At 55.5% G+C, this 68,334-nt stretch overlaps 5 protein-coding genes across 6 annotated transcripts in view; 1 reads left to right on the top strand and 4 right to left on the bottom strand.

Moving 5' to 3' along the window:
• The window catches only part of TMEM150A (transmembrane protein 150A), an 18,696-nt gene extending 13,237 nt beyond the window's left edge, over positions 1-5,459 (bottom strand). The window contains exons 1-2 of one of the 2 annotated variants that reach the window (XM_034761624.1): positions 5,329-5,459; positions 3,623-3,834 (exon numbers count right to left, since the gene is read on the bottom strand). In XM_034761624.1, the coding sequence (XP_034617515.1) occupies positions 3,623-3,687 (65 nt within the window). In that variant the 5' untranslated portion in view covers positions 3,688-3,834; positions 5,329-5,459. The remainder of the gene's footprint in view (positions 1-3,622; positions 3,835-5,328) is intronic. The other variant, XM_034761623.1, reaches the window with a different exon arrangement.
• A 4,869-nt stretch (positions 5,460-10,328) lies between these two features.
• On the bottom strand, positions 10,329-14,702 carry C2H2orf68 (chromosome 2 C2orf68 homolog). The gene is made up of 4 exons (XM_034761622.1): positions 14,537-14,702; positions 13,603-13,718; positions 12,661-12,806; positions 10,329-11,520 (listed from the first exon to the last, which is right to left on the bottom strand). Exons 1-4 carry the CDS (start codon positions 14,650-14,652, stop codon positions 11,398-11,400), a joined length of 501 nt encoding a protein of 166 aa, XP_034617513.1. The 5' UTR covers positions 14,653-14,702; the 3' UTR covers positions 10,329-11,397.
• A 2,036-nt stretch (positions 14,703-16,738) lies between these two features.
• Positions 16,739-46,074, top strand: USP39 (ubiquitin specific peptidase 39). Its single transcript, XM_034761621.1, has 13 exons — positions 16,739-17,009; positions 17,729-17,798; positions 18,774-18,868; positions 23,321-23,457; positions 24,735-24,887; positions 25,747-25,972; positions 26,932-27,009; positions 28,048-28,115; positions 33,994-34,182; positions 34,468-34,610; positions 36,009-36,144; positions 36,744-36,830; positions 45,510-46,074. The coding sequence occupies exons 1-13, from the start codon at positions 16,754-16,756 to the stop codon at positions 45,555-45,557; spliced, it is 1,686 nt and encodes a 561-aa protein (XP_034617512.1). The 5' UTR covers positions 16,739-16,753; the 3' UTR covers positions 45,558-46,074.
• A 2,838-nt stretch (positions 46,075-48,912) lies between these two features.
• On the bottom strand, positions 48,913-60,673 carry LOC117871758 (pulmonary surfactant-associated protein B-like). Its single transcript, XM_034759522.1, has 10 exons — positions 60,410-60,673; positions 59,767-59,838; positions 59,556-59,681; positions 58,561-58,689; positions 54,299-54,388; positions 52,218-52,401; positions 51,410-51,570; positions 50,902-50,982; positions 50,592-50,699; positions 48,913-50,311 (listed from the first exon to the last, which is right to left on the bottom strand). Exons 1-10 carry the CDS (start codon positions 60,671-60,673, stop codon positions 50,276-50,278), a joined length of 1,251 nt encoding a protein of 416 aa, XP_034615413.1. The 3' UTR covers positions 48,913-50,275.
• Positions 60,674-64,762: 4,089 nt separating this feature from the next.
• The window catches only part of LOC117872822 (prosaposin-like), a 5,252-nt gene continuing 1,680 nt past the window's right edge, over positions 64,763-68,334 (bottom strand). The window contains exons 4-6 of the mRNA XM_034761620.1: positions 67,584-67,761; positions 65,699-65,764; positions 64,763-64,886 (exon numbers count right to left, since the gene is read on the bottom strand). Of these exons, the coding sequence (XP_034617511.1) occupies positions 64,876-64,886; positions 65,699-65,764; positions 67,584-67,761 (255 nt within the window). The 3' untranslated portion in view covers positions 64,763-64,875. The remainder of the gene's footprint in view (positions 64,887-65,698; positions 65,765-67,583; positions 67,762-68,334) is intronic.

Genomic DNA, 68,334 nt, shown 5'->3' with positions numbered 1-68,334 from the left:
TCTGGTCATTCAGTGACAGACCTGCGGGTGGCTATATTACAACAGAAAAAATTCAAAAACAGACTCCAAAGAGAGACTGCAGAGCTAGAATTGATATGCAAACTAGACACAATCAACTCCGGTTTGAATAAGGACTGGGAATGGCTGAGCCATTACAAACGTTGACTCTAGCATCTGAAGAAGTGGGCTGTAGTCCACGAAAGCTTATGCTCTAATAAATTTGTTAGTCTCTAAGGTGCCACAAGTACTCCTGTTCTTCTATCTCCCCTTGTAAGTACTCTCACACTTCTTATCACACTGTCTGTACTCGGCTAGCTTGATTATCACTTCAAAAGTTTTTTTTTTTTTCTCTTAATTAATTGGCCTCTCAGAGTTGGTAAGACAACTCCCACCTGTTTATGCTCTCTGTATGTGTGTATATATATCTCCTCATTATATGTTCCATTCTATATGCATCCGAAGAAGTGGGCTGTAGTCCACGAAAGCTTATGCTCTAATAAATTTGTTAGTCTCTAAGGTGCCACAAGTACTCCTGTTCTTCTTTTTAAGTATGTGTGTGTGGGGGGGGGGGGGTTGGAAAGTTACCAGCAATTCTGAGAGGTCCCCAACTTTCCCCATAGCTCCCCTTCCCCCAGCAGCACGATGGCTCGGATCAGCCTGGTATCTGGGCCGCTGGTGGAGCGACGCACTCAGCCCGGGGAGCTGAGCCAAGCAGCAGCCAGGGCAACATGAAGGAATGTGCCCTTCATCCTGCCACGCTCGGCTGTTTAGCTTCAACAGCCGCCTTTGGTGCCAGCGCAGGGACAAGCCAGTCTCCCTGGGCTCCAGCCAGTCACCACAGGGCCTGCGCCAAGAACATCCACGCTCACAGCCCAGATCCCCTCGCCCCAACCCCAGGGCAGAACCGCCTTGGGGGAGAGATCGGCTCCCCGGTGCAGAAGGGTGGAACAGCCCATTTGTTGCCCTGGGTGAGGGGGCACTGCCCCAGCTGCCCATCACGCTAGAGCAAAGAGCACCACGGTGGTGGCAGGGAGGGGCTGCTCCTGGGGTCTGGGGGCACCGGCTCAGAGCCGTGATCCAGGCTGGCAGTGGGCATGCAGGCCAGGGGCTATTCCCTGGGGAGCAGGGCTGGGGGGGGCCAGATTTGGGGCAGTTTGAAGGCACAGCAGCGTCACCGCCATGACTCCTTGCGGAGGCCAGACTCCTGCACTGGCAAGGCTGGGGCACTACGGTTTGATAGCCTGGCCAAAGAGAGCACAAGAAAGGCCTGGGAGCTGGCAGGGGAGGGGCAGCTGAGCTCCCGGCCTGCGACCCCCTCCCCACTCTATCACTACGCCTACCCCTCTATGAGCAGGGCGCGTGCGGGGCCGCAGGGGTGAAGGGCTGAGCCTTGTGTCCCCGCTGCTGGGGGCAGCCAGGCCCGGCTCATTCCCGGTGCATGCGGAGGCCTGCGCTCCTTGCCCAGGACCCTGTATGGTCAGAGGTCACCTGACAGGCAAAGTCAGGGGCAAACTGCTCTGAGGAGCCTCCAGCCGCCTTTGACCCCTCCCCCACCTGGTGCAGAGCTGCCCCCAGCACAGCCCCCTCCCCAATACCTCCTTATACTGGGGGAGCAGATGGGGTTGACCTCGATGGCCTGGCCTGACACCCCATCTGCCAGCCCCCCTGGCCGAGGGCCCTGCCTCCGCCCCGCTCTCACCAGGCCCTGCTTCCCATCAGGGTCCTGAGTCCTCACCTCCACTTACAGTCAGTGAGAGCGGCTGGTGCTGAGCCCTGGCAGGGCCCCCCTGACCCCTGCGCCCTTCTGAGCTCCTGCCACTCCAGACTGGGCCAAACTGGCACAGCCTCCCCACTCCCTGCAACTCCCGAGTGGCTCCAGGAGAGCGTGTGTGTGTGTGTGGGGCTTTTGACAACCCCAGGAGCAGCTGGGGATGAGATACAAGGGGCTCTGAGCTACCCTCTGTGTAACTGCACAAGCCCCCGGTCACCATCTATAATGAGTTCCCACCTCCCTGCCTTTAACGAAGTGTCACTTCACTGCCAAGGTCCCAGGCCAGGGCTGGAGCCATCAGCAAAAACTGCTGGCTGCTCTAAGCACCCAGGGTGCGCAAGAGCCTCCCAGGGGCAGTGATGGGGTCCCGGAAGGCTGCCCGGCTGGCCAGCCTGCCCCAGCAGGCTCTGTGGAGACCTCATGGGGCAGCGGGCCCTGCAGGTGAGGCAGCAGCCGGATCCAGGGGATTATGCCTAGGTTAGCACTCTGCATCTGAATTCCCATCTGTTTGATGGGCAGCTTTGCAAGGCCACTCCCCTCAATCCTGGCACCGGCAGCCCCCAGGGACTCCCCTGCTGCAGAGGGGGCACTCAGCCCAACACGGTTTGGGGTGACCCTGGCTCTGCTCATGTGGATGAGGACAAGGGTCCCCCCAGTGGCTGGAGCCTGGTACTGCAGGGTAAGTTAGGGACACACTGGGGCTCTCTCAGAGATGAGGACAAGGGCAGCTATTGTCAAGGCAGCCGTGCTGAGGACCGTGGGAGACACGCCAGCCGCACCTTGGGGAGGATTAGGAGAGGGACCCCACCCAGCTCCACTAGCATCTAGGTCTGCCTGAAGACACACTGGCTGGTAGCTCCCCCTCACTGAGGGGGGGGGGGTAAGTGCCAGAGGGCTGTACCCGTGGGAGCACTGAACTGCGCCCCTTAGGAGCGGCCGTCAATGGACCCTTTGCTGTCCTGGGTTGGAACACAGCCCTCGAACCACTCAACCTGCAGGCAGGAAGTCCCATTCTGGGCTCGTAAGGCCCGTCCTGAAGCCAAACTCAGCAGACACCATGGGTCAGACACAAGAATGCTGAGCCTGTAGTGACCCCCATTTACCTGGTGCAAAGGGGATCCAGTTAACCCTCCCCCACAGGCTCCCGTGTCAGACACAGGCCAAGGGGCTACAGCAAGGGGAACGCACTGAAGTGTAAGCGGCAGGATGTTGGCCAGACCCACAGGTAGCTATGGCTCCCAGCTCATGGAGCCTGGCGACTGAGGATTCATCACACAGCTTATGCCAGTTTGATGCCCTGATCACAGAGGGGCAGGGCTCAGAGAGGACCCAGAGGTGCCCCCAGCATTGGAATAGTGGTATCTGCACCTCCCAAAGTAACTGCTCCCAATCCCACCCCACCTTTCCATTTTCCCCACCCCATCACAAAGCAAACCTCAGTGCTCACTCCGTGACCCTCCTCTCCCCCCCCAGCACCCCAGACAGCGGCCACCCTGGAGCCTGAGCTGGGCTGGGGACACAAAGAGCCGCCAGCCACTGTTACACCAGGAGGGGGCAGAACTGGAGTGAATCCAAGACTCAAGTAAAACATGGTGGCAACAATCAGTTCATAGCATAGGAGGCTACTAAAGGGAGGGGTTGTTAGCCCACAGAGAGGCGGGAACCTGCCCTACACTGGATTCAAAGTCACCTGGTTTGGGGCTTAGACTGTCAGAGGAAGCAGCCCATGGACTAGCCACCCAATCTCATGGCTATTGGAGCACCCTGTTCATTAGCCAGATCCCAGCCCCTGTTGGTTAGCCAGCACCCTCCCCACATCACTACACAAACCAGAGCAAAGTGGCTGCTTACACGATCCATATCCCAGTGATGGAGAAGGTGGACAGGCTAATGGGGAGGATGATCCAGGCTGTCATTAGTGAGTCCAGATACGGAACATGTGTGTGTGTGTGGGGGGGGACTCGGAGATGAGGAGAGGAGGGAAGGGAAGGGAGAAGGGGGGGGACGGGTGGGCACCAGCTACAACCCAAGGCCTCCACTCGGAACCATCAGAAGGCACCTGCCTGGAAAAGAGAGAGAGAGAGAGAAGTGCCAATGTCAACCAAAAGCAGCCAGACCTACTGTTACACCGTGGGGGGGGGCCGTGGGGGGAAGTGGTGTCGGGTCACCACTACCTTGGAGCCCCTCAGGTTGGGACTGTTTTCCTCTTTAACAGCCACATCCCTTGGACAGCAGGTGTCCATCATCCCACCCACCGACCCAGGAGTCCCCAGGCCCACCCCCTGGCTCTAGCCAATGTATAGACAACCTCCGCTCTCCCACCAAATTCCTGGTAGCACTACAAAGCCCTCTCCCACTCACCCCTGACCTTGCAGCCAGGGCACAATGCGTGTCAATGCTGGGACATATGGCAAGTGTCACAGGATGGCAGCAGGCAGTTCTTCCTGACCATGCTTCCATCGGGACAGGGAGACCCTCTTGGGCATAGGGCACCTGCAGATTCTTCCAGCCCACCCTTCTCCTGTGCCCCTGGGCAGCCAGCTCCTGGGTGCTCCCCCACTTTGTACTACAGCTGCATTAACACATACTGATACAAACACCCCCCCCCCACTGCCACAGCCCCACTGCCACTAAGCCACACCCCCACCTCAAAGCTACAGGCACCCCCACCACCCTTCTCTTTCCAGCTCCTTGTGCACTTCCAACCAAGGAAGCAGGACATTCACTTCTCCTTCATGCTGCTGGATTCGAAACCAAGGGCCCAGCTTGGCAGCCATCCCTGGCCCTGTCGCTTAGCACCCTCTCCATGCACTGATCCAGGGGCTCAAGGACACAGACTTTCTGGCACTCGCTCCTTCCTTGCGTGGGACTTGGGCTAGCTAGGCAGCCCTGGAGAACAAAGCTCTCCCCATAGCAGGGGGTGAAGAGACAAGGCCTCTCTCTCCCCATCCCCCTGGCCTGGAGGGACCCCGCCTAGCAGTGAGATTAGAATTCAGCTTCCGGGGCCCAGCCAGTGCCGATCGGCTGCCACGAGGGGACGGCGATTTACCTGACGAGACAGGCCCTGGCAGCTCCTGGGGCCACACACCTAAAGGCTTCGCGACCCAGCCAAGTATCAGGGTTACGGGCTGGGCTCGGGACAGGGACAGCAACATTCTATTCATCCCGCACCTCCGGGCCGCCGCCAGCGCTGGATCCCCGCGGGTTTCCCGGGTCATTCCGGCAAAGCCGGCCCCGGCCCCCCCGCTGCCGGGATCCCGGGGGTGGTGCAGCAGGGACCCTGCAGCGCTGCCAGCTCTGGGGCCGCGGGGGGGCGGGGTGGGTCCCGGCTTCTCCACCCAGGGCCTTGCAGCGCCCGCGCCCACCCAGTGCCCCCGGAGCGAGGTCGGACAGATGGGAGCCCGCACCGCCCTCGCGAGCTCACAAACCCGGGGGCCAGTGGGGGGGGGGGACCCAGATGTGTGGAGGGACCCGGGTCTCTGGGGGAGCAGATCCGGGTCTGTGGGGGGAGGGGGCCGGGCACGTTCCCACCGATGGGGGCGGGGTGGGTCTCTTACCCGCTCCCCGCCACAGCCTCCCGTCCCGGCCCCAGCGCGCCAGGGTTGCCGGCTCCACACGGACCTTTAACAGGCCAGGCCGGCCCCGCCCCCGCGCAGCTGACCGCGGCGCGCAAGGCCCGACGGGAGCTGTCGTTTCCGAGCCACCCCAGTGCAGGACTACAACTCCCGCCATGCAGCGCGAAGCGACCGCAGCCGGGACAATAGAGCGGAGGGGGCTGGGGCGGAGCTCTATCGGACGGGGCGGGGCTTCTACGACGGCTTCTCAGGGATCCCTCAGAAGGGGCGGGGTTTGACGTTTGAATGATGGGGGGGTCAGGCTGGACTGACCCATCTCTGAGATGGGGAGGGGGAGTCAATGTTTCCCCTCCCTCGGGAATTCCTGTGTTGCAGGTTCGAGTCCTGTCCTCGGCACAGGTCGGGGGGGGGGCACAATACGGGGGGTCCTGCCACAGGTCCAAGTCCTGAATTAGGGGTCCCAGCTCAGGGTCTAAATCCTGGCTCTAGGCTGAGTCCAGGCATTGGGGGGTCTGAGGTCAGGAGCCTGGGCTGCAGCCAGGGGGGTGTTCGTATCCCATGTGGATTCAGGAAAAGGAGGAGCAGATATTACCACGGAGCAGGTGGGAGCTGCACAGGGCTGGTGCCCCTGGCCCTGCCATGCACTCTGGGGTGCCTTGCTCGCATTGTGCACCATCCTTAAGACCCTGCTGACTGCTGGCTCCCCTCCGCCCCGATGGATCCAACCACCCCCAGACAAACAGCCTGGCAGTGGATCAGCCCAGAACACAGTTGCCGACTTTCCCGCAGTAACTAAGCACCTTGACTTTCACAATAAGCCCAAAATCAAGCTAGTCCCATCCAGACAAGGCCAAAACAAGCCAATCCCATCCCTAAGAAGCCCAACACTCCATGTGACTAGATCCCCCCGGCACACCTCTGACTCTCTCCCGCCCTGGACCTTGCTTGCCCCCCTCTTTGCTGGGAGCTAATAAAACAAAAGAAGGAACTACAACAAGCTACAAGCTCCAAACTAGCCAACAAGCAACTCACAAGCCAATTAAGCCAAAAACAAGCCCAATTTCTGCGTTTTTTCCCGCAGGTTTGGCATGTCTAGCCCAGAAGCTTTCCGCCTCCAGGAGAGGCTGGAAATGATCCACCCAACCTCAGTGCTGCCCCGTGCCACCAGCTCCGTGTGGGTGAGATCTTCTGGCCATGCTGGCAGTGACGCCTCTCCCTGCCAAGTGCTGGGGTCAGGGGTCTTCCCCCATCCCGCCAGCCATGTAAATCAGATGATGAGGGAGTGGATCAGGCCCCATCCCCCACCACACAATCCTTCTTCAGCCACAATCTTATGGGTGTCAGGGGGGCACCGGTTGCTTTCGGGCCTTCCCTAGGGTCTGGAGAAGCCTGCAGCCTGCGACTCACCCTCTCTGCCCTCCAGGACCCTGCCAGCGCTGACCCCAGGTTTCCAAGCAGAGGTGGGTTAAGCTTTTGTGGGGCCCTGGACCAAAGCAAGTGGGATCCCCTCCCCCACATTCTCCTGCTGGGGAAATGAGGTTGGGATGTGGGGGCTTCCCCTGCTCCCCGGCAGCAGCGCTGGGTGGGCAGGCGGAGTGAGTCGGGGCACGGGATTGCCCATTTTTTGTCCCCCCCCAATTGGCCAGGGTCCCTGGGCACGGGCCCCATTGGCCCAGTGACTAATCTGCCACTGCCTCCAAGCCAGCAGCCACGACTGCATTGTCGGTTCCCCACATCACCCTGAGAGCCCCAACATCCCAGACAGCGGGAAGGGGGCTAATCTCGGCTCTGGAGTTACACCAGAGCCGAGCCTGGGAGATTATAAACAAGTCCCCTGGATATTCCCAAAATCACTCCTACCCTGGTGGCCGCAGGCCCTGGGATGGGAGACCATGGATCTGACAACCCAGGGCCCGTTCCCTACTGGCTGTAGGTTTCTGGGCCGCGCTGCTGCCAGGGTAGCGGGGTGAACGAGAACCACGAGGAGCAGGGCAGCTGGGCGGGAACGCTGCTGACAGCGGACTTGGTGAGTATGGGGGGAGCGAAATGGGAATTCATCAGGTCCCAGCTCAAAGTAGCTCCAGGAGTCAGCGTGTTGGTGGGCTGGAGCAAAGGGGCTGGGACTCAGGGCTCCTGGGCTCTAGCCCCATCGCTGCCACTGACTATGTGACCTTCAACACACCACTTCCCTACTCCGTGCCTCAGTTTCCCCAGCTGTAGCCTGGAGGAGAGGACACGGCCCTGTGCAGCTAGGTCACTCCTGCATGCAGTGGCTGGGGATCCCTGGCTGGCAGGTGCTGCAGATTCCCAGCGGTGGGTGTCATGCTCTGCCCTACACTCAGATCCCCTCACCCTTGGGTTCGAATCTGTCCCATGCTGCCCGTTGGGTGGCTGCTGTGTAAAGGGAGCCTGAGGGGACTCGGTGCAGGTCGTAGCGGGGCAGGTGTCACCCCTCCTTGCTAGTCCCAGCAGGAAGGCCATGGGCTGAATCCCCTCCGCTCCCTAGAGGGCATCCCCCCAAGCAGGACTGAGATGGGCTGCCTAGAGGTGGGGTCACTCGCCCTGGACCCGAGCTGTGGCTAGAGGCCTTGTGGCTCCAGGGCTGTGAAATAGGAGAGTGCTTCTCATGGGTAAGAGAGCCCAGGACAGCTGGGTCCTTCTCACAGCTTGCCACGCACCCGCGGGCACAGGGGATATCAGGCAAATAACCCATCTCCACACCCATCTGAGAGAACTCCTGGCTGCTCCGGGTCGACCGGCGCCAGTATGAGCCCGGATCCCCTGGGTCCCAGTTGGGTATGCACCGTGCGCTCGGCAGCAGTCTAGAGCCCTGGATTCACAGCAGCGTTTGGGGGCAGCGACGGGCGCAGGCTTGTTACAAACCTCGGCTGACAAGCTCGTTTGGTGGACACGGTTGGATGCCACGTTCCATGGCCTGGCCATGGCCCTGGGACATCCTGGCCCCCTCAGAGCCGCTGCTGACGCCAAGGGGAGCTGCACAGAGATGGGGGAGAACGTGGCCTGCAGGTAGCAACTCTCATGGTTATTCCTAGGCCTTCTTGTTGCATCCAGCATGGCCTGATAGGAGCCTCTGCTTCCCTGGAGGCCAGCCCTGCCCCGTTTCTCTCCCCTGCTCCCTTGGCACAGTGCATCTTTTCCGTTCTTCCCGTCAGCCGTTGCCACCCGGGAGTGCCCCCCCGTCCAGCTGCTCGAAGGATCCGCAATGGGACACCGAACAGACACTGCAAGTGCCATCAACGGGCTTGGGAGTCAACACTGGGCTCAGTGCAGCATTTGCAGCTCTCCGAGCCCTTGCTTCAGGCTCTCTGCAGACTCAGGTAGGCAATGCTATCTCACAGGGCACATTTTCAGGGGTTTCTTCACTACCCCGCTGGCTGGACATTCCCTTTGCGGTTCAAACGAAGACCGAGACGTCGCAGGATTTGAACGTGCCATGCAGGCCGCAGAAATACATCCAGCGGGTGGGGTCCGGCTCAGACACTGCGGCTGTAAACTCTGAATGGTAAACAGACACACGAAGACCACCTTTCTGTGTGAAACCGGTGTGCCTCCCAGAGCTCCTACCACCCCGCAGACCCCCATCACTGCAAGAACGTGACAGAAGGACAAGTATTTGACCATGCAACCGTTGGGTGCAAATGGCTGCATGGTCCAATCCCATTGTAGGAAAAGTGACTATTCTCTTCCCTTTAATTTCAGGAAACCCATGTGGCTAGTGGTTAGACCATGGGTTTGCTGGGTGACTCTTGGGCTTTCCCCTCCCGTGCCTCAGTTTCCTCTTTGGTAAAATGGGGATAGCCATGGTGCCCATTGCAAGTGCTTTGAGCTCAGTGGCACGGTCGTTCTGTGCGTAGCTAGACATGAGCAGGGTCTGAAAGTGACCCAGGCACAGAAAGGTTTGTGGGATTGTCTGAATATCTGGATTGTGGCAGTGCCTGGGACGCCACACAATGAAAAGGCAGCCCCCCGCCCGCGATTTGTGCCAGTTTAGTGAAACCAGCGTCGCCCCCGTGAGGACACACTGATCACACATCAGCTTGAACCAGTTCCCAATCCACTGAAGTTAAACTGCTAGAACCTGGTTCAAACAGAGACATGCACATGGGAGGGTTTTGCTCCATTTAAAGGGAACAACTCTTCATGCAGGCCCATCTACCAACCTGCCTTAGGGGCAAGAATCTTCTCCTTCAGGCTCATGCGAGTTCTGGGCTCGGCGAAAACTGATCACTGCCCCCCACACACGACATGCCAGAGAAGCGGATGAGTCGCCCTGCCCCAGAACAGGCCCTAGTGGGAATTATACCCTCCCTCAGGCGGCCCCACCTCTCTGCCCCCAGGGGAGGTGGCCGATGGGTGTGGGAGTGAGTGCAGGGGGCGAGGCTGTCCTCCAAGGGGTGGGGCCTGGTGGAGAGGCACCTAACACCAGGGGGGACTGGGCAGCACAAGAACTGCCTCCTGCTCAGTGCTCAGGACAGAGAAGCTGGACTCCTGGGTTCCGTTCCCAGCTCTGCTGCTGACTGGCTGCCTGAGCTGGCCTGAGTCATTTCCGCTCATTGCGCCTCAGTTTCCCCACCAACTCAGGGGGCGGAACAGCAGCCGAAGTGCCTCTCCAGATCCTGGGGGGAAGGAAGAGCTGCTGGCGTGTGCAGCGTTCGCCGGGGCCGTGGCAGCAGTCAGATGAAATCACACGCCAGGGGTCAGCATTGCGTAGCGATGAGGGCACCAGGCTGGCGCTCAGGGGAGCGGGGCCCATTCCTAGCTCTGCTGGGTGACCTGGGCCAGGCTGATAAGACTCGTCCATTTCAGGGGAGGGGCGAGGATGAGTTGAGGACCGCACCCTCCCCAGTTCTAAAGCCTGGGAGACAAAGGGGGTCGGGGGCTAGAACATCCCCAGTGTGCGGCCCCAGCGATCCCCATCCAGGCAGGGGTCGCACAGGAATGCTCGTTACTACACACCCCGGTTCTGTTTTGTCAGGACGTTTATTGGTGCCGCGAGCACAGGGCCCTGCGGTCCTGGTGCCGAGAGCTCCCTGGGGCAGGCCTGGCTGGCCATGGCACTGGAGCACGGGGCTCATTCATTTCTCCAGCGCCCCGGGGCCAACAGGCACTAGAGCTGAGATGCCTGACGCAGCCCGGCGCAGAGGGGGCGGTTCCACCATGCGTGTAGGGCAAATCCAATGGGGTTCGGCTGGTTCCCCCACCCAGGACACAGGGCGTCCCCTAAAGGGCTCAGTGGCACATTCCTGCCTGGGTGGGGGTAAGGGCCCATGGGAACCTCTCAGGGACCAGCCCAATCCCGGTGCCCTCTGGCCACCGCCCCAGCTGCCAGGTCCCGTGCTGCGTGCTGGCCAACAGCCTGGCACCTTCAACCAGCCATAGAGCTCACTTAAACAAGACAGTCTGCCTGGGTGTGAGCCCCCCGTGGGAACTGAGCCAGAACAGGGAGCAGCTCAGCTACCCATAGAACGGAGGATAGGGGACCCCAGGAGGTGGGAGTTGGGGGAATGGGGATGGGGGACCCTGGGGGCATGGAAGTCAGGGGGCAGGTTGACGGGGGAGTCAGGGGGAATGGGGGCAGGGAGACCCTAGGGGGATGGGAGGCTGGGGGTGGGCGGACCCTGAGGGGATGGGGGGCAGGGGGATCCGGGGGGGGGGGAGGCTGGAGGACCATGGGGGCAGAGTGGCTTCATGGGGCCTGTCAGCACCGGTGCACCCTCCAGGCATTACCAGGCTGGGCAAGACTCCTCCCTGCCAGGCTGTGCCCAGGGCTTCATCTGCCCCAGTTCCCAGGACCCCCAGGCCGCCCCGCTCAGGATCCCTACCTAGCAGCCAGCTCCTTCTTGGGGCACCAGCGCTGGGCCCTGGCTGCTGGGGGTGGCTGGGAGTGGCAGGGAACAAACCCGTTCAGCAAGTCTGTGGGAGCTTGGGGCAGCCGGGTTCTTGCTCCCCGGGGCCACAGCCTCCAAGCCCCCCAGCCAGGGTGCCGCAGCTCCCCCTCTGCGCCTAGCTCCTCACTCAGCACGGCCAGCCTCAGCGCTTCGCCCGCCGCTTCCGCAGCTCCTCCTGCACCCTCTGCCTCAAGGCCTCACGCAGGGGCGGCTCCAGCGGGCTCCGGGCACAGACCTTCTCCGTCACCTCCTCAGGGCTGTCATCCTGCAGTGAGAGGGGCAGGGCCCGCATCAGCTCTGGAAACTCCTGCCACCCAGCTCCCGCATGCGCCCAGCCCTCCCTCCTGGCGGAGCGAGCAGCTGAGCGCCAGCTCCCTGTACAGCCCCAGGCAGCATGTGCTAGGGCCCCAGCATGCCCCAGCCGGACAATCCCCTGTCACTCTGCGGCAGCTGCAGCCTCTGCCATGGGGTCTGCAGGCCTTGGCTCCTGTCTGTAGAAGGGGAGGGCCGCTGGGCGGGCAGCTGGCATGTGGAGGTGCCCTCTGCCCCCGGAGAGACGGGGGAGCAAGTGGAGAGGGCGAGAGACACCAACGGGATGGAGGGACCACACAGAACGCTAGGAGTGACAGCACCCCCTGTTGAGCCCCCTACCCTGCTCTCCGCATCACAGGGCCCCGTCAAGCAACTGCCCCACGCCCCAAACCACGGCGCCCCCTGACGAACCCCCCCCCCCACTCCCCACACCACATGCCCCCTGCTCCACTCCCCACAGCACAGAGCTCCCTGCCAAGTCCCCCACCCCGCTCCCCACAGCACAGAGGCCCCTACCAAGTCCCCCGCCCCACTCCCCAAACCCCGGCGCCCCCTGCTCCACTCCCTGTAGCACTGCGCCTCCTGCTAAGCCCCCCACCCTGCTACCCACAACACGCCCCCCCCTGCCAAGCCCCACACCTCCTCCCCACAGCACGGCACCTTCCGCTCCAGTCCCCACAACACGGCGCCTCCTGCCAAACCCCACACCTGCCTCCCCACAGTACAGCCCACTCCACTCTACCCCCCTGCTGAGCCCCCCACCCCTCTCCCCACAGCACAGCACCCTCCGCTCCAGTCCCCACAACACAGCGCCCCCTGTTGAGCCCTCGCCCTGCTCCCCAGAGCACAGTGCCCCCTGCTCCACCCCCTGCAGCACGGCGCCCCCTGCTGAACCCCATAACCCTCTTCCCTGAGCTGAGCCCCTGCCCTGCTCCCTGCAGCCCAGGCCCCTAACACCTCGCTCAGTCATTGGGGTCAGCACTGACCCGGGGGGAGAGCGCTCCCTACTAGCTCCCACCCTCTCCTGCCAGGAGATCCCCTCCCTGCCGCCCTGTTCTCCTGCCACCCCCTGCCTGGTTTGCCAGGCACATACCTGGTGTACAATGACCGAGGTGACCTCGCCGCTGTCGGCCTCATACTCTAGGCAGAAGAGCTCTGTGCCACGGGGGTCTGGCTCGGTGCTGGAGCTGCTCTCGCTAGACCCCTCATACTCCAGGCTGCAGGCTGGGTCAGCTCGACCTGGGGAGTATAAGGGAGCCGATGAGGGGAGTGTGGCCAGGTGGTGCCTGCACCCACCCAGAGAACACAGGGCATGGACGTAGCAGTCTGGAAATGGAGTCCTTGAACCTGGCACCAGGAATCCGTCAGATTTAAGGGGCATTGACCCAATGCCCCTCAATCCCGACCAGCAGCCCCCTGCTAGCTCAGCCCTGGGATCCCCACCCCACAGCCCTGCTGCTGCCCCTCAATCCCGACCCGCAGCCCCCTGCTAGCTCAGGCCTGGGCTCTCCACCAGCTCTGCCAGTGCCCCTGAATCCCGACCCGCAGCCCCTCAGAATCCTGCTAAGCAGAAGTGGCCAGTCGTGATCATCTTTGGACTGGGATGGGCACCAGTTAGGAGGCTCAGAGCCAGGTCCTGCGGGCGACCGTCACTGAGATTTGGACCCAGGGTTCCGGGCGAAGGGACCGCGTGGTTAAACCCCTGCTCTGTGGCACTGCCAGTGACCAAGGAAAGGGCTGGGCATGCCAGGCCTGTCCCCATCTGATCCCTCAGCCTGGCCACGGCCCAAACCTGGCTGGTCGGTCAGCCGCCCCTTAGAACTGGCGCCCGTCGCACCAAAGGTGCAGACACGGTGCTGGGGGGATCCTGGACTCGCCCCCACCAAACTCAATGACTTGGATCAGCACAGGAGCTAACAATGCCTGGGCAGCCCCCCCAATGAGGGCTGAGGGGGAGGCGCCCCCTCTCTGCTGTACACATGCCCCATCCGCTCCCCAGTGGGAGCGCAGAAAGCAGGGCGCCAGCTGTGCTCACTTCTCCGGCAGGGGTGGTACACCTGCTGGTCGGGTTTCCTGGGCCGGGGCGGGGTCGGCGTGTGCCTCTTCTTCACCTTCTCCTTGGCCTGCTTCATCTCCCGGTCGTAGTCGTCCCTGATGGGGAGGAGAGTGAGGCCTGGGGCTGCAGCTGGGTATGGGGCTGGCGGGGCTGGGAGCCGGGACAGGCCTGCCTAGAAATGCCATTGATTTACCACACCTAGGAGGGTGCACGTGGGGCATGTTTGCATAGGCCTTGTGGCAGGGCGAGGGGCTGGTGCTGTGGGGGGGGTGTTACCTGCCCCATCTTACCCTGTTCTCCAGTGCCACCCCCTTACAGGTTATCTGCGGAGGAGGATGGGGGATAGGCACCTACCATTTTCGCCCAGCTGGAGAAAGGTGTCCTGCTTGCTGTACGCATTAGTAGCTGGGGTCCTGTTCCCACCCAGCCCCCGAGGCTCCACGGCTGAACAGAGAACTGGCAGGGCTGGTACACAGATGCCATGCCCTTGACCCGAAATGTGCCAGGGTGGGGGCAGGCGTGACCTGGGAGGGGATTGAATACCAGCCCCCCCAGCCGGGGTCTCCCAGCCCTGCACCCAGTCCAGCTCCCCCAACCCTTGCTGTCTGGGTGGGGGGGTCTGCAGGGCTGGGAGCTCTCATGTGGGCGGGGGTTCCCTGGGGGCAAGGACCAGGAGTCCCAGCCCCGGGGCGGGGTCGGGTATTTGGGGGGGGGGGGTGTCCGCGCCCAGGATCCGGCACTTGGAGATCCAAGGGAGCGGGGTCCGGGCCAAGTTCCGGTGCCGGGAGATCCGGGGTCCGGTCCTGGGGGGGCAGGGTTCGGTCCCGAGATCCGGGGTTCGGTCCCGGGGAGTTCGGGGGGCGGGGTCCGGTCCTGGGGGGCAGGGTCCGGTCCCGGAGGTCCGGGCCGGTACCTGGCGATCTGGTTCCGCCGGATGTGCCGCACGAAGCCGTGGCTCATGTCGAGCCGCCCCCCCGGCCGGCAGCCACCCCAGGCCGGGCCCCGCTCCGCCTCCGGCCCCGCGTCCATCGGCCCCCGCCTCGCCCAGCGCCCGAGAGCGGCGGCGCCGGGGCCCTGAGACCCGCCCCCGGCCCCGCCCGGCCGAGCGCGGGGAGCCGCGAGAGACTGACTCAGACCGCGGCTCCCCCGCACCTTGTCAGGTCCCCCGTCCCCGGGCCCAGCCCCTCCAGACCGAGATCAGCCTCCGGCCCCAGCCCCCGGTCCGGAGCCTCCCACCCCGGGACCAGCCCCCCGCGTCTCCCTAGGGCCGCCCCCTACCCGGGGCAGGCACCTGCACCCCCCTGGAGCAGAGACCATTCACCCTCATCCCCATCCCTGTGTCCCCCCCATGCCCCCTACAACCCAACACCACCCTGTACCTGTGCATTCACCCTCCGCCCCGTGCCTCGCACCCCCACACAGAGCTCTGTGCAGTGCCCCCCACTTCTGAGTCCCCTTTGCACTGCCCCCGTCACTGGCACACCAGCGCCAAATGAGGTGGAAGCGTTTGACACCCTAGGGTGAGAAGCCACAGGGCAGAGCCATGCGCCAGGCGGTCCGCGTTGGATATTGTATCTGTGCAGAGGGAGGTTATGTCACGGCAGGGCTGCCTTTAGCCCGGGGGCTCATAGGTTCAGTTACACCCCCAGAAATCAAAAGCGACAACCCTCAGTGGTGCTCTGACCCTGCTGCCTCAGATTTGGCCTGGCTGCCCCTCCATCAGTGGCACTGTCACCCCGTGCGCCAGATTGCAAAGCGGGGGGCCGGGCCCAGCCCTGCAGCACAGAGCGGCTGCGTCAGGGTATGTGTGGGGAGGACATAGCGCACCCGTCGAATTGGGAGGCTATGGCCACCCCTGCATAAAGGCAACTTCGTCTCAGAGCTTGTCTACACTCAACTGTAGCACTTCAGTGTAGATGCTACCCACCCCACAGCAGGGGTTCTCCCATTAGTCACCTCCCCACGGGACAGCAGTTAGATCCCCAGAAGAATTCTTCCGTCCACTTAGTGCTGTCTACACTGGGGGTTAGGTTGGCTTAACTACGCCATTTGGGGTGGGGGGGAATGTGTGGATTTTTCACACCCTTGAGCGAAGTAGTTAAACCAATTTAATTTTCTAGTGTAGGCCAGGCCTAAGTCAAAGCCTCTGGGTGTGAATGTAATGCCAATGCTAAACAATAATAGATTTGAGAGACAAGGTGGGGGAGGTAATATGTTTTATTGGACCAGCTTCTGCTGGTGGGAGAGACAAGCTTTTGAGCTCATCTTCAGGTCTGGGAAACCAACTCAGAGCACCACAAGGTGTCAACTGCTTATGCTAAAGAATCGGTTCCATCTTGTATTTAGCTGTGACACTGGAAGTGTCTTTCCCAGCCCTGCAGAAGAGCTTGGTGTAGCTTGAAAGCTTGTCTCTGTCACAGAAGTTGGTCCAATAAAAGATATTGCCTCCCCCACCTCATCTCTCTAATCTCCTGTGGCCGACATGGCTGCAATGCCTATTGCTGTGTTGGCAATTTCAGGCCTTCATAAATCATGAGCTTGGCTTAACAATCATGAGATTTTAAAATCAGTAACTGCTGCAGTTGGTCTCCGTGGCCTTGCGGCTTGTCAGGCTTCGGGATTCACGTTTTCCGGCTTTTCTCCCTACACACAAGGTCTAGAAACCAACGTGCTTCCCACGAGAGCCCAGAGCCTCACCCCGTCACTGGACTCCAGGAGCTGGGGCTTTAGGAGACATGCTAGGGTTGCAGGGATCAGATGCTGGGGGCAGGGCAAGGGGCAGCAGCACAGACACGAAACACCAGTGCTCTGGGTAGCAGAGCGAGGCCACAAAGCCCCAAGTTGCCATTGCCAATGATAGCTGCATAAAGGAAAGACTGTCTCTTTAAATAGGAACTCCGAGAAGAGCGGCGGTCGGCCCATCCCACAAACACTGGCTGGACAGCAACCAATGCGCGTGCGCGAAGGGGCGGGTGGCCTCGCACCGTAAGAGTGCGCAGGCGCCAAACTGATCCTCTCGCCTCCCTTTGGACGGCTGTGCGCATGCGTTTGCTACTGCACATGCGTGTGGGGAGGGCAAAGGCGCCGTTGGCCTGTGTATGCGCGTGCAGCTGCGTCGGTCGCCCCGCGCATGCGCAGTAGTGGCTGGACGCGGCCCGGGATGTCCGGCCGGGTGAAGCGGGAGCGGGAGTCCCGGCCGTCCCCGCGGAGCTCGGCCTCGGGCCGGGTGAAGCGGGAGCCGGCGGGGTCGCGCGGCTCCTCTCGAGGGAAGCGCGAGGCGGAGCCCGAGCGGGTCCGGGTGAAGCGCGAGCCCGAGGACGGGCCGCCCCGGGCCAAGCGGGAGCGCGAGGCCGAGGAGGAGCCGGAGTCGGAGCCGGAGCCGACAGGTGGCGGCGGGGCCCGGGGGGATCGCTGGGGCTGTGGGGGTCCCGGAGCCGTGGCTGGGGTGGGTCAGTGCTGGGCACCCCGCGGCCCATGCTCCGGCCTCTCTTGCTTCCGAGCCCCGACTCCCCGGGGCCCACCGCGGGCTGGGCCAGAGCGATCTGCTGGAGCCGCCCCCCGCCGGGCGCGGGGCCGCGAACAGCCGAAGTCGCTTTGGTGACGGTTGTCCGAGCTGGGTTCTGCTCTAGCTCTTGCCAGACCCGCTGACCAGAGTCAAATTCCTTCCCCGCTTTGGTGCTTCTGTGTCCCTGTGGCTGAGATGGGGCTGGTGATACTCACCTCGCTTTGCCCTCCCCAGGTGCGAGGTTCTGAGCATTGCTGGTAGAAGGTTTGATTTTAGGAGGAAATACTTTAACCCACGTGAGGAACAAGGGAAGTGGTCGTTTCTCAAGCTAGTTCTCACCCCAGTTCAGGTTCTCTAGTCAGTGTAGCTAGTGCTGTCATGTAGGCAACCCTAATAGAGTACAAAGTGCTGGTGTCATGCTCCTAGCAGCCTGCACGGGTTATTTTCTCCTGAGGAAATGCTATGTGGTTCTGGGGTTTCTGTCTCTGAAGCATTGCTTTTCAGTGGCAGGTATCACTTCAGGAAAACTGTTAATTCCTTAGCCCCTGGGAGTGATGCTTGAGTTGTTTCTAATCCATTTGTGTGGGTCTTATGTTCCAGTGAGATATGGCCGATTTGATCCCGAGGACCGGCGCAGCAGACACTGCCCATACCTGGACACTATTAACAGGTTAGCATAGAGACAAAGCAAACACTTGTAACACAGGCCGTGGCAGAGTAGTGGCCTAGTACAGTGGTTCTCATCCTTTCTCAGACTCCTGTAACCCCTTTCAGCAGTCTGATTGGTCCTGCATACTCCTGCTTTCACCTCATTTAAAAACTACTTGCTTACAAAATCAGACAAAAATACAGAAGTGTCACAGCACACTAGTACTGAAAAAATTGCTGACTTTCTCATGGTTAAATCCTTTGTAATTTAAATATTGTACTTACTTTTCAGAGTGTAGTATATAGAGCAGTACAAACAAGTCATTGTCTGTTTGAAATTTTAGTTTGTACTGACTTTGCTAGTGCTTTTTATGTAGCCTGTTGTAAAACTAGAAAAATATCTAGATGAGTTGATGTATCCCCTGGAAGACGGCTGCGTACCCATTGGCCTAGCTCTTTGTGGGCACTAGATACACTCACAGACATTTATATATTAGGACCTAATACATAAATGTTTGTGAGTGTATCTAGTGCCCACAAAGAACCACAACTGTTTTCTGGAATAGCAGTCTCTGCTCAGGACTGGAATAGTAGCTGTTGCTACAGGGCAGGGGTGAGCTGCATCCGCAAAGGTTGAGCAATGCCAGCAGGAGGAGCAGGACTGGAATGGCAAGGGATGATACATGTCAGGATTGAGATGCAGCTCTGATTTTTAAAATGATGTGAGATCTTAGTTCTCGTGAGAGCCCAGAACCAGGAGGAAGGGGCTCTCTCATATTTGAGGTACTGTCACGTGCAGTGTGGTACCAAGCAGCCTTCCAGTACTGTAGTGTGGGTCACACATGATCATTTTTCTGTTGACCTTGGTTGTCTTGAGCTCTGTCAGATTCATGAGAACGTAAGACAGGAGGGGACCCTACTGGACCCAGTGGTAGGCAATATTTGTCTGACTGTTTCAGGGTAGCTCTGCTAACTTGCTATTACCCTGCCGTTTCAGGAGTGTTCTGGATTTTGACTTTGAGAAGCTGTGCTCCATCTCACTCTCGCATATAAACGTCTATGCTTGCCTGGTGTGTGGGAAGTACTTCCAGGGTGAGTTCACTGCTGTGCTGTATACCTACCTCTGCAGCAAACAGAAGCACTGAATGGGGGTGTTACCCTGGCTATTTGAACACTTTGGGGGCTACTTAAAGAGAAGGATATTCCATTTGTCTTAAGTGACAATTGTCTTTCACCTTTTCCTGCGGGCCCTAAATTTCTAAAGGTATTTTACCTTCAAATTGCTGTCAGAACGTGGCAGACCCTTTTCTTAACCATTGCTGTGGCTTGTGCAGGGGACATAGCAAATGTGGGTGGCTGGAGGTCAGTTCTGCATGGATATATTGCTCGTCTAAACATGTGTTTAGGTGCTGTTCTATGGTTCCTTCTTTGCAAAGTCCCCTTGAAATCAACATGGCCAATGGCTTATTTCATTTTAGTGAAGGCATGTGCAGTTTAAAAGAAAATAGCATGGTAAGTAACTGAATGTGGGGAACTAATTGTCAGCGTTGGGCAACAAGGCTCCCATTTTAACATTAGCAGGAATCCTATGACTGGATCCCAGGGTTCTTGTAGCTAAATCCCACCCTGCCTTTATGGAAATCTATCTCCTGAGCATGTGAAGCTGTTTTAACATTTATTTTCCTTCAAAGTACCCCCCAAAAATCCCAGTTCCCCCTGAGGCCTGTTCCCAGGTGTGCTAGATACTCAGCAAAAGTGCCTAAAACCAGAGGATTCTAGCGCAGGAGAAGGCAACCTATGGTACACGTGCCGAAGGCGGCACGCAAGCTGATTTTCAGTGGCATTCACGCTGCCCGGGTCCTGGCCACTGGTCTGGGGGGCTCTGCATTTTAATTTAATTTTAAATGAAGCTTCTTAAACATTTTAAAAACCTTATTTACTTTACATACAACGATAGTTTAGTTATATATTATAAACTTATAGAAAGAGACCTTCTAAACATGTTAAAATATATTACTGGCACGCAAAACCTTAAATTAGAGTGAATAAATGAAGACTCGGCACACCACTTCTGAAAGGTTGCCGACCCCTGTTCTAGCGTATTCCTCCAGAATAAAATTAACAATGAGGATGGGGCGTGGAGGACTCTGGGATTCTCCTTTGGATTGTAAGCTTGTCTTGATCTGTAAAGCACCATGTGCACCCATGATACGATATAACAATTTTCCCACCATCCTGTGGTACACCCTCTGCCTGAGGAAGGTTACATGTTGCTTTCCCAGAGTTCACTGTTGCCTTTGCTAGTCTGGGAGACGCCTCCACTTGTTCCTGTCTCCAAAGGGCTGAGCAATCTTCCTCTAGAGCAGTATTTCCCAAAGTGTGGTACGCGTACCCCTGGTGATACGTGAAAGGGTTTCAAAGGGTATGCGGCAGAATTTTTTATTTTACTTTATCATAGCTTTTTTAGCAGCAGAAAACAATTCACTAAAATTTAATATACAAGAATGGTGTAAACTTGTACAGTAGAAATACACAGGTTTACATTGAAACTAATATGATAACGCGTTCAGTAACATCTAATAGCACAGCAGAGCTGACGCAAACCACGCGTGTGTGTTGCCACGGCTCTGGCAATACACTTGCCTTTGTGGCATGCGCAGAAGTCATACTGACGGATAAAAGATAAAAGTGAATAACTATTCGTAGTAATCTAAAGATCGTAGCAAGTACATACTTGGTGTGTATCAATATACAAAATTTCTCTTTTTGTTAAACCCATTTACAATGGATTGCTGGCTAAAAACGGAAAGTTTGAAACGTCCAAAAGAAAATTATGGAGGAAATATGAATGTTAGTGATAATTATGCTTAAAAATGCAGTGATATGGCTACATCAGACAATTGTGACGACAAAATTAGTGAACTGTGCGAACCATCTGTAAGTTTATTGAACATACCAGCTGCAAAGAAAACGAAAAAAGCCCGCAAATATGTTGAAAAATATTTTAAACTGGGATTTTCGTGGACTGGCGATGAGGTGGAGCCTGTTCCACTATGTGTGATTTGTTACGAGACTCTCACAAATGAAAGTACGAAACCATCCAACCTAAAACGCCATTTTGATAGCAAACAAAGAATACGAGGGAAAACCTGTAGAATTCTTCAAAAATAGGCGCAAAGATCTCCAAAAGTCCCAGAAAACAATTCCTAATGTGATGGCAGGTGAAAATATGAAAGCTTTGGAAGCTTCATATAGTGTGGTGTACTTAATTGCAAAGTCTGGAGCTGCTGAAGTGATTGGTGAGACATTAGTAAAACCTGCAGCCAAAGTAATGGTGCAAGTGATGATTGGAGACAAGGCTAGCAAAGCTATAGATTGTGTCCCCCTCTCAAATAACACTGTTCATCGTAGAATCACAGATATGGACGAAAACGTAAAGCGGCAATTATTGTCAGGAGTACAGAAGAGTCGCTACTATGCGCTGCAAGCGGATGAATCCACTGATATTGTGAATTTGTTTGTCAGATACGAGCTGAATAATGAAGTCCTCAATGATATTTTGGTTTGCCAACCTATGTCAACACATACAACTGGAGAAGCTATTTTTAAAGTTATTGATGACTTTATCTAAAACAATGACTTGGATTGGAGTCATTGTGTTGGAATAAGCACGGATGGCGCCAGAGCCATGATTGGTTCGAATAAAGGAGTTGTTGCATGTATTCAAGCTGTTGCGCCAGAAGCAAAATGGACTCGTTGCATTCACAGGGAAGCACTCGCCACCCAGAACATGCAGGCAGATCTAAAGCAAGTACTGGATGAAGCTGTGAAAATAATCGATTTTGTGAAAGGCTGCCCTCTGAATGCCCGGCTGTTTTCTCAGCTTTGTGATGAGATGGGCAGTGATTACACACAACTCCTATTTCACACTGAAGTGCGTTGGTTTTCATGTGGAAAAGTTCTGAATCGCCTGTTTGACCTGTGAGAAGAACTGCAAGTTTCTTTAGATTAAACTTTTAACCCCTGCGAGACCGTATACATGACTGGAAATGGCTATGCAAACTAGCATATATTGCAGATCTCTTTGCTCATTTAAACAACCTCAATCTATCCTTGTAAGGGAAACTCATATCCATATTCCATGTTCAAGACAAAGTGAGCGCCATGGTCACAAAATTGAAACTATGGCATAAACATCTTAGTCGTCGTGAACTGGATTCTTTTCCATCTCTTCATGACTTAGTAATAAATTCGACTAACGAACTTGATAGTGATGTGTTGCAAACCATGAAGCTGCATTTGAAAAGCTTGCAGAAAGATCTTCGTAAGTATTTCCCTGAACCGGACTGCACTTGTGAATGGATAAGGAACCCTTTTATCATCAATGTTCAAACATTGCCAAATAACCTCTCTGCTTCAGAAGAAAAACAGCTCTTGGAGCTGGCTTCAGATAGCTTCCTGAAAACAAAATTTGAGCAAAATACACTGACGTCATTTTGGTTGGGGGTTAGCTCTGAATATCCAGCTCTATCGGACAAAGCCGTCAAGTATCTTCTGCCTTTTCCCACCTCGTATTTGTGCGAGATCGGATTCTCTGCGCTGGTTGGCATCAAAACAAAAAACCGAAATCGTCTTATTGACGTGGAGCCCCATCTTTGTCTTAAGATCACAAACATCAAGCCAGATATCCCTGTGATAGTGTCTGGTCAAAAGCAGTTCCATCTCTCGCACTGAATAGTTTGGTTTGTACTGAAAATTTTCAATACCGAAATAGTAAGTATTAAAACTAGTGCTTTCTTCACTAACCTAACCAAAGCAGTGTATTTTAATTTCAGAATGATACGAATTTACCATATATCTATATCTATATATATACACACACATGCTGTTCTGCCAGACTGTTGTTTTGCTTCTATTACTTTAATTATTTCTAGTACTATTTCTATATGTAACTATTATTTCTATTCAGTTTTGTTTCAACTGCATGTAATATAATTTTGTATTTATTTCTAATAAACATTTAATCCAGAATGAAACTAATTAGGAGTGTGTTATAAAAATGTGGCTACTAACACTCTTCCCCCCCCAAATTATCTTCACCGGAGAAGGGGTACGCCGGTAAGACAAATGTCTCAAAAGGGGTACGCAACTGTTGTAAGTTCGGGAAACACTGCTCTAGAGCACAGCAGTCCCTCTGGGGAGGGAATGGACTGAGGTGAGGTGTCTCTGGCAATGCACCATGCTGCACCTCTGGAGTGGAGATATCATTAAAACAATTCCTGCAGTCCATGCTGCTGCTCAGCACTTGCAGAAGGCAACATTTTTCTCTTAACAGTTCATGGGGTTTCCGGAACATACCCAGTGAAGGACAAAACCAAATACCGCTCAAGGTATAGAGAGCAAACCCTGGAAATTCTGTTTGTCCAGCTCATCAGTTGCCTTTGCAGTGAAGTTTAAGCCATTAGACATCTAGTTCATGCTGTCCCTTTGGCTTCTGTTGCTGCGCTCTGTGTTCCTGACCTGCCTTTTTTGTCCCTTCCGCAGGCCGTGGGTTGAAGTCTCATGCTTACATTCACAGCGTACAGTTCAGCCATCACGTCTTTCTGAACCTCCACACCCTCAAGTTCTACTGTCTGCCAGACAACTACGAGATCATTGACTCCTCGCTGGAGGACATCACTGTACGTTGCCTTCTGGAGCTTTGCTGTCAGTAGTAGTTGGGCAGTGGGGAGGGGAGAGGAGGGAGGTGGCTCCCTCCTCTCACATTGGAGGGCATAAGAATGTGCTCTTCCAGGATACAGTACAGGTTTGTACCTGCATGGGCAAACTGCCTGTTGTGTCATATGGTCCAGATACACACCTGCCCAATGATCTCCATGGGGACAGGATAGACTTGGTCAGACCAGAAGAGCTGGTGGAATTGCTCCTGTAACTCACTGCAGAGAGGCCTGTGTGTTTGGGATAGAAGGGCCTGAATTAAACTGTTATTTGTGATGCCATATGCAGAGTACAGGCTGGATACATGTGTCCCCAGGCCCAGGTATTTTCGCAGTAGAAAGGAGCAGTCTGCCAAAGGCATTAGCGGAATATTGTGGGAATTAGGGGCAGAGCTGTTATGAATGAAGCATTATCGGGAGAGGAAGGATGGGATAGTGGCTAGGGCATTATCCAGAGACTCAGGTTCAATTCCTGCCTCAGACTCCCTGTATGACTTGGTCGGTCACTGAATTTCTCTGTGCCTTGGTCCCCATCTGTAGCTTAACCTAGCCCTGGTCCTTCGCTTTCACGTGGCACTGCTGCTGATCCCTGTCAGACCCCTTCACCCCCTCTGCAATTTTTTTTGTAGATGTCCATGTTTCTATGGCTGGTCCGGAGCTGTGCCTGCACAGCCTCTTCTCCCCGTGGGCCCAGGAGATTCAATACCTCCTGATGTTCTAGGGGCACTTTGAGCTTACAGATCTCTTTACTTCAGTTACTGGGAGGACCTTGCATTCTTCACACTGAATTTTAAAAATACAGATTTTCTCACTCTTTGTTTATTTCCTTTCTTGCATTTTCCTTGCGTGGCCAGTGCAAATCAATGGAATCTGTTCCACTTCTCTTTATCATCAGCTTCCCTTTAGACACTGCTGCCCTAATGTTTGTGCTGTAACTGCTTTTGGGCATCTATATTGTTTAAAAGCTGTTTCCAGTGAAATTTAAAAGACATGAGAAAACTCATGTTGGTCTTACGTTTTGTTAAAACCTTATTTCAAAATCTTCATTCTGATCACTTAGAATTTATATGCCCCTTTCAAGTAATAAATTAGTTGGAATATGCTTCCCACGCAGTAAACCTGTCCTGGAAAAATCACCCAGTGATAAATATGGAACATGGTGCTGGAAGTCAGATCCCAGGAGCTGATGTAAAGAAGCTCTTAATTCTAAAGATGACTAACTTGCTGCCTTTCTCTTTCAGTATGTGTTGAAGCCCACTTTCACCAAGCAGCAAATCGCCAATTTGGACAAACAAGCCAAACTTTCGCGGGCATATGATGGCACCACTTACCTGCCTGGCATTGTGGGACTGAACAACATCAAGGCCAATGACTATGCCAATGCAGTACTCCAGGTACAATAGTGGTAGTCATGCAATCTTTGGGGAGAAGCGTAAAGAGTGGGCAAACTGTGTGCATTCCTCCCCGCCCCCAGAGGTTCTGCCTTTCAGACCCACCCTCCCTCTGGATGAGTGGAATGATGTGGCCACATTTCTTGGCTTAAGATGGACTGCTGATTGCATGCTGGGATTTGTAGTCTCTTTGGCTTGCGCCTCTGTATTCAAGATGAGTGACTGCAGCTTGCTCCATTGTAAGCCGGTTGGACTCTTTCTCTAGGTTGGGCAAAAACTGGGTCTCTTAGATTTAAAACCTTTGTTTAGTTAATTGCTGGGGAATTCCCACATGCAAAGTTAACTTAACATGGGCCACATCAGTGTGTGAATGGAGAGCATTGTACCCGTGTGTCTGCTGGCATGGGGCCATGCTTTTACAATAATTGCGAGGGGCTTCTCTTCCCTTTTAATTTAACTATCATCACAGATACTGAAATTAATAAATTATTCCTACAACAAAATATGGCAAAAAAGATCAGCAACGTCCTATTTTCTATTTATGTTCTCCAAAGTTACCATAGATCTAGATCCCTGTATAGAGAGCCAGAATATTAAATTATCTTGCATGAGAATTTGAATCTCTGCAGATTTTCTCTGCCCCTTTTCCTCGTGTCCTGTGGGGGAGTACAAGGGAATCTTTCACCTGAATCATGTTTCCACAGGAAGCACAATCAGTTTATCAGCTTGTACTTAATTAGTCTTCATTTGCTTGGACTCAAATCAGGCTGGAGGTTGGGAGAGCTCTGAACCTGCTGCCTGCCAGTGGGCGTATTGGGCTGAGTGATCGCTTTGCCACTGACCTTTGAATGTCTGTGCCCAGGCCCTGTCTAACGTCCCACCTCTGCGGAACTACTTCCTGGAGGAGGAGAACTACAAGAACATCAAGCGCCCACCGGGGGACATTATGTTTCTGCTCGTTCAGAGGTTTGGAGAGCTGATGAGGAAGCTGTGGAACCCCCGAAATTTCAAGGCTCACGTCTCTCCCCATGAAATGCTGCAGGCCGTGGTCCTGTGCAGTAAGAAGACCTTCCAGATTACCAAGCAAGGTGAGACCAAGGGGAGATCTTTAGCACTTTCTCTTCCTTCAGCCACGCAGCAGAGTCCTAAAACATGGTGGCCTGGAGCAGTGGTTTGCGCACTGGGAGGGTGGGTTGCACTGGGAAGGGGATTTCATGCGTTATCTGCAGTGTGATACTGCAGAGGGGAAAGCAGAGATCATGCTAATGCTAGTCTGAGGTCCTGGGTGGTCTGTGTTTGTGCCTGGGCTGTGGTGAAAACAATGCTAGATCAACGGGCCTGCGATGGACGTGAGACCCAATTTCTTGCAAAACTGCAGGGCTGAAAATGAATGCTTTTTACCACTTACAATCCGCTCTTCCTGCCTTGTATAAAGCATTCGTTCCTAGCCTTCAAGGTCTGTGAAGCAATGGACTTTGTCGCATTTTGATTTTCTCTTTGGATTTCCTCCACTTGGATTCTAATGTGATTCTCTTCTGAGTGTGAAATTGACATTCTGTGCCGTCTGAATGCTGAGAGTAGCCACCTCTGTGACACTTCCAGACCCAACTGCGCCAGGGTATATACGTGTATAGCACCTAAGTCATGGACCAGTCCTCCTTCATCTGAGGTTCTGTGCAGACATAGAATAAAAAGATAGTCCCTGCCCACAAAGGGGACTTATGTTACCAATAAGTATGGGACAGGAGACAGCAGGTGGATACAGGCAGACAGGGAAGCATGAGGAAACCGTGAGATAATACAGACCAGCATGATGGGCTGTGGTCACGGCACACCAGGTTCCTTATGGAGCAGCAGTAGGAGGTTGAACCCGCAGAGAATTAAATGCTTTTCATTGTGATTGCCATCATGAGGTGCCAGGTGACAGGCTGGGGGGGGGGGGGGGGGGGGGTTTAACTCACTGGCTCTGTGTAAACTCCTTCAGTGTTGGTTTCCTCTCTTGCTTTGTTGCCCTGACTCATTTTCCTCAATGTCTCCCTGTCTTCAGGTGATGGCGTTGACTTCCTCTCCTGGTTTCTAAATGCCTTGCACTCTGCTCTTGGCGGGACAAAGAAGAAGAAAAAGAGTAAGTTGGGGAAATGATGGTGTTTCTGTGACTGCTGCTTGTTTAACAGATGTTAATTCATGTTTGGCCTAGCGTGTGCTGATGTGGATTCTCTGGAGAATAGGTGTCCACCAAGTTAACAATTTTAGTTTGCTTGTTAAAAAAGAAAAATAAATCTCTCAGCTAAGACTCCCCCCTCCCCCCCAATTCCATCCTAAGATACTTGGTTTGTTTCAGAGGCAAATGAGTTTCCTGTGCACTCCCAATGCTTGTTTCAAACAGCAGCCACAGTGTAAAAGGAGAAGAGATACTGTCACATATTCACAGGTTAATTGGAATATTTACAGTTGTAAAGAGTCCGAAATGAGCCAGGTTTTCAAAAATAAGACGACAACTTTGAAGTAACTAAATCCAGACAATAAAAATCACATCTGTGGTAACTGAGTGGGGTTTCTAGCAGATCCTCTTTCCTCGGACTTTGTATTCAATACCCTCCCCTCCCCCGCACCAGCCCACACAAAACTCCTACCGGAGCAAAGACTTCCTCAGCTTGGCCCTTTGTCTCATCTCTCCAGGTTAGGATTCCTCCCACTTCAGATGGAGCTGCTGAGCTCTTAACCCTGGTTAAATCACCTTTTCCCCATACAGATTCCAACTGCAGGTATTGGCTTCTTTACCTCAGAGTCCTAAAGTAATCTTGGTGATTTCAGTAGTGCAGCCAGTGGATCACTCCATGGCACCTGTCTGTTAGCCACACGTTCCCTCAGCATTCTCTTCCCTAAATGTTCAGTACAGCCTAACAGTCAAGGCAAGAAACCCATGACAAGAAAACCATGTCCAGCAATCTGTTTCCTGTGCAGCTCTTGTACATTTCACATGTTCCTCTGAACATGATGCATCTGAATGTGGTGGTCACTGGAGGTTCCTGTCTTGGGAACTTGCACTGCCCCAGCAACTGGGATTCTCCACAAATGGCTTTCAGACCAGAGCCTTCTCTTCAGAGCTCTACTTGGTCACTGGTAACAGTTCTTTGCTCTGTCTGTGTGTGTGTTTTCACAGCCATTGTGACCGACGTGTTCCAAGGCTCCATGCGGATCTTTACCAAAAAGCTTCCACACCCTGACCTGGTGAGTTCACTTGGCCCCGACCACTCTGGATTTGTGCCCATCCTTCACACATGGAACGTCCAGGAGCAGTGGATCCCATGGTTGAATTGGGGGATGGGGGGAGTGCCACACGTGCACACCCAGCGGGCCTGTTTCAGTACAGTTCCTGGGCGTTACTGCTTGTGACTGGGGTCCCAGTGCGGGCCAGCTATGGCCACTCAATTAGGGTGAACTGCAAAGAATGGGGCAGACAATCCCCATAAAGCTGGTGGATATTCCAATACTTAGATTCACAAAGCCAGCATAAAACATCATCTTTATTACCTTACTGGTTACTCAGCAGTCCAAACAACACAGTTCCCTTAAAGTGATCCAGCCTGAGGCCTCAATCCAGGTACTCACATCAAATATGATGAAAATTTCTGTAAATCTTATTTCATCATATAAAAGAAAAGGTTCTACCAATCCCAAAGGATTGGACACAGCACCTCCCAGGTTATTGAATGTTTCAGATCTTACCTAAATACACACTGCAGCCAATTCTTATTAACTAAACTAAAATCTATTAAAAAACAAAAGAGTACGGTTAAAAGATCAATATACAGACAGACATTAGTTCAGTTCACTGAGGTGCAGATTCATAGCAGAGATGGTGAGCTTCGTAGTTGCAAAGAATTTTTGGAAATAGTTCATAGGTTATAATCCAATGTCCAAATATCGTATTCCGGGCGAACCTGCATAACTGAAGACCTCAGTCTTGCGACTCAAACTTCCCCTGATGAAGCCTCAGCAGATCTGAGATGACAGGATCAGGACCCAAGGATCTTCTATACAATTTCATGTCTTGACAGATTGGGGTTCCTCCGCCATTCACAGACGATTTGCTGTACATCTCAAAGACGGATGAATACTGAGATATCCCATGTTTATAATTTATTTAAATGCTAGGATGTTCTTTTGATCTCTGAATGATCCAAATACAACATAGACAGGGACTGTTGGTTACATACTCATACATATGTAAATACACAAACACTCTCTCCCCACGTCTTTTGAGGGTTATTTATTTTGCAGGATGTTTAACCCTTTCTAGACATGCGTCACACTGCTGTAGGAAATTCTAGTGGAGGCTGCAGATGCACTTAGAGGAGCTACAGTGAAAGCAGATCACCTCCCCCAACCCTGTTATCCTTGTGTCTGCATTGCCCATTGCAGAGCCAGTGAAAGAGATGTCAAGCAATGAAGGCTTGCTATCCAAGACTGTCGTAATACAGGATCAGGGCAGACCTATCGAGTCTGCGACCCTTTCCTCGTGCCATCGCAGGTCTACTGGGATGGGAGCATAGGTGACTGAAGTTGCTTACGGGCACTAGAGAGGCAGGGTGGGTGAGGTCATATCTTCTATGGACCAACTTCTGTTGGTGAAAGAGACGAGCTTACACAGAGCTCTTAGGGTACTCGGTGTCACAGCTAAATACAAGGTGGAACTGGTTGTTTAGCATAAGGAGTAACACGTATGGTAAGAGACCATTCAAGGTGAAATGGGCAGTCATGGGACAAAAAAGGGGGGTTAGTGGGTGTACGAGGGTTAACCAGGACTCAACCCTCTCCAAGGCGGCGGAGAGCCACACCGGCTCACTACACACAGTCGTTGTTCGGGGGAATTAATCTGTCCGCGGGGCTCTCCCTCGGCAGCCCTTGCGGTAACTGAAATAAACACTGTAAGCCCAGGCCCTGGGTCAGGGCGGGCAACAATGAGTCAGGGGCTCAGGCCCTCAGGCAGGGCTGAGCAGGAGCAGTACAAACAGTGCGGAGCCTAGGCCCTGGGTCAGGGCGGGGCAGTGCAGAGTCAGAGCTCAGGCCCTCAGGCAGGGCTGAGCAGTGACAGTACAAGCAATAGGAAGCCCAGGCCCGGGTCCGGGTGGGGCAACAATGAGTCAGGGGCTCAGGCCCTCAGGCAGGGCTGAGCAATAACAATAGGTCCCTGCCTCCTCAGGCCTGGGAGCGGGGGGGACGCAGGCCCTCCCACTCCACTGCGTCCCAGCCTGGGGCCCTAGCAGTGGCAGAAGACCCACTGCTTAGTCAGTGGGGATCCTGGCCGCAACATACTGACATGGGCTCTGGCAGTGCTGCAGCCAGACTAGGGTCAGCTGCCCGGGGCTACTTCCAGATTCCCCCTTGGGTAGTACCTGGGTCAGGGTGTTGTCCTCTGGGGGGTCCAGCACCATAGGTTCCTCAGCGAGCGGCAGGCCTGGCAACTCCTCCGGGTAGCGGGCGCAGGGCAGGTCCTGGCGGCTGCCTTGGGCCGCGGGGTTTTCCCAGTCGTGGGCTAGGCTGGAGGTGGCTGGCCTCTCCGGTGGCTGGGGCCTTACTGAGCTCTGAGGGCGAGCCTTTATACTTCCGGGTCGCCGCCTGACCCTCTGAGGGGCGGACTCAGAGCTCCCTAGCTCCGCCCACTCCGGCCTCTGGACGGGCTTTTCCCTCTCCAGGGCGGCGGGGAACCACAACGCCTCACTACAGTGGGTTATATAGATTGTTGTAATTAGCCAGAAATCCAGTGTCTTTATGAAGTTCATGATTTTTAGTATCTAGCAAAGTTATGAATGTAGGCTCCCCGGCTCGTTGTTTGAAGGTGTTGTGCAGGTTTCCTTTGAGGATGGGGACTGGGAGGTCAGATAGGGAGTGATCGCTTTGTGAAAAGTGTTTGCTCATGAGTGATAGTGTTTTTGTCTTTTATCACTTTTCTGAGCGAGTTCATTTGAGAGCGCAGTGATTGTCTGGTTTCACTCACACAGTTGTTGGGGCATTTAGTGCACTGGCTGAGGACACTACATGTTGTGACAGGCATGTGTAGGACTCCTGGATCTTGAGTGGTGTGTTGTGGGGCGTATTGATCATCGTAGCAGTGGAGATATGTCTGCAAGTTTTGCATCTGTTGTTCTAGTAGGGTCTGGTGCTGCTTTGTGTTTGTGGGGCCTGGTCTGTGGGGAGCTTGTTTCTGATGATGACCTTGGCGAGGATGTATGACCTTGGCCAGGCCAGTATGGTGATCTTGTATATATTGTGTGTAAGGCTATGTTGTTGAAGTTGATGCTGGGAGCTTTCCAGAGAGAGTTTAATGTACGGGTGGTGGTGGTTGTAGTTGTGGTGGAAATTTATGAGGGGGTTCAGTCGTATTTGCATCCTCTGGACAGACCATCGATGTATCTCAGGAATATCGTTGGTTTCGTGGTGCATTTGTTCAGAAATTCTTCTTCAGCGTGGCCCCTGAAGAGGTTGGCATACTGGGAAGCCGTCCTAGTACCCATGGCTGTTCCCATGGTCTTTGGACAAAGTGTTGCTGATGTAAAGTTGTTATGAGTGAGGGTGAAAGAGATGAGTTGTCCATTGTAGATACTGGAGCCAGGTCGTGATGCTATCATTGGGAGCAATGTTGGTGTATAAGGAGGTGACATCCATGGTGGCAAGGGTGGTATTCTGAGGGAAGTGGTTAGTGTTGCAGAGTTCCTGGAGGAAGTTGGTTGTGTCCAGGAGGAAGCTGGCCCTTTGCGTGTTGAGTGGTTTGAGGATGGTTTCTGTGAGTACTGATATCCCTTCAGTTAGAGTGCTGTGGCCAGATATGATGGGTCTGCCTGGGTCCCCTTGTTTGTGTGTATCTTGGGAAGCAGGTAGAAGGTCCCTCGGGCGGATTCGAGAGGGATGAGGTTGAAGAGTTTCTCTTGGAGTTGTTTGGGGAAGGATTTGGTAGTATCCTTCAATTCCTGACTGAACTGTGGTGTGGGGTCTTCTTTGAGTTCTTTATAGCAGCGAGTGGTGGAGAGTTGCTTGTCATCATTAACATAGTTGTCATGGTGGAGGACTCCCTTTGTCTGCTGGTCTGATCACTATCTGGAGGTTGGGTTTCAGAGACTGTATAGCTGGTGGAGTGATAGTCGAGCAATAGTGGTGGATGTGCTGTTTAAGGATTTCACAGTGAACTTCCTGAAGCAATCAATGTAATGATCAAGTGTGTGGTTTCATCTGTTCTGGGGTGTCCAGTCAGATGATTATTTTTGTGTATGACTGTCAGTGGGGACCTAGTAATTATGGGTGGTGGTGGTGATGTGGAAGAATTTTTTGAGATGGAGTCAGTGAAAGAATTCTTCTAGCTCTCCAGGTGTTAGTAGGCTGTCAGGTTCCGTGGCGGGGACAAGTTCAATCCCTTGGAGAGTACAGATAATTCAGCTCCAGTTGGGGTAGTCTTGATAAATTGATGATGTTGGGGGTGTGGCATAGTTTCCACTTGGGTCTTGGTTCTATGGTTTCTCCAAGAGGTGGTGTTCTGTGGGTTGTGGAGTTGTGGTTGGTTCCACTTTTAGTTTTGGATGGCTGTCCTCGGGGTTTTTTGATAGTTGTTTTGGGTTTCTTACGTAATCTCTAGGTTCCTGATTTTTTTCCTTCCAGTATGTGGGAGAATGTGGTGATTCCTGGTTTGAGGTAGCCCCTTCTGGAGAACGTAAGGTACCAGAGATAGTTCCCCAGTTTTTCTGAAGTCCTTCTGCAGAGTTGGTCAGCATATTTGGAGTTGTATGTAGGGGCCCGAGGGTAATAGATGGTGAGTCCTCTGGGAATGATTTGCTCAGCTATTAAGTTTTGCTTCCTTTTTCATCTTCTTGTGGACTTTCCGTTTCCATTTGGGGGGCACTACACAGTATTGCCACTAGATGGTGCCAAAACTTAATGCATCTGTCCTAAACTAGCCTCACATGCAGTATTGTCCATTTAAGGGTACAGGAGGCACTTTCATTCCTCAACGGTGCTGGAAACTTTCACATTACAAATATGGTATGTTCTATTCAACATGGGGCAACATTATTATTTATTTGTATTGCGGTGGCTTTCAGAGGCCCCCAGCTGAGATCAGGCCCCCATTGTGCTGGGCACTTCACAGACAAATGGTAAGACAGTCCCTGCTCCTTAAAAGCTTGCAGTCTAAATAGATGAGAGACGCAGTTTTTATCTCTGAAGTGCTACAAACCATGAGGTTCCAGTCACAGTTCTGACCCGTGCATCCCCTGAAAAAGCCACCAGGGAGACTGATTGTACAACAGGCCAACTTCTCAGGGGAAACATTGGGCCACAAGCCAAAACTAAAAGCTGCGGCTACAGATCTACAGAGCAAGCTGTGTAGCCTGCAGGAGTCACTGCAGGGCTGCTGGAGTGGGAGAGGCATAGGCCCTTCTGAGACACAATGTCACTTGAATTTCCTATTCAATTCGAAGAGACCATGAGCCGTCTTTGGCAGCTGGCCTTGGTTTGGTGCCTGTGTAGATTAACTCTGCGTTGCGATTTCTGGTGTCTCAGTTTCAGATCATAGGTTTTCTTGTGCTGGGGAAGTAGCAATAGCTGCAAACGCTGTAGAAGAACAGTTCACAAATGGAGCTGGCTGATGTGAGATGAACACTTGATGCTGCGCAGCAGACCTGGTTTTGTATGGGGCTGGTGGTGCAAAGATGTCCCAGTCCCTCACCTGCTGCAGAGCTAAGCGTCAAAGCTGGAGTTATTCTAGCGAAATTGGTTCAGTTCCAAAGCTCCCCCTCACCAAGGCCTTCATCCTACCAGGGAAGTCATGCAGGCAAAGTCCTGTGGGTTTCCTTGCAGGATCAGGGCCAATGTCCTCATACAATGTAGCAGGGTTAGTCTTTTCTTAATAGCTGTTGAAGATTGCAATGGAAGGCGATGCAGGTTGGGGCTGGGATGACAGTGTATCCTTAGAGGGAACTTGCACTATGGCTAGCTGTAGGCAGTGCACACTATATTAACTCTGGGCCCCATCTCCCAAAATGTGTGGGTTAGGTCCATCCGTCCCGTGGTGCTTTGCTGTGCTAACCCAGGTGGTTCTGTCCTCACCTCCCCTCAGCCAGCAGAGGAGAAGGAGCAGCTGCTGCAAAATGATGAGTACCAGGAGACAATGGTGGAATCCACCTTCATGTACCTGACCCTCGACCTCCCCACTGCCCCGCTGTACAAGGACGAGAAGGAGCAGCTGATCATCCCCCAGGTGCCGCTCTTCAACATCCTGGCCAAGTTCAACGGCATCACTGAGAAGGTAACTCCGCCCTTCCCTGACTCTCTTGCTCTGCTGCCCTCCTGCCTCTAGATGTACGTTCCCTGCCACCTGTCCCTGTTAGACTCTCCTGCTCTGCAGTGCTGCTTGTGTTTGGGGGGGCAGCCGCAAATCTGCTAAGGCGCCTGGCAGATCTAAGGCAGCGTTGTTGGTGCTGGCAGGGCAGAGCGCGGGCTGGTGTGCTTTCCTATCCTTGTGGGTGCCTCTGCCTTGGCCATGTGTGGGTCTCTGGTTGCTGAGGGTTGTGTGTCTCTGTCCTTGCTCCAGGAGTATAAAACCTACAAGGAGAATTTTCTCAAGCGCTTCCAGCTGACCAAGCTGCCTCCCTACCTCATCTTCTGCATCAAGCGGTTCACCAAGAACAACTTCTTTGTGGAGAAGAACCCCACCATCGTCAACTTCCCCATCACGTAGGTACCGCCTGGACCCGGCTGGGGAGCTGCAGCTCCGGCTGTGCTTTCTAGGGAAAGCCCCTTGCACTCGCTCTGAGAACAGGGTTTGTCTGCAGAGGATGAGACCCAATGCAGCCCGTCTCCAAGTGGCAACAGATGGGCGTTGGTGCCTGAATGGCGCTGCCAGGAGCTGGTGCAGATTGCACCTTTGTGGGATATATTGGTTGGGTGCTTCCTGTTCCTCTAAGGATTCCCTCCAGGCGTTGGTTGGCAGCTAGGCCCATTTGGCTAGAAACTCACGACTTACATGTGACAAAGAGTCCTGTGGCACCTTATAGACTAACAGATGTCGTCTGACCAAGTGGTTATTCACCCATGAAAGCTTATGCTCCAATACATCTGTTAGTCTATGAGGTGCCACAGGACTCTTTGTCGCTTTTTACAGATCCAGACTAACACGGCTACCCCTCTGATACTTGACTACTTACATGGACACTCGACCCCAGCAAACAGCCCTGTTTAGCAGATGCTCCCCCTGTACAGACCATGCAGTCCTGTGCTGATACCAATGGAAGGAGAGGCTTGTGGGTAAACATAGGACTGGGACTCCGGAGACGTGAGATCAGTTCCTGGCTCTGCCACAAACTCCCTGTGTGACCCTGGGCCAACCCCTGCCTTGCCGTGCCTTTGTTTCCTCATCTGTAAAATGGAGGTGATTCTTCTCTGCCTCCTAGGGGTCTGGTGAGGATGACCTCAGCACTCTGTGAGGTGCTCGGGGGGGACTGTAGATACAGACACCAATGGAGCTCAGCCTTGTGAGGTCTCGTTTGGGCCCCCTGTGGCTGCAGTGCCACGTGCAGTCGGCTGTTCTGCACCTGGAGCTTGTAGGCCGGCATGTTGTGTGTCAAGGTGGAGATGACCTTATACAGCTGGGGTGGAACTCCCTGTTTGAATGGGTGCTAGGGCGGGGTGGCACAACACATCTGGTTATGACTAATGGGGAACGTGACATTTAGCTACTGCCCTTGTCTGGTGGCCGGTAAAGTCGTCTTTCTCTTTTGCTTTGAGTATTAAAAATGATCTGTGCAGCTTCCAACTGAACTGTGCAGACTGTCTTGGCCAGAGCACATCCTCCCTACTTGGTCTAGTGCAGTGCCGGGTTATCTTCTGTGGTGCTGGTGATCCAGCCTTGCATGGCACTAGACGAGACAGCTCAGCCGTAATAGCGGGGTGCCTGGTTCTGATTTACATGCGTGTGGGGCTGACGCTTGGTGATTGCAATCGCAGCTAGCTAAGGAACTGGCCCCCTGGGCATCAGCATGCAACGTACAGGGGCACACTGGAACTCCTGGCCTTTTCGGGGCCTGGTGCAGCTTGCCCCTTATGCTCACAATGCTGCTGTTCCTCCTGCTGCAGGAACGTGGATCTCCGGGAGTACCTGTCCGAGGAAGTGCAGGCCGTGCACAAGAACACCACCTACGACCTCATCGCCAACATCGTGCATGATGGGAAACCCACCGAGGGCTCCTACAGAATTCACGTGCTGCATCATGTGCGTGACCGAAGGGGCGGAGTTCAGTGTCTGCTGGTAGCGTGGGGGCTGGAGCAGCATGCAAAGCACCCTAGTCCCTGCTAGCCCAGTAGCTTGGGGTGTGACCGCTCTAGTCTCTGGGGATTTAGCCCATGCAGAGGATTGCTGACGCTAGCTCACTGCCTAAGGCTGATCCCTTGCAGCTGCTCTAGCAGGGAGCTGAGTAGCCCTCCCCGGTTCATTCTCCAGCCTGCACAGCAGCCGAGGGCAGCCCTTGGGGCTTGCCCAAGCAGCTCTGCTCCCTGAATAGCCCCACAAGTGAGCTCAGGTAGCAGCTGGCCGTAACCTGCTCCCCCAGTCCAGATGCATCCTGATGAGACGTGCTGGGAAAGCAGTGCGCCCGCCGCTGAGCTTCGGGGCTCATCGCTTTGTGCCCATGGGGATGGTTGCTCGGGGAGCTGGGGAGACAGGCTTTGCTCTGTTGCATGGTGAGGCCAGACAGTAGCTCAAAGCAACAGGCTGGGCAGAGTGGATGTCTGGAGCCCGGTGTGTCAGAACTAACGCCACGGTAAGACCTGCTGTCATAACTCTCCTCACCCTTTTGCAATGGCTTTTGGCAGGGCACGGGCAAGTGGTATGAGCTGCAAGACTTACAGGTGACCGATATCCTGCCCCAGATGATAACGCTCTCAGAGGCCTATATCCAGGTGAGTGCATTGCTGTCTGTTCCACTGCATGGGGTGACTCGTTCCACCTGACCAGGTGATCTCTGCTGACGGTGTAGGGCCGTACAAGCTTTGCCTGGCTTTTCGGCTGTCCCGGGTCTCTGCACAACATGGCAGATGTGAGTTGCTGTTGCAGAGCTATTTAAAGAAAACTTGCTTGTGCTGCAGCTGCTCTAGCATCATCTCCTCTAGCACAGGCTGAAGGAAGTGGTGGTCCCTGTGGGGGGGGGGGAGGGCTGTATGTGTGATGAGTCATTCATCGCATACGGTAAGTGCTGACCCGGTGGTGCAATGATGGGACATGTGGGAGGCGTTGCTGTCACATCAGTGTTGGTGGCCATGTTCCTGTGGCTCTAATGCACATACCCATGATAAAGACAGTGCTGTTGCACTCTGAGATGCAGCGGCAGCCCACAGGCTCTGATCAACAAGTCAGTAAAAACTTCATGTGATAAATGATGTGGTAGAACAAAGGTGTGGGGGTGATAAACTTCACAGGCAGTCAGTGTCTGAGTCCCTGCCCACAGAGGGGCCTACAGCAGCCTTGTGTGTCCTGAGGCACGGCGTGGGAGGGGCAGCCTGTATTTAGAAAGTGGAGCTCAAAGTAATACTTAGCGCTTCTCATCTGTACTGCTCAAAGGGTGGGTGGATTGCCCAGTGGTCAGGTCACTAGCCTGGGACTAAGGAGAGCCAGGTTCAATTCCTGGCTCTGTCACAAACTCACAAGAATGGCCAGGCTGGGTCAGACCCATGGTCCATCTAGCCCAGTGTCCTGTCCTCTGACAGTGGCCAGTGCCAGGTGCTTCAGAGGGAATGAACAGAACAGGGCAATTATTGAATGATCCATTCCCATCATCCAGGCCCAGCTTCTGGCAGTCAAAGGCTTAGGGACGCCCAGAGCGTGGAGTTGCGTCTCTGACTATCTTGGCTAATAGCCGTTGATGGACCTATCACCCATGAACTTATCTAGTTCTCTTTTGAACCCAGTTATATTTCTTTTGGCCTTCACAACATCCCCTGGTAACAAGTTCCACAGGCTGACTGAGTTGTGTGAGGAAGTACTTCCATTCTTTGTTTTAAACCTGCTGCCTGTTAATTTCTTTGAGTGACCCCTGGTTCTGGTGTTATGTGAAGGGGTAAATAACACTCCCCTATTCACACTCTCCACACCATTCATGATTTTATAGAACTCTATCACAGCCCCCGTTATTCGTCTCTTCTAAGTTGAACAGTCCCAGTCTTTTTAATCTCTGCTCGTATGGAAGCTGTTCCATACCCCTCATTGTTTTTCATAGATTCATAGATTGTAGGACTGGAAGGGACCTCGAGAGGTCATTGAGTCCAGTCCCCTGCCCGCATGGCAGGACCAAATACTGTCTAGACCATCCCGGATAGACATTTATCTAACCTATCTTAAATATCTCCAGAGATGGAGATTCCACAACCTCCCTAGGCAATTTATTCCAGTGTTTAACCACCCTGACAGTTAGGAACTTTTTCCTAATGTCCAACCTAAACCGCCCTTGCTGCAGTTTAAACCCATTGCTTCTGGTTCTATCCTTAGAGGCTAAGGTGAACAAGTTTTCTCCTTCCTCCTTATGACACCCTTTTAGATACCTGAAAACTGCTATCATGTCCCTCTCAGTCTTCTCTTTTCCAAACTAAACAAACCCAATTCTTTCAGCCTTCCTTCATAGCTCATGTTCTCTGGATCTTTAATCATTCTTGTTGCTCTTCTCTGGACCATCTCCAATTTCTCCACATCTTTCTTGAAATGCGGTGCCCAGAACTGGACACAATACTCCAGTTGAGGCCTAACCAGCGCAGAGTAGACTGGAAGAATGACTTCTCGTGTCTTGCTCACAACACACCTGTTAATGCATCTCAGAATCCTGTTTGCTTTTTTTGCAACAGCATCACACTGTTGACCCATATTTAGCTTGTGGTCCACTATAACCCCTAGATCCCTTTCTGCCGTACTCCTTCCTAGACAGTCTCTTCCCATTCTGTATGTGTGAAACTGATTTTTCCTTCCTAAGTGGAGCACTTTGCATTTGTCTTTGTTAAACTTCATCCTGTTTAACCTCAGACCATTTCTCCAATTTGTCCAGATCATTTTGAATTATGATCCTATCCTCCAAAGCAGTTGCAATCCCTCCCAGTTTGGTATCATCTGCAGACTTAATAAGCGTACTTTCTATGCCAATATCTAAGTCGCTGATGAAGATATTGAACAGAGCTGGGCCCAAAACAGACCCCTGCGGAACCCCACTTGTTATACCTTTCCAGCAGGATTGGGAACCATTAATAACAACTCTCTGAGTACGGTTATCCAGCCAGTTATGCACCCACCTTATAGTAGTCGCATCTAAGTTGTGTTTGCCTAGTTTATCAATAAGAATATCATGCGAGACCATATCAAATGCCTTACTAAAGTCTAGGTATACCACATCCACAGCTTCTCCCTTATCCACAAGACTCGTTATCTTATCAAAGAAAGCTATCAGATTGGTTTGACATGATTTGTTCTTTACAAATCCATGCTGGCTATTCCCTATCACCTTACCACCTTCCAAGTGTTTGCAGATGATTTCCTTAATTACTTGCTCCATTATCTTCCCTGGCACGGAAGTTAAACTATCTGGTCTGTAGTTTCCTGGGTTGTTTTTATTTCCCTTTTTGTAGATGGGCACTATATTTGCCCTTTTCCAGTCTTCTGGAATCTCTCCCATCTCCCATGATTTTCCAAAGATAATAGCTAGAGGCTCAGATACCTCCTCTATTAGCTCCTTGAGTATTCTAGGATGCATTTCATCAGGCCCTGGTGACTTGCAGGCATCTAACTTTCCTAAGTGATTTTTAACTTGTTATTTTTTTTATTTTATCTTCTAAACCTACCCCCTTCCCATTAGCATTCACTATGTTAGGCATTCTTTCAGACTTCTAGGTGAAGACCGAAACAAAGAAGTCATTGAGCATCTCTGCCATTTCCAAGTTTCCTGTTACTGTATCTCCCGCCTCACTGAGCAGTGGGCCTACCCTGTCCTTGGTCTTCCTCTTGCTTATAATGTATTGATAAAAAGTCTTCTTGTTTCCCTTTATTCCCTTAGCCAGTTTGAGCTCATTTTGTGCCTTTGCCTTTCTAATCTTGCCCCTGCATTCCTGTGTTGTTTGCCTATATTCATCCTTTGTAATCTGTCCTAGTTTCCATTTTTATATGACTCCTTTTTATTTTTAGATCATTTTTTGTTGCCCTTCACTTATTATCTATCTCTTTCCTAATGGTTCTGTAGTAGTTCCGGGGTGGGGCTCGTCCCCTCCTGGGGCGCCTGAAAGCCAGGCCGCCCCGCTACAAAGCGAATAACAGTTCTGAGCTCAGGCCCTTATGCAGGGGCTGAGCACACAGTCAACAGTTCTGAGCTCAGGCCCTTATGCAGGGGCTGAGCAGACAATTAACAGTTCTGAGCTCAGGCCCTTATGCAGGGGCTGAGCAGACCATTAACAGTTCTGAGCTCAGGCCCTTATGCAGGGGCTGAGCAGACCATTAACAGCTCCGGCCCTGGGTCAGGGCGGGGCTGCACACCAATAGTCAGTCAGGGGCCCAGGCCTTGTAGCAGGGGCTGGGTCAGTTTGGGTTAGCCCAGGCCCTAGGTCAGGGCGGGGCAGCAAATCAATAGTCAGTCAGGGGCCCAGGCCCCTTGGACAAGGAGGAGGAGAGACTGCCACCCGGCGCGGGGTGGCAGGGGGGAACACAGGCCCACCCACTCCACTGTGTTCCAGCCCGGGGCCCTATCCGCAGCAGTCCGTCTGCCGCGCAGTCAGTGGGGATCCTGACCGCAACACACTGACATGGGTTCGGGGTCTGCTATCCCCGGGCCACTTCCCATCTCCTCCTCCATGGGTACCTGCTCCTCCTGAGTTCCGTCTGCTGGGTCACAGATCATGGGCTCCTCCAGGCCCCGAGCACCAGGTAGGTCTGTCGCTCCCTCTGGGCCCTCGGCGGGGGGAAGCTCAAACCGCTCCTCAGGGTACCGGGCTCTCGGCAGGCTCGGCCAGTCCTCCTCAGGGTACCGGGCTCTCGGCAGGCTCGGCCAGTCCTCCTCAGGGTACCGGGCTCTCGGCAGGCTCGGCCAGTCCTCCTCGGGATACCGGGCTCTCGGCAGGCTTAGGTCCGCGGGAGCTCGGGCACCAGCGTCCGTCCTCTCCCGCTGCCAGCCAGCTACTGAGCGCTGGGGCCTGGCCTTTATACTTCCTGTCCCGCCCCTTGACTTCCGGGGGGCGGGGACAGGCCGCGTTGGCTCCGCCCACTCTGGCGGCTTTTCTGGCTCATCGCTTCCTGGGGCGCCTGGAAGCCAGGCCGCCCCGCTACAGGTTCCTAATGTGCTCTTAGGTTTTTTGACTGTTGCTGCACACTGAGCAGATGTTTTCAGAGAACTGCCCATGATGATGCCAAGATCTTTTTGGCGGTAACAGCTAATTTAGACCCTGTCATTTTGTTTGTATAGTTGGGTTTGTTTTCCAATGTGCGTTACTTTGCATTTATCAACATTGAATTTCATCTGCCATTTTTGTCTCCCGGTCACCCAGTTTTGTGAGATTCTTTTGTAGCTCTTTGCAGTCACCTTTGGACTTAACAGTCTTGAGTAATCATCTGCAAATTTTGCCATCTGACAGTTCACCCCCTTTTCCAGATCACTTATGAATATGCTGAACAGCCCAGGTCCCAGTACGGATACTTGGAGAACCCTGCAATTTACCTTGCTCCATTGTGAAAACTGACCATTGTTTCCTGTCTTTTAACTAGTTACTGACCCATGAGAGAACCTTCCTGCTTATCCCATGACTGCTTACTTTGTTTAAGAGCCTTTGGTGAGGGACCTTGTGTGACGAAGTGGGACTGTTCTTAATGTTTCCTCTGAATACTGTGTGGGTGCCTCAGTTTCCCCTATGCATTTCTTAAGTCTCCAGCGTGCATAAATGGCCACATTCTGTATCCTGGCAACAAATGGCTGGGGCCCTTCCCCCCTGCAAGGGAATAGCTAAAGGTGAACAAAGAGATCAGGTGACCTCCTGGCCCAGGAAAGAGACAAAGGCCAGAAAGGAGTGGCTGGAGGGGGTGGCAGTTTGGAGCTGGCTGGGGATGGGAAGTGAGGGCAGACGGGGTTGTCTGGCTCGCTGGGCCCCAGAATGGACCCAGCTGAGGGGTCCTGTTCTCTGTACCTACAAGCTTTGTTTTAGACCGTGTTCCTGTCATCTAATAAACCTCTGTTTTACTGGCTGGCTAAGAGTCACGTCTGACTACGAAGTGGGGGTGCAGGACCCTCTGGCTTTCCCAGGACCCCGCCGGGGCGGACTCGCTGTGGGAAGCGCACGGAGGGGCATATGCTGAATGCTCCCAGGAGAGACCCAGGAGGTGAAGCCGTGTGAGCTTCTTGCCCTGAAGACAGTCTGCTCCGAGGGAGCGGAGGCTCCCCAAAGTCCTGAGTGGCTTTGTGAGGAGCAATTCCAGAGCATCACCCGGGGACTCCGTGACACCTTGTCAAAGGCTTTCTGAAAGTCCAGATATACACCCTTGTCCACATGTTTGTTGACTCCCTCAAAGAATTTTAACAAATTGGTGAGGCATGATTTTCCTTTACAAAAACCATGTTGACTTTTCCCCCAACATACTGTGTTTATCTCTTGAGTCTGATAATTCTGTAGTTTACTATAGTTTCATCCAATCTGCCAGGTACTGAGGTTAGGCTTACTGGGTTGTAACTGCCAGGATCACCTCTGGAACCTTTTTAAAAAATAGGTGACACAGGAGCTACCCTCCAGTCCAGAGCGGTAGGTCACAGACCACAGTTAGTAGTTCTGCAATTTCATATCCGAGTTCCTTCAGAACTCTTGGGTGATACCATCTGGTCCTGGTGACTTCTTATTGTTTAATTCATCAATTTGGTCAAAAACCTCCTCTACTGACACCTCTTGGACAGTTCCTCAGATTTGTCACCTAAAAAGAACGGCTTGTGTTGGGATCTCCCCGCATATTCTCTGCAGTGAAGACCCATGCAAAGCATTCATTTAGCTTCTCCGCAGTGGCCATGTCTTCCTTGAGTGCTCCTCTAACACCTCGATTGGCCAGCGGCCCCACTGACTGTTAGGCAGGCTTTCTGCTTTTGATATACTTTAAACATTTCTTGCTGTTAGTTTGTGTCTCCGTAGCTAGTTGCTGTTCAAATTCTTTCTTGGCCTGCCTTATTATACTTCTACATTTGTCTTGCCAGAGTTTATGCTTCTTTGTATTTTGCTTAGTAGGATTTGACTTTCAATTTTTAAAGTATGGCTTTTTGCCTGCATCTGCCTCTTTTACTCTATGTAGCCCTGGTGGCATTATTTTGGGCCTCTTATCGTTTATTTTATTTGAGGGGGTACATTTAGTTTGGCCCTCTATTATGGTGTTTTTAAATAGTCTCCATGCAGCTCGCAGGCATTTCACCCTTGTGACTGTTCCTTTTAATTTCTGTTTAACTAGCTTCCTCGTTTTTGTGTCGTTCCCTTTTTTGAAGTTAAATACTACTGTGATGGGTTTCTTTGGCATTTTCCCCCCTACAAGGATGTTAAATTTATGGTCTTTTATTATCGTGGGTTCAGCTACACCTCTGCCCCAATATAACGCTGTCCTCGGGAGTCAAAAAATCTTACTGTGTTATAGGTGAAGCCGCGTTATATCGAACTTGCTTTGATCCGCCGGAGTGTGCAGGCCCCCCTCCCCCGGAGCGCTGCTTTACCGCGTTGTTATATCTGAATTAATGTTATATCGGGTCGTGTTATGTTGGGGTAGAGGTGTATATTCACCTCTTGGACTAGATCCTGTGCTCCATTTAGGACTAAATCGGGGTGGGCAAACTTTTTGGCCTGAGGGCCACATTGGGGTTCTGAAATTCTATAGAGGGCTAGTGTAGTGTATTAAATTGCTCCCCATAGGAATGTGCTACTTATGGTGTACTACTTATGGCTGCCAGTCCTGGTGCTCTGAGCGGCATGGTAAGGGGGCAGGGAGTTTGGATAAGGGGCAGGGGCAGGGGGTCACAGGGGGCAGTGAGGGGACAGGGAGCGGGGAGGTTGGATGGGGGTGGGGTCCCGGGGGAGTGGTTAGGGGTGGGGAGTCCCGGGAGGGGGCAGTCAGGGGACAAGGAGCAGGGGGGTTGGATGGGTCGGGGGTTTTGAGGGGGGCAGTCAGGGAGCGGGAAGTGGTAGGGGGGTGGATAGGGGGGTGGGGGCCAGGCTGTGTGCGGAGGCACAGCCTTCCCTACCCGGGGTGTATTGTATTAAATTGCTCCCCATGGGAATGTGCTACTTACGAAGCACCAGGACTGGCAGCTGTAAGTAGTACACCGTAAGTAACACATTCCTACGGGGAGCAATTTAATACACTACTCCCGGCAGCTCATGCAGCTGCCCGGCAGGAACTCGCAGCCCTGCTGCCCAGAGCGCTGGCGGCACGGCGAGCTGAGGCTGTGGGGGAGGGGCCAGAAGCTAGTCTCCCAGCCGGGAGCTCAAGGGCCAGGCAGGATGGTCCCGTGGGCTGGGTGTGGCCCACGGGCCGTAGTTCGCCCATCTCTAGACTAAATCAAGAATTACCTCTCCCCTTGTGGGTCTCAGGATTAGCTGCTCCAAAAAGTTGTCATTTATAGTGTTTGGAAATTTTCTCTCTGCATCGTGTACCCAGTCAATACAGGGATAGTTGAAATCCCCCATTATTGCATTTTCTGCCTTTGTAGCCTCTCTGATGTCCCTGAACATTTCCCAGTCATCACCACCATCCTAGCCAGGTGGTCGATAGTATGTCCCAGCAGTTAAATACTCAGTGGTTAAGCATGGAATTTCTGTCCGTAGAGATTGTATGGCACAGTTTGATTCATTTCAGATGTTTACTTTATTTGCCTCTATGCAGTGCCATCCCCCCCACTAGCGCAACCTACTCTGTCGTTCCTGTATATTTGTACCCTGCTTTTACCACTTCCCATTGATTATTCTCATTCCATCAGTTTTCCACTATGCCTATTATAGCGATATCCTCATTCAGGTCAGGCACTTGAGTTCACCCAGCTTAGAATTTAGACTTCTAGCATTTGTATAGAATCACTTGTTCATTTTGTCAGCTGCTTGCCTTCATGCATTGTGTTCAAATGGGACTCTTTAATGTGTGACTGTTCCTCACTAGCTCCTGCCTATGCTCTACCAACTCCCTTCCTGTCCTCTCTACTAGGATATAGAGCTCTCCCTTCCCTAAGGGGATGAATGTATTGAAGGGAGAAATCCCTGGGCAAGTCATTTGATGTTCTCAGTTCCCCATCTGCAGAGGGGCACTGCCTGGCTTCGTGGTGGTGAGATATGTACCCTCTAGATTGTGAAGAGCTTGGTTACTATGGTGGTGGGGGCCAGATAAGAGTCACAGGGGGGTAAGTGGGGGAGTATCCCCATTTTACAGAAGGGGAAAGTGAGGCACAGAAGTGCCTTGCCCAAGGTCGCCCAGCGTCCGTGTTGGTTAGAAGCAGAGCCTGGCTCTCCTGACTGCCAGCCCTGTGCCTTCTCCACTAGGCCATGCTGCCTTCCTGAGCGCTGCTGAGGGCAGGAAACGAACCCCAAAGTGATGGGTTTCCTTTCTCTTTTCAGATCTGGAAGAGGCGGGATGAGGATGAGACCAACCAGCAGGGGGCATGAGAGGAGAGCAGAGTGCTACAGATGTTTACTACCATCCTCTCCAGGGAACCGGGGGAGAGACTGGGACACGCCCCCCCCCCCCCCCCCCCCCTGGACAGCGCTTCTCATCCCCGGCCTTGCACAATACGTGTCAGCAGGACGCAGACCGATCAGCTTCTCCACCAGCCTCCGAGGGGACGGTGGGATGGATCACCCAGTGCCCTTCTGCTGCTCAGCTGGTCTCTGGCTGCACACAGGCCCCGGCAAACCTCAGCCTGTGCCCGTGGCAGAGGAAGCCGATCCCGCCTGTCGCAGACAGCTGTCTGTCTGGAAAACTCTCTTCAGGGAACCCAGGCTGTTCCCCTCATTTCATGTCTCACTGACGTCCCCATTCCAGCTGTACTGCCGCTGGCTGGTTGCTGGAGCAGACCATGCCCTGGGCACAGTGACTAGCGAGGCTTGGAGCAGGAACAGCCTCTCTTCTACTTGCCAGTCCTGCTTCCTTATGTTCATTAAAGGAGTTCAGGCCTGTTTTTTATTTCCCGTGCCTGGCCTCATTGCTTCTGAAATCCCATCTGTTCAGTGCGCCTGCTTCTGTCTCCACTCAGGCGGGGTCAGGAGGGGTGTGGGATCTCACACCCTGTCAGAGCGGTGAGAAGCCTGCCATTGGCCGTTGGAGTTTGGCAGGGCTGTCCCACCTAGCCCAGCTTCTGTTCGAGTGCCCTCCCCCTCATCTGGGATGGACCCTCCTCTTCTAAACCCTCCTTTCCCCACCCGGGAGAGCTCCCACAGCTCCTATTTTCCTAAGGAGCCAGCAGGGGCCAGACCCTCCAAGGTATTTGGGTACCAAACTCCTATTGAAATGGATGGGACTTAGGCACCCCAGTACTCTAGGGGGCTGGGCCTAGCTCCTCTAACTGCTCTTGGCCTCCTTCTGTTGTACCCTGGCCTCCCCTGGAGAATAAATTAAATAAATTTAAAGGTGCTGGTCAGGGTGTGGGAGCGCCCTTCAGAAGGGGAGGAGCGTTCGCCCACCACATCTGAGGGGGTCAGAGTGGAATCACGCCACTGGGGTCTCTTTGAAGCGGTCCCACGAGCCTGTTGATGGAAAAGTGTGTCAGCCGCTGATGGTGGGAGATAGCAGACGGGAGCTGGTCGCTGTGGCTTTAGCAAGTCAGGGAAGTGACAGAGCTGTTTGTGTCAGTGTGAAAACCAGTCCACGTAACCCTTTTGCTGCTGGATGCTGGTGACTTTGCACACTGCAGGCAGGCCATGGAGGAGCCCTGCGGAGGACACTCCATTCAGTGCACGAATGGAGCGTATTCGCTCAGGAGGCTCCTTCTGACGCCTGCTGCTTTCCCCAGCCTCTGCTTTGGGTGTGTGGCTCCCGGTTCCCAGGGCCTGGGAAGTAGGACGGGCAGAGAGGATGATGGGAAGCGTTCCATCCAACCAGGGGCTTGGTGGCAGTAAGTGTTAGAACTGCCCTTCCTTTGTTTAAGCCAGCAATTCCCCCACCCTCTTGGGCCTGGTCCACACTAACCCCCCACTTCGGACTAAGGTTATTAACGTAGCTGAATTCGAAGTACCTTAGTTCGAACTTACCGCGGGTCCAGACGGGGCAGGGAGACTCCCCCGTCAATGCCGTGTATTCCTCTCACCGAGCTGGAGTACCAGCGTCGACGGCGAGCACTTCCGGGATCGATTTATCGCATCTAGACAAGACGTGATAAATCGATCCCAGAAGATAGATTGCTTACCGCCGGATGCGGCGGTAAGTGTAGACCTACCCTTAGTTACACCCTGTTGTGCTATAATCCTCCTCTTGTCCCTGCACTGGTGTAATCAGAGGCGTGGTTTGACACTGGTTTCAAATGGCACTGTGAGGCAGTGTAGCCTAGTGATGGAGCATTGAGCTGGGATTCAGGAGACCTGGGTTCAAGCCCCAGTTCTGCTGCTGGCCTGCAGGGTGACCTTGGGGAAGTCACTGCCTGTCTGTGCCTCAGTTTCCCCATCCTTAAAATGCATTGATGGCACTGCCCTCTCTAAAGTGCTCTAATGAAAAGCACTCGATAAGAGCCAGGATTTGACTCTAAGCTGCCGGCTGTCCACGTGGACTGGCACAAATGCAACTAAGCTGATGCAAGGCTGTGTCTAGAGAGGCTCTTCGGTCACTGTTTACACTGCTAGAGTTAAACGGGTGCAAACCCCTGAGTGTTGCCGCATCACAGCGGCTTATTTCCCGTCACCCTGTGTGCTCCCAGTTGCCTGGAGCTAAATCCCAATGAGCCTCTGAAAGTGAAGTAAGAGCAGCACTGGTTTAAATTCACACGTTGGATGATGCTGGCACATCTTCCACCAACAAGGAGCTCCTAGGATCTTAGGGTCAAACGGTCAGAAACTAGGTGATTTAGGAGCCTATATCCTACCTTTACAAGGGATTTAGGCTCCTGGGGCTGGATTTTTAACAGTGTGAGATGCAGATAGATACCTGGTGATTTTCAAAAGTGCCATATCTGCCTCTTGAAATGCCCAGGTAACTGAACTCTGTCCTACCCCAATACCATCCCTCCTCGCCCCTGGGTTGGAGCACCTGTTCTTTGTCAGTACTGGTTCTCGGGGGGGGGGGGGGGGGGTTACACTCTGCTGCTATGACCGTGTGCATCAGAGCTGCTGTAACAGCACCAGTGAAAACCAGCAAGACTGACTGGGAAATTCTACATGGGAGGGGGTATGTGAAAAACGGGACAATCTTCTTCATGAACCTGCTTCCTGCTTTTTTATTTACAGTCCCTGAGAACTGGGCCCATGAACCTATAGCCAGTGCAGGGAGCCTCTAACAGGTGTATTAAATACCCAGTGTTTGTGGGGGTCGAATTGAAATTGAGCTGTGAGCTTGGTGCTAACGAACAGCCACAAGAGCTGGAGAGCTAATAAAATGAACCAGAAAGCTAGACATCTTTTGAGAATGTCGAGGCCAGATTGTAGGCATTGGTTGGGATGGCGTCTTCCCCAGCCAGGAGATCAGAGGAACAGCCCCCCAGCAGCTTGGCTGTGCCATGAGCAGAGGGCAGCATTGAGGCCTGTTGTCACTCCCCTGAGAAGCCGTCGTGTGAGGAAAGAGGGTGCCAGAGAGAAACCTTTTGAACCCTTTGCGGGAGGGCAGGCTGGGGGCGTGCAGTCCCACAGAGCGACTGGAAGCAGCAGCCAACGCCAGAGAGGGATGGAGGTGCCTGGAGTGGGCCCGGTTGCCAACACTGCCACGGGAAGGATGTTAAAAACCCCAGTCAATCTGGGGTAGTAAAGAGTGAAGATGGAACTGGAAAGGGGCTGGAGGGGATGTAAAGGGCTGTAATCTCACCCTGGCCAGTCACCGTGTGTATCCAAAGCTTTATTTGTCAGGTACATTTCTCCATACAGCAAGCCGGAGCATTCACCCGCTACACCAAGCGAGGGGGAGCAGGGGGGCTGACCCTCGGGGGGGGAGCGTCTGTTTCCTGAAGCAGCTGAACATTGTAGACTGGGGGCATTTCAGATGTGACGTCAGTGTGCTGCTGTGGTTTTATCGCTGTGGCAAAGCTCGCAGCTGGGGAGAAGCACGTCTTCTGATGTGGGAGCCAAGCCAGCGTGTGGTTCTCGCTGTGACTCAGCGGCCGTGAGACCCTTCTCTTGTACAGCAGGCAGCACTGTCAGCCCCACAGCTCCCCAATGCCCCGCGGTCAGCAGGGCAGCAGTCTCTAAGTGGCACTGGGGCAGGGAATAGTATGTGTTGTGTCTTAATTCCCCCCGCCCCCACCTCAGCCCATGGACTCAATGCTCAAAATCTTGGAGCCAAATTTTTGCAGAGGCTACATCCCTCGAAGGCTGCTCCCTTTGCAAGGGGAGGGGAGGAGGTGGCTGCATCGCGGGCGGGCCCCTTGCTGGTCCAGGGGTGCAGGAGCAAAGAAGTTAGAATTTGCTTCCTGCAAGTGTGTGAAATACTGTCATGCTCCCAGCACAGGATGGGATCTGCCCAGCCCCACGGGGTGTGTGTGTGTGTCCTCCCTGCAGCAGCCACGCCCCTTGCAGGGGGGCCTGTGCAGGGCACAGTTGGGTTGGCATTAGTGGGCAGTGGGAGTGTAAGCTCCCCCTTTCTGAGGAGCACTCAGGAGGGACAGGAGCTTAGCCAGTTCTCCTCTCCCACCTCCTGTCTACGGTGCAGTCCACCTTGCAAACAGGGTCCCAGCATGGAGCTGGATCGCAGCTGGGTTTCAGGCCACAGCTGCCTGCGAGATGCAACACGTGCCAAACGCTGCCTTGGACCTGGTGGGGTTGGCCTGGCCTGGCAATTCTAGCTATAGCACACCCAGGGGCTTTGGATGTGTGACGACAGCTCCGGCTTGGTGCAAGAATCTCGGCCCGGCCGCTCGCACTGGCCCCAGCTGACTAGTTCTGAAGGCAGGCGTCTCCTCGGCAAGGAGGAGGCCACGTGAGATCTCTCTAAGCCGCCATGGTCCTGCCCAAGGACTATCCCTGCAGTGCTGGAGCTGCAAGCATTACCGCTGGTGCCACACGCCCTGGGGCAGAGCACATGCACGGGCCAGCAGCACTGAGTGGGTAGCCAAGGCTGGGGGGGCAGAGGGGAGGAAATTGCTCTCAAGGGGGTGAGATTGAAAGCAGAGGCTGCCCAGGTGGAGGAGAGGGAGGGGCTGGGCTGGCAGCAGGCAGGGGAGAGTTGGCTCAGCAGCCTGGCGTGTCTCCGGCTATGCCCAGCCGTGGGCCTGGCAGTGCTGCACGGCCTGGAAGGGAATGGGGAGAGGAGACGTTAGAGCCAGATGGGATCCCCTCCAGCTCCTGCCCCCCTGTGGCCCCAGCCTGGCTCCAGGCAGGAGGAACCTGGGCCCCAGTGATGCTGGGAAAGGGGCCCCATGGACCTGGAGCAGGTCTTGTGTCGTCCCCCCCACCTGGATCGGGGGAGCTGGGGTGGAACGGGGCCTCCTAGGGGAGTGAGGGGAGGCAAAGCTGAGTGTGCATTGGCTGGTCCCTTGCCCGTGTGCCTCCCCCCGGCACGGTACTCACCTGGCACTGCTCGGCAGTCTCCAGGCTGGAGCACCAGTAGGCTGGTCCCAGCGTACAGCCCTCGGCTCCGGGAGCAGGGCCCGTTCCAGCCTCACACGCGCCCAGCTCCTGTGTGCGGGTGGCAGAGAAAGCACAAGGCCCGTCAGCCTCAGGGGCAGGTCGGGGGTACAGGGCAGCTGGGGGGCAGCTCCCCTCTGAGTGGCGACGGAGGGAGCCCAGCTGGGAGCCACAGTAGCTGAGAGTCTCTCCCAGGATTTTCCTTTCAGGTCCTGGTGCCACCTGGCTGGGGGTGGAGGGGGACTCCTCTTACCTGGCACATGCTCTGGGGTTCCCAGGCCTTCGGCAGCAAGGTCAGCAGCTGGGGCCAGTGCCACTCCATGAAGCTCTTGCACTGGGGAGGGAGGAGGCGGGTTAGTGTCTCCCCCTGGTCGTCTGTCCATGGAGCCCCGGCCCCCTCCCCACTGATGCCCTCCTGCCCCCTGGGCACTCCTTGCAGATCTCAGGGGCACGGCTGACTTCACCTGGGAGGGTCCCTCTCTTGCAGAGAGACCCCATGGGGCATGGCCCCAAGGGCAGGGAGCTCAGACACGAGCACAGCATGGACCCCATCTTCACAGAGAGCCCCTTGTGTAGACCCTCCAGCCCCGTTCTGCCGCCAGGAACCCCACCCAACATGTCACATCCCCCGGCACCGACAGCCACATCCATGGGAATGGGACGCTGGGGAGGAGCTGGGAACTAGGAGCCATTTGGGGAGGGCACCCGATGCCCCTTGGCCTCATCACTCCTGTGTCACTGCCAGCAGCCTGGGCACCCACCTCCTGCCAGCCCAGGTGGGCACCGCTGCAGGCCCCAAGCAGAGCCGCCTCCACGTCTGCCACAGTGCTGTTCGCCTGCACGGTCGACTTCGCCAGGCCCATGACAGCAACGCAGGCCTGGCACTCGGCGCTCTGGGCAAGGAGCGGCACCAAGGGTGGCTCTGCAGGGGCAACAGGGAGTAACATGAGAGGCACAAAGACTGGCGGCAGCGTAGCAGCAGCTGGGGGCGGGCGTGAAATACACATGAGCCCCAGAGAACGTCTCCAGCCAGTGCCCTGGTCCTACCCCCAGGGACCATCAAAGCCCAGGACCAAGGCAGCCTGGCCAGGACAGCATTACAACGCAGCTTATTTATAGCCTTGCCCCATCCCCACATGCCTTGGTGCCCCAGGCTCCATCTCCTGGCATTGCTCCACACTACAAGCCCTAGAATGCCTCAGTTCTGGCTGCAGCCATGACAGCCTAGTACTGGGCCGGGGAATTGCCGTTGAAGGGCCAACACCCTGCTCTCTAGCGAGTCTATGCTGCAATGTAAGCCCCTGGCTTGAACCTGGGCTCAAGCCTAACCCCCCTTGCGTCTACACTGCATTTGTGCTAACCCAGGGCCAGATCCCAGGTCCCTGCAGGGCTGGCAGGTCCAAGCTCGAGTTAAGCTGGTGGGTCTGCACACTGCAGTGTGGACACCAGAGCCTCATGTTCAAGCACGGGTCAGAAAATCCTTAACCTAGGGTTAAAATGCAATGTAGACGCTCCAGCCCCCAAGCCCAGGAGCAGCAGAGTGGGGTCAGGGCCAGGGCCAGGACTCACCTGGGCCGCAGTTCTCCCCCGTGGCGCACATGAGGAGCATCCCACAGATCAGCCGCGGGCCCAGCTTGTCTAGGATCAGGTCCAGCACGGTGGTGGTGTATTTCTCCATCAGGCACTGGCACATGCCACCGATGGTGCCCGGCAGGAGACGGCAGAGCTGTGACATGGACTTGGCGATGGCCCCCTTGGGGAAGGGCAGACAGCCTGAGTCAGTGCCCCTCCGGGCTCTCTCACCCCTGGCCCCCCTAGCGGGTGGGCAGGTCTCCTCTTCCCCCCGGCCAGCTCCCGTTGCAGGAGTGGCTGCAGCAAGGCCCTAGGTAGACCCATTATTTTTTGCTGGACATTTTGGAAAATTCCAGGTTTTTCCCCAGGTTTTTCTGCCATTTTTTTCATCTTGTGGATGGAAAAACTCCCCGATTTAAAAAAAAAAAAAAAGTTAAAATGATTTTGCGATCAGATTTCAAGGGCTAGATCAAATGTTTCTGTTTTTAAAAGCCGAAGAACTTTGACCAAAACCCAAAGATTTTTACCCATTTTTTTTACTGAAAATGGTTGTTTTCATAAAAAAAAATCTGGAAAATTCCATTTCTTTTTGGATGGAAGAGGCATTATTTGACTACCCATGTCACCCTCGGGGTGGGTCAGCCCCACTGCCCTGCTCTGTGCCCACTGGGCGCAGATGCCAGCTGCAGCTGCCACTGCAGGAGGCAATTTAGGTTGCACAGGAGTTTCTCTGCAGTGGTGCCAGAGGCCCCGAGCACAGATGCCTGGCACCATGTAAACAGCTGAGCTGAACCGTAAGCAGGGCACTAGGGCTGATATCTCAGAGTTACCCTGGGCATTGCAGTTCTGGGTGGAGCGGAACCTCTGCCGCAGAGGAATTGCCACAGGGCCTTGGCAGTTCCAGGCTCACAGTCTGGGGGCCTAAAGTCTCCTTCGAGCTGACTGAGAATTCTCCACTGAAATTAGTTTCCAACCAAAATTGCAGTTTCTGCAAACAATTGAAATTTTCCACCTGAAAAACTCCAACCAAGGGTTTGGTTTTGAGTCAGCTCTCGGGGGGGGGTCAGACTTAAAGCGGAGGCTGCCCCGGGTGGAGGAGAGGGATCGGCTGAGCTAGGAGCAGAAGCCAGCCTGGGGGAACAGGCAGGGGAGAGTTGGCTTAGCAGCCTGGTGTGTCTCCAGCTATGCCTGTGCATCTGCCTGTGGTACCTCAGGAGTGTTGTTGTTCTCCCCTACTTGGACTAGATCTCCCATGATGCACCATGGTGTGCCCTCTAACCAAGCCATGTGGTGCATCATGGGAGATGTAGTTTGGCTAGTGAGTCCGGCCCCTAGGGGAGAGCGTGGGCAGGGGACTTGAGGCACTGTGGCACCCTGGGAAGGCGCAGTTTGGTGTCAATGTTGAACCGACTCCAATGAAACATGTTTGGAGCTTTTTGTCCCATAAAAACACTTTGATTTTTTGTCCCAACTTGGGAGCAAAACAAAGGCTGAACTGTGAGCATTTCCCGCAGGTCCTGATTCCCACTCCCTCCTCTCCAGTTCAAGGGCACCTGGGGTTATTGTCCCCGCGGCATTGCCCATTGCCAGCCCCTGCTGCTCCTCCTCGGCTCAGCCAGCCAAGCCAGGCTCCGAATTCCAGTCGCTCTCGGTTCTGCCAGCCCCATCCTGCCCTGGGGCCCAGGTGTGCAGCCCCACCCCTGAAGGTGACCGATGGCACCTCATGTCCAACATGGGGAGGGTCCAGCTCTCCCGGAGCTGCGTCGGAGTGGCGGGGGGATCCAGGGGAGCCATGGAGCGAGCAGGGCTGCTCCCCAAGTAATTTGTTCAGAGCTAAAACGCACTTTCGTTTCCTCAAGCATTTCCCACGTGGCAGAGCGAGCGTCCCCCATGCCCTGCCCTGGGAGCTGTGGGCTGCCAGCACCTGTACCAACCAGCGCCGGCTGGGCTGAGACCTGCCTAGCTTATTTCATAGCCTCCCATTTGCTGCCAGCCTAGGCGGGGCTGGAGCCAGTGGCCAGCTCTGGGGTCTCTCCCGCGATGCCCCGGGGACGAGGGGAGGATGGTGGGCGCAGCACCTTGGGGATGGTGGACTCTATCCGGCCGACGAAGGAGCGGCACATCCAGCACAGTGGGAGCGGGAACGGCAGGTCCTTGCTGTGGCCTCCCTTGGGAAAAGAGAATGGGGTCAGCTCCAGCAGCCGGGGGCTGGCCTGGCAGTGCCAGGCAACCAGCCAGAGACTGGGGCTGGCGTCTGGCCCGTGGCACCTGAGCCCCACCTGAACCCTTGAGCTTCACTCCCACAGCCAAGCCAGGGAGCCCTTCAAGCCAGCCAGTCTCCAGCCACACGTGGCCTGGCAGGACGGGACCTTGGCTGCCTTACACATAACACAATGCTCACTGTTCTGGATCTAGGCAGCCCTGGTTTGATCCCCACTACCACTGCGGACCTGCCTGGGGTGTGGCAGCCCAAGGGGTGGCCCCTGTGGGGATGTGGGCTGGGTGGATTTTGTAGCGAGCTCCATGAGTGGGGCAGAGTCCCCACCTGGACACTGGGTGGTGCTGTCCTCTCTGGTGGCTGGATGCCAGAGATGTTTAGGAGGTTGCTATGGCTGTCTGGATCTGCAGAGAGCCTGACACAATTGCTGGGAGAATAGAAGGCACCACTGGCCATCACATACAGCCCCCAGCTAAAACCTCTCCAGCACATTATCCACGATCTACAACCTATCCTGGAAAATGATCCCTCACTCTCACAGACCTTGGGAGGCAGGCCAGTCCTCGCTTACAGACAGCCCCCCAACCTGAAGCAAATACTCACCAGCAACTACACACCACACCACAGAAACATCAACCCAAGAACCAATCCCTGTAGCAAACCTCGTTGCCTACTCTGTCCCCATATCTACTCTGGCGACACCATCAGAGGACCCAACCACATCAGCCACACCATCAAGGGCTCATTCACCTGCACATCCACTAATGTCATATATGCCATTATGTGCCAGCAATGTCCCTCTGCCATGTACATTGGCCAAACCGGACAGTCCCTCCGCAAAAGAATAAATGGACACAAATCGGACATCAGGAATGGTAACATACATAAGCCAGTAAGTGAACACTTCAATCTCCCTGGTCATTCTATTACAGATTTAAAAGTCACTATCATTGAACAAAAAAACTTCAGAAACAGACTTCAAAGAGAAACAGCAGAACTAAAATTCATCTGCAAATTTAACACCATTCATCTGGGCTTGAATAGGGACAGGGAGTGGCTGGCTCATTACAGAAGCAGCTTTTCCTCTCCTGGAATTGAAACCTCCTCATATATTATTGGGAGGGGACCACATCCACCCTGATTGAATTGGCCCTGTCAACACTGGTTCTCCACTTGTGAAGTAACTCCCTGCTCTCCATGTGTCAGTATATAATGCCTGCATCTGTAACTTTCACTCTATGCATCTGAAGAAGTGAGGTTTTTACCCACGGAAGCTTATGCTCAAATAAATCTGTTAGTCTTTAAGGTGCCACCAGACTCCTTGTTGTTCAAATGAAAATGAATCCACTGACTTTGCTTTCGAAAAATCCAGTGGAGCTAGCTTAAAGGAGGCTTCATGAATTGAAATTGGAAGTGAACAGTTTGTGTCTCAGGTTCAAAAGGAAGGCTGGATTCCTGGCGTTACACAGCAGAGCAGCCTTGTAAATAGTCCCATAGACACTTTTGGATATGTCAGGTGATTTCTTAGTAAGCTCTGATGCATCTGGTGCCTTGTGGATGCAGAAATTGGTAGCTGAAAAGCAGGAGAACTGTAGTTCAGACATGATGATAGAAAATGGTTGTGTCTCTTTAAGGCATGTTGTCCATGCAAATGCCCTAGCTCACAAGGGAGGAACAAAGTTGCCCATAGTGGCTGGCAACAAGCACATAGCTGGCGAGCCCATAGATTATGGTGTACCAGAAAGCTCAAATTTCAACCCTCTACAAAGGGAAAAGAAGGAAGGCAAGTTGCCCCTTGAAAGGCAAACGCCCTAACAGACTTGCCTTACTCATCTCTAAAATACCGAAGCCCCGAGGATGTGGTTAAACTAAAAGTCTATGTTAAGAAAACCCTGAAGTAAAGGGAACTCTACAAAGGTTCAAAAGGGATATTGAACAAGCTGACCTAAAGAATGATGTAGCTAAACAAAAGGTTTGGCATGACAAACATGATTGTGATTGTGCACTTGTGACAGATTTGATGTTAATATTAATGCTAATGTTAATTCTTGTAACTAGTTTTCATGGCTGATGCCAAAAACTGTAAAAATGTCTAATGTGTATGACTTATGGGGGAAATCCTCAAACATGTTAAGAGTGGTACATGAAAACATACTGTGTAGTAGAAACCCTTATGATTATGCTGTTTGGGTCAATAAGAACACACTTTGTATTAGAAAGCCTAATAATGTTGAGGTTTCACAGCTAATGCCTATACACAATCTTAAAACTTTCCACAGCAGAAAAACCATTACAAGCTTGGACTGCTGTGCAAAAAGGGAAACTGAGGCACAGCACCTCACCACCTTCATGGCTAAATGTCAAAATAACTGCTCTCTGAAAAACATTGATGTCTATGTTAAGTTAACACATAGGCTCAATCCTGAAATCACTAGAGTGTTTGACAGAGTATGGACTAAGTTGTCAACTTGAGTCAAAGGATGCATCACTAATTTGGCCTTACAAAGGATTCAATATAAACACAGCTCATATCAATATTGGGAGGTCCTTAAGGTGTATCCAGGAGCTTCAAATACTCCCGTCTACACCAATCTCACGCTGGGGGTGTAACGCATGGCCAGAAAGGGTTAAGCATCCTGCAGGATAAATGACCCAAATTCAACCTTTAGAGACATGTTTGAAAAGTATGCGAATGGTAATTAGGGCCATTCCATGTTAGATAGGCCAGAACTTTGAAATGCAACCCTGTACTGTTAGAGAATTAGAGGTGATACTAATTGTATGTGTGTACTCATATCTTGTTAAATGTTAGCCATGGAAACAGACAGTTCCTGTCTGTCATTATAGCTATTGATTCAGAGATCAAAAGGGAATATTAAGATTTAGATGAATCTTGGGTGAAATAATGTCATTGTCTAGATGTCTCTTTAAAGTTTGTGATAAACTGCCTAATGGATAAATTGCCTTATGTTAATCAGTGTAGCTAATTACCGGTGATGCTTAGGAAATAGGTCTACTTCCAAGTCTCCAAGATTGTCTATTGTTCACCTAAGGACTCCGAGCTGTCAAGAGAAGGCCAGGAACTGTATAAAATCCCCTTGGGTCCGGATCCTTTTGATCTCAGATCTGCTGGATGCTTCATGCCGGGGAAGCTTAAGTCATAAGACTGAACTCTCCAATCCTGCCTGGATCACCCTGAATAAAGACATTGGACTGTAACCTCTGGACTAATTCAGAGAACTCCAAAGCTCCCCATCTCTGCTATGAATCTGATCTCAGAACCGTTCTCATCTCTGCCTGTATATTGATCTTTTAACCAATCATCTCTTTTCTTTTGAAATAAAGTTTAGTTTAGTTAATAAGAATGGGCTGTAGCGTGTATTTGGGTAAGATCTGGAATACTCATTAACCTGGGAGGTGATGTGTCCGATCCTTTGGGATTGGTAGAACTTTCTTATATGATGAATAAGATTTTCAGTAATCCCATCGTATTTGACTTGGGTGTCTGGGCAGAGGCCTGAGGCTGGGTTGCTTTATGGAACTGTGTTGCTGGCTGCTGGGTAACCGGTGAGGTATAACAGAAGCTGTTTTGGGCTGGCTGATAAATCAAAGTATTGGAATATCCCCCAGCTCTAGGGATCGTCTGCCCCATTCTTTGCACTTCACCCTAATTGAATAACTTCAGTGTGGCTCCCCGGGCCCCCCGTCACATGCTCCAGGGCAGGCATTGAACCTGAGCCTCTGCTTGAGCTAAAGGACCCAGCTGTATGAGCTCAAGGCTAGGTAGCTTCCCTGCTGCCCCTCAGAGTGATGGGCTCAGGCTCTCAGCAGACTCAGGCAGCCAGACTGCTCCAGGGGGTTTCCTTGTCAGTCATCAGGGGTTGTCAGTGAAGCTGGGATCCAGGAGCCCAATTCCATGGTGCAGGGAGGGGCTTGGTATCAGGCTGTGTGGTGTCATGGGGCACCCAGGGCACGGGGGGACGTATGGGCACCTAGGCCTGGTGCTGGCCCTCTGTATGGGGGAGCTGCCCACAGAATTCAGCACATCAGCCCTGCTGAAGTAGGTAGAGGGACCCCACATGGCATCAGGATTGGGCCCAGAGGGGGTGGAGGTGCCTATACCTGGGTCTGACCATCAGGAAGGTCCAGGCGGAGACCCTGCAGCAGCTGGAGAACACACTTGTGCTGGATCTGGTCCTGCGACGGGTCCGTGGGGCACAGGCCCAGCCTGCCACAGATGGAGGCGGGTTTCTGAGGGGCAGAGCAGTGGTCAGGGACACGGGGGGAACAGAGGGGGGATGTGGTTTTGTGCCCTGGGATCCGCGAGTGACACAATGGGGAGCAATGCCCAGGGGCCCCAGGACGGGAGCAGAGCTCCCTGAGTTCTGACACTGCCCTGACCCCTGGGGCTGGGAATTCCTCTGGAGGGGCGGATCCCAGTGGTGCAGGGGACTGGGAACCCCTTGGCTGTGGGGTGTCACTGTCTGCGCCCCCTGCTGGAATTGCCCAGTTCAGCTGTGGGCCCATTCTGATCCAACCTGCCTCAGTTCTACTCTCCTGTCTGCCAGGCTGGACTAGCAGGAGGAGAGACCCCTGCACGACAGAGTGACCCCAGCCAGCCCATCGTGAGGCGGGGTGACCAGCCAGCACTGCCCAGCCCTTGTGCCCACGGGCACCGGCAGAGCAAGACTGGGGCTCAGTGGGTTGGGTCACCATCCCCTTGGCACAGCGTCTGCCAGCGAGCCCAGGGCAGGCTCGGGTGCCTGGTGGGTCCAGCAAGGGACAGGGCAGCAGGACTGGCCTTGGCTGGGGAGTAGGGTCTAGTGGGGTAGAGCAGGCAGGGCTGGGACTCCTGGGTTCTAGTCCCTGTCTCTGTCCCTGACTCACTGGGACCCCGGGTAAGTCCCCTCCTCTGTGCCTCAGTTTCCCCACCAGCCCATGTCCCAGCTGTGTGGCTGGTGCTCCTTTGGGCTGCTAGCCCTTGGGGGTGGCTTTATTTATTGGCATCGTGCGAGGGCAGCAGGGCCCCCTGTTATCTGATTGGCTGGGCGCTGAAAGTCAGGCAGTGATAGGGATCCCCCACCCCCCGGGGAAGGGGCCAGGTGGGTCCCACTTACGATCTGCCCCTCCAGGCAGGCGATGAAGAGGGTGAAGTATGTGTCCACCACCTTCTGGCAGTGTGGCACCAGGGTGTGCAGGGGCAGCAGGGTGCACTCGTGGGTCAGGTACTTCTGGATGCTGTCCTGTGGGGAGAAGGGGTGTGAGTGGGGCAGAGCCAGCGCCCACCCCCCAGGTCTAGCAGAAAGGAGCCCTGGCTCCCCACAGTACCTTGAAGGCTGAATCCTTGGCCATGCGGGTCAGGATGGTGACGATTTGCCCACAGTCCGCGCACATGTCCTCCTGTGGGGGAGAAACCATGTCAGGGGCTGAGTGGGGGGGGGGGGGGGGGGGGGGGGCGGGGGTCAGGGCCCCTCTGTGGGGCCCCAGCTGCTCCTCCTTCTCCCCGCACACCCATCAGCAGGGCATGGCCCTGGGCCAGCGCGCCTCGGGCACCCCCCAGCGCCCCGCCTCATGGCTGAGCCACCAGCCCCCCCAGATCCTGCCTCACGGCTCCCACCCACTCCCCAGCCATGGCTCCTGTGGGGGCCCCAGGGCCGCTCAGCTGCAGCCCCTCCAGGCCAAGGGCCAGCTGTGGCCACCCCGCTTCCTGGGACCCTGGTTCTGGCCCCACCCAACCCTCTCCCTGCTGGCCTCCCAAGGGCTCCCTGGACAGGGCTGGGGCCAAGCCCCCTGGGGCTCGGGGACATGCTGGCTGCCCCTAGCCAGGCTTCCCGCTGGCCCCAAACCTGGGACCTGCGGCTCTGACAGCACATGCCTCTGCCTGGCCGCAGCCCCCGGCTGGCACGGAATGGCCCCCCCGCATCTCACCCAGCCCCACCGCAGCAGGCTGCGGGGCACGGACGGTACCTGCCTTAGCAGCCTGGTTCCAGCCGGCCTGGGCACAGATCTGCACGGCACCGCACCGCACGGCTGTCGCCAGGCTCCGGCACCAGAACATCGGGCCCTCGGCACAGCCCTGCTGGGCCAGTGGGCTCCCGGCCAGGGCTAGGGACGAAAGAGGCCAAGGCCCGGTTAGTGACACGCAGCTGGGGCCTGGCCGGCACCAGGGACAGAGCCTCCATGCTGGGGCAGCTGTCCTTCGTCCAACACTCCCTCCGTCCCTCCCTCTCTGCATCCCTCTGTCTGTCCCTCCCTCCGTCCAGTCATCCCTCACTCCCTCTGTCCTTCCATCCATCCCCCCCCACCCGTTCCTCCCACCGTCCCCCGGTTCTTCCCTCTCTCCATCCATCCCACCCCAGCGGTGACGATCGCGTTATCAGACCCAGGACAGAACAGAGTTGGATGGATCTGGGGGATCCGTCCTTCTGCTGGCCGGGGGCTCGATCTGGCCCTTTGGGCTCCAGGACAGGGCACTAGAAACGCTCAGACCCCTCCTGCCCCATTTGCTCACACACCGGCGCGAAGAGGCGAGACCCTGTGGGAGTGAGGGACCCGTCCCACTGAGTTGCCCTGGGGGCGGTTCCCCTGCTCCTGTGAGGCCCAGACACGGACTCCCCCTATGGGGCATGGGGCTGCCCACGCAGGATGGGCAGCCAGCCCTTTGTTCCCCCTCCCTGTATTTGGGGCTTTTGGAGGGGGAGCTGGGTGGGAACCGCAACCCATCCCCTGCCCCCCAATTTCTAGCCCACTCCCCCCCCAGGACACTGGTCACCAGGCCCACCACTGGAACTGACCGATTGCCCTACCTGCCCAGTAGCAGCCAATGCTGGATACATTGGGGGAGGGGAAGCCCCCAAATGCACCTGGGCGCTGGGCACAGCGCTAAGAATCCCTTCCTGACCCCTGTGCCCTGAAGCATGAGTTTGGATCCCCCAAAGTGCCTGAGTTCCTGACGAAAGGCCCCTGCGGAGACCCAGCCCGAGCGGCCATGGCAGAAAACCAGCATGCGAGGCGGCGATCTGCCCTGGCTGGGAGCACTCTCTGGCTCCACATCTTCCACCAGCCTCAGCTGAATTCCCCACCCACGTGACAGCGTCAAAGGCAGGATGTGTTTCCAAAGGGGATGCTCCATTTTGGGACGGCAAAGAGCCTGTGGCTGAGCTGGCCGGTCCATGCCTGCAAAGCCGACACCAGCCACAGAACGGCAACTGGGCTGCGGGACGTCAGTGAAAGGCGCCGTCAAAACCAGGGGACCAGGTCTGGCAGCCAGAGGTTTTTCTCCCCACAGCCAGAGTCGCCCTTCTAGAGGTCGCTGCATCTCAAAGTGCTTACCCAAGGTGGGCCAGCAGCATTAGCCCCTTTTACAGATGGGGAAACTGAGGTACAGCACAGGAAAGGGAAGTTATCCAGAGTGAGCAGCAGAGCTGGGATAGAACCCAGGAGTCCTGTCTCCCAGCCCCTGTCCCCCCTGCTCTAACCACTAGACCCCCCTCCACTCCCAGGGCTGAGGAGAGAACCCAGGAGTCCTAGTCCTGTCCCCTGGACTCTTACACTCTGAGCTCTCCCATGTCTGGGCTACAGCTGCCCCTCCGGGCTCTGGATTAGTCCCACAGCGACCCGGTGGCACCCTGGCGCTGCACATGGGGCGGAGATGCAGGAGTCTGCCCCGGGTCCAAGGAGCAGCTCTGGCCCATTGTGGGGAGCGAAGGACTTCGTGGAAGGGTCCCTCCTGCCTCCACCCCATGCGCCCATCGCTGGGGAGGAGATCCAGGCTTGGAGGGCAGAGCTGAGAGAACCAGCCCTGTCCCATCTCCCCCAGCCTGGGCAGGAAGGTCCATGAGGTCCCGTCTCATCGCTCCCCCAGGGGCCCGGCTGGGTCCCCCACAGCCCACTCCCCATGGCTCAGACATCTCTGCCCCCAGGCCTTGCCGTGTGAGGGGTCCCCCCGCCTCACAGACGCCCCCATCAGGGGCTCTCCTCATGTGCCCATCGCTCCCCTCCCAGCCCGGGGCCATGCACCGTGCTGGCTGGATTCGTGGGGACGATTCCCTGCCCCAGGCAGCGTAGGGGTGGAGGGCGGCAGCCCAGTCCCAGTGTTCCTACCTGAGCCTCCGCAGAGCAGGACAAGCAGAAGGAGGCGGGACCCAGCCATTCTGAGTTCAAGGATTCGAGCACCCGCATCCCGCGCCCCTTTTATAGCCATGCTGGGCGAGGGGGGCCCGGCCCAGCCAATGGGACTGTGCCCAGGATCCCCCTGGAGGAGCAGGGGTGGGGCTTGGATTAAACTCAGCAAAGTGAGTGGCTAAGAGGCAAAAGTACTCAGCTGGGGTCCAGCCCCGGTGCCCCTCACTCCCGATCTGCAGCCCCCGCTATCCCAGCCCTGGCCCCCCAACTCTGCCGGTGCCCCTCACTCCCACGGGCACCAGGTTGGTATAATTTTTTGGGGTGCCCAGAATGGGTCCAAGCAGAGCCATCCCGTCCATAGGACTAATCAGGGTAACAGTCCCGGGCCCCGCGCTTTGGGGAGCCGCACGCTTCAGGGGGATGTGGGGTCCACATCCAGGGTGGCCTGAGGGATTAGCGGGGGGCCTGGTGCTGGCAGCAGCAAGTGAGCTGGCCCCAGCCTGCCCCACTTTGCTTCGCCCCTCCGGCTCCCGGCATCGCTCGGGGAGGGGGCAGAAGCCAGAAAGAGGTGGGGCAGGGGCAGAGGCTTGGGGGAAAGGGTGGCGTGGGGCCAGGTTACTTGCTGCTGCTGGCGCCAGGCCCCTGCTGATCCCCCAGGCTGCCCTGGACTCCACGGCCTCCTGAGGTGTGAGGCCCCCCAAAGCGCGGGGCCCAGGGTGATTGCCCTGGTCTGTCCTATGGACGGGATGGCTCTGATTAAATATAAACCCAAACATTGGTGGAGCCGGGCCCATGTTCCTGAATATTGATGGAGCACAGGCCCCATGCTCGCTGCCTATGCTCACTCCCGATCTGCAGCCCCTGCTACCCCAGCCCTGGGCCTCCCAGCTCTGCCAGTGCACCTCACTCCCGATCTGCAGCCCCTGCTATCCCAGCCCTGGGCTCCCCCCACAGCTCAGCCCTGTAAGGTGCCGTTTGGAGTCTCACTCAGGTTTCTGTCTGTGGTGATCAATGGGGGCCTGACGCCCATGTGATCCAGCCAGTGCGCTCAGGGCTCAGTCTGTGGCTGAACTCAGGCCTGGCATCCCCCCAAATGTGGGGCGTGCGACCAGACCCCCGTGCCTTGTGCCTGTGCCACTTGGCGTGGGGCTTCCTGTGTCAGAGCCCCGGGCTGCACAAGGCCTCAGGGAGGCTGGGGGCTCTGGACCGGGAGTGGGGGTTGAACCAAGCAGGGCCAGACGCCTGGTCCTAGATCAGGATCCAGCCCCGCCCGCTCGGAGGCTGGTGCAGCTGAGCAAACAGCCCCGAGTGGCCCATTCACCGCGAGGCTGGGCCGGCGGGAGTCGCCGGTTTGTCCTTTGCTGAGGGCTGGGGGCTGTTTGCGGGGGGCGGGGGGGCAGTGAAATGAGGTCACTCGTTTGGCAAGTGCGAACCCCCCCCCAGTCTGCATACAGCCTGCCCCTCCCCCGCTGGGCCCCTCGATTGGCCCGACGCGCCCCCAGGCAGTCAGTGCCTAGCCCAGGGCACCTGCCCCCAGGCCTGCGGGAAGGGTAGGCTGGCGCCACGGAGTCCTGGGCTCCTGCTGCCATCACCCACCCCCCCCGATGGGGGCCCAGGCCCTCACCTGCCCCACCTGGGGCATGTTGACATTGTCCATGAGGGGCATGGCGCTGTGTGCTCAGGTGCTCGGGCTGTTGGCTTTGGCCTCTTCTGGCGGCACAAGGGCCCTCGGGGACTGGTTCTTGGCAGCCAATGGCTCCAGGCCATGCCGGGGGTGGGGACGTTGTTCCTGATCCTGAGGGGGCCCCTGACGGGTGACAGTGGGCAGCACAGATTGTGCCCAGCCCCCCAATACAGAATCGCCTTGAGACCCAGCTCTGACCCCCAGGCAGGGGTCCGGGCACCCCATGGATCGCTCAGCCAGGCTGGATGGGAGATCCCAGGGCAGCGGGTGCCCTGGGGAGGCTGAGCTGGCATAGAGCTCTGGGGGGGAATGGGGTGGGCGCAGTGTTTTGCATGGGAGAGCCCCTGGGAGCTCGGGGCAGAGGGCAGCCCCCGGTGGGGGAGAAGTAGAGTTTTGCTGTGCATTTGCCCGCCCCCTCTCCCCCCCCGCCCCCCGGTTATTTGCCTGGCGGCTGAGCGGCGAGACCTGCACCCACACGCTGGGGGCGCAAGGCACAGAGAGGAGCCCACGTCTCGATTGCTGCAAGCAGAAACTTTATTGAAAGGCCAGTTCCCGGGCGGGTGTCACAGCTGGGGGCAGCCCCTCTTGCCGGAGCTCCGGGCACAGCAGGGGCTCCGTTCTGCCCTGGCTCACGCGCCATCTGAGGAGGAGAGAGAGGCCAGTGAGGGACACATAGACAGACTCAGTGCAGGGAATGGGGGAGCCTGACCCAAGCCGGACAGACAGAAGAGCTATTAGGGGACACCCCTTTCCCCAAGAGCCCAGCCGCTCTCTGGGGCCTCGGGTGACCCTGCCCTGGCTACGTGTGCCCCATCCCAGGGGTACAGCACCTTCCTCCAGGACTCCCTGGGCAGGGGGGAGGAGAGGTGGTCCTCATGCCCCCCTGGGCTGGGCGTCCCCTGCGCCCCCAGAAGCTGGCTCAGCTGCCCCAGGCACCGGGGTGGGTTGTGGGCCAGGCAGGCCTCGGCCTTCTGGGGGCAGGGGAGGACCAGCCAGCACTAGGGGCCCCAGCTCCACACTGCCCCAGGGTGCCTGGCTGGCCTAGGGAGAAGGCGTCTAGACTAGGACTGGAATCCGTGGCCATGGCAGGACGGGGGAGCTTTGCCCTGCCACTGCCCGTCCAGGACCTGCCTTGAGGGCCCCTGGTCCCTGCCCAGGGGGCACAGAAATCCCCCAACTTGAGCCCAGATCGGCCAGGGCTTCCCAGCCCTGGGCCCCGCGCTTCACTCAGTGCCCAGCCCTTGGGCAGGGCAGATCGACCCCAGAACCCCATGAAGCTTGTGACTCTACCCCTCCCCGCTAGTGCTGCCCCCCAGGGATCTGTCCATCACGCTCATCACCCTGGCATCAGTCCCCCACCACCTGCCCTTCCCCTGCCCCCATTTCACCTAGTCAGTGTCACTCTCTGTCCCCCATCTTTGGCCCATCCCATCCCCCCGGCTCTGTCCTCACCTGGTCCCCTGGCTTCCGCGGGGCTCTCTGCAGCCGGAGCCCGGCGCAGGCCAGGAACCTTCCACCCTGGAGACCATGGAGAATATGGGTGTTATTTCAGCCAGCGCCCAGCCCCCCAGCTGCTCACAGCCAGGACCACAGGCCCTGTATCCCCCTGCAGGAATCGAACCCAGGGCCGTCAGCGCCCAGCTGCTCGCGCCCGAGCTAAGGGTGCAACTCCCTCCGGGCGCAGCAAGCAGCTGGCTGGTGTCGTGACAGGGGCCGGCCACTAGGGCGACATGCACTGGGCCAGTGCTGCCCACGGGGTCGGGCGCGAGGGGGCTGGGGCCCGGGGAGAGGTTGTGGGAAGTGGGTGCACAGAGCTCGGGGGGGGGGCCAGCACAGGAGGTTCTGCAGAGATGGGCTGAGCCCCCTTCCTCCTGGCTGCAGCTGGCAGAGCCCTGGCCCCACACGCCCCTCACAGGAGGGCTGGGAATCCAACGCGGTCTGTGCCTCCCCAGAGGGGGCGCATAGCGGCTGCGAGCGGAGCCCGGAGTGGGGCCTGTGGGTCAGACTGTGGGGTGCTCTGTGCTGACAACCCCCTGGAAGGAGACTGGCTGGGCCCGGCCAGAGCCCTGGAGATCCACCCATGGGGTGGCCGCGCCGAGCCCCTTTAACTCCCCCTGGTTCCCCATCCCTGTGGGGTGGGGGTTAGCACATTCCTGCGGGGGGGGGGCACTGCACCCACTTCCGCAGCTGCCACTGTTGTGAAATTGCTTTTCTTCAGAGCGGCTCCTTTGATGTGGGCTGCGCTGCCCAGCCCTGAGCGCTCCCTGGTCTCAAGTGCCCTCGTGGGCTGGAGATGGTTGTGGGCACAGCCAAGGGCCCTTCGCGGCACGGGGTGGGTCTTGGGAAAGTCCGGGGTGGGGGGGTCAGGCAGCAGTGGCGGGGGCCTGAGGGGTGACAGCTCGGGGCACTAGCCTCGAGTCAGTGAGAAGGGGCCACAGGTGGTGACTCCCCTCCCCAGCGCTTGTGTGGGCCGGATCAGGGGCTGGGCCTGATCCCTAGAGGGCTTGAACCATCGTTCCCGGGGGCAGACAGGGGGCACGTGCCGTATCTCCTGCCTGAGGCTCCCCCGTCAGCCTCCCCTCCTGCAGCTCCCAGACTGGCCGCCCTCTGGGAGCCAGCTGCAGGCCTGTGGGAGCATGAAGCCAGGTGGGTGCAGCATCCCCCAGCCCGGCTGGATCTCCCAGGGACCCTCACACCAGGCTGCTGGGCGCAGACAGACCCTGGGGCTCCCTTGGGTGATTCGGGACTGGGCACCATCCCCGCAGGGTGGGCCTGGCATCTCCCCCAGGGATCGCCCGAGGGCGCCACGTGGGGGCACCCTCAGCCTGGCTGGGTGTTCCAGGGAAGCAGATTGGGGTGGGGGCTTGGTGCCAGGCAGGGGTCAGGGAGACAGGATGGAGGAGCAGCTTGGGGGGAGGTGCTGGGCAGCAGGGACCCAGTGACCAACTGGGGGCACCAGAGGGCAGCAGCCTGGCCGCAGGGCTGGGGCTGGGTGACCCCACAGCTCCTATGGCCCAGGAGCAAGCCCCCTCCCCCTCCATTGACAGCAGTGGTACATCCCCCTCCCCCTGCTGGGTTCCCAGCCCAGGTGGGAGCAGGGGGCACCCATGGGCCAGGCTGGGGGAGGTGGGACCCTGGCACACGCCCTGACTTTGGTACCCCCAGACCTGATCCCTGGTGGGAGGGGGCGGGAGCTGCAGGGGAGACCCCAGCTCTGCCCTCCTGGAGCCAGGGGCCCCACAGAGCCAGCCCAGTGCTCAGCTCCCAGCACGCTGGACCCAGCCCCCCAGGGATCTGCCCAGCCGGGCGCGATGGGCTCAGGGGCAGCCCCCCTCACCTGGGTGGCTCTGGCTCTTGCACATGCCAATGGAGACGCAGATGTCGCGGGGATCCAGGTCCTGGGCCAGCCCCTCCTCGATGGGCTGCACGTACTGGTCCACCACCCGGTGGCACTTGCCTGCCCAGCTGAAGAGGAAGGTGGAGCAGATCTTCTTGACGGCCATTGCCACGCTGCTCTGGGGGATGGCAGGAGAGCGTTGAGCAGGCACTGGCTGGGGCCTGGTGCACACCCACCCTCGCACATGCTCACCCACCCTCGCACACTCCCTCAGACATACCCACCCCCTTGCACACTTCCACCCTCCCTCACACACTCCCTCAGACATACCCACCCACCCTCGTACACTTCCACCCACCCTCGTACACTCCCTCAGACATACCCACCCACCCTCGCATGTTTCCACCCGCTCTCACACATTCCTGCAGATATACCCACCCACCCTTGCACGCTTCCATCTGCCATCGCACACTCCCTCAAACATACCCACCCACCCTTGCACACTTCCACCTGCCATCGCACACTCCCTCAGACATACCCACCCACCCTTGCACGCTCCCACCCACCCTGGCACACTCCCTCAGACATACCCACCCACCCTTGCACTCTCCCTTGCATGTGTTCACTCCCCCCACGCCACCTGGCACGTGCCCTGCCACTCTCACAGGCTCCCTTGCACATGCTCACCCTAGCACACTCACTCTTAGGTCCCCCTCCTTGGCACGTGCACTCTATCCCCCTTTGCACACTC

This window comes from Trachemys scripta, chromosome 2, assembly GCF_013100865.1.
Source record: "Trachemys scripta elegans isolate TJP31775 chromosome 2, CAS_Tse_1.0, whole genome shotgun sequence".
Classification (NCBI taxonomy): Eukaryota; Metazoa; Chordata; order Testudines; family Emydidae; genus Trachemys; species Trachemys scripta.
This window is presented reverse-complemented; position numbering and strand designations above follow the sequence as displayed.

Coding starts and splice junctions, on each gene's coding strand:
- C2H2orf68 (XM_034761622.1), bottom strand. CDS start 14,652: ATGGACGCGGGGCCGGAGGCGGAGCGGGGCCCGGCCTGGGGTGGCTGC. Junction 13,719..14,536: donor CGGCGGAACCAGATCGCCAG/GTACCGGCCCGG, acceptor CCTCCCCATCAG/GGACGACTACGACCGGGAGA. Junction 12,807..13,602: donor GTACCACCCCTGCCGGAGAA/GTGAGCACAGCT, acceptor TATACTCCCCAG/GTCGAGCTGACCCAGCCTGC.
- USP39 (XM_034761621.1), top strand. CDS start 16,754: ATGCGCAGTAGTGGCTGGACGCGGCCCGGGATGTCCGGCCGGGTGAAG. Junction 17,799..18,773: donor TACCTGGACACTATTAACAG/GTTAGCATAGAG, acceptor CTGCCGTTTCAG/GAGTGTTCTGGATTTTGACT. Junction 18,869..23,320: donor GTGTGGGAAGTACTTCCAGG/GTGAGTTCACTG, acceptor TCCCTTCCGCAG/GCCGTGGGTTGAAGTCTCAT.
- LOC117871758 (XM_034759522.1), bottom strand. CDS start 60,673: ATGCAGAGAGGGAGGGACGGAGGGAGTGTTGGACGAAGGACAGCTGCC. Junction 59,839..60,409: donor GCTGGAACCAGGCTGCTAAG/GCAGGTACCGTC, acceptor TCTCCCCCACAG/GAGGACATGTGCGCGGACTG. Junction 50,312..50,591: donor AGACTGCCGAGCAGTGCCAG/GTGAGTACCGTG, acceptor ATTCCCTTCCAG/GCCGTGCAGCACTGCCAGGC.